Source organism: Nicotiana attenuata, unplaced genomic scaffold (genome assembly GCF_001879085.1).
Source record: "Nicotiana attenuata strain UT unplaced genomic scaffold, NIATTr2, whole genome shotgun sequence".
Taxonomy (NCBI): domain Eukaryota; kingdom Viridiplantae; phylum Streptophyta; class Magnoliopsida; order Solanales; family Solanaceae; genus Nicotiana; species Nicotiana attenuata.
The window spans coordinates 135,904-207,992 of NW_017670471.1; the positions used below are offsets into that span (position 1 = coordinate 135,904).

Consider the following 72,089-nt stretch of genomic DNA (forward strand, 5'->3'; position numbering starts at 1 on the left):
GGATTTAACTTTATTTTCTTAAATCATTAAAAGAGAATTGGCTTCTAATGGGATGAATGTTCCCCGTAAAATTCTTAATTTGCTGTTTGAGCATGTATTTCTATGTGTACCTGCGTCGCATGTATGGTACGCGAGCAGGGTGATTGTTTATTTAAATTTGACCGCGTCGTATGTATGATTCGCGAGCGGGGTAATAGATGCATCTATGGTTCGGGCCGCTCGACCCTCGGCTGTGCACATTTTACATTTATGTTGGATCGGGCCGTACGACCTCGGCATGAGTTGCATATGTTTGAATTGTTTGTCTTGAGATTTATTGATATTGCCATCTGCTCTCCCTGACTTGAGATAATTGTTAATTAATGGATTATGAATCCGGAGACTTTTTATAAAAAGGAACTCTTACTTGTTTAGCAATTCAATTGAATCTACTGTTGTCCTTAATAAATTCGTGAGTCATCGCTTTAATAATATTATTATTTGACCATTAGTAAGTGTCGAAGTTGCCATCTCGTCTCTACTTCTTCGAGATTAGACGAGATACTCATTGGGTAAATGTTTTTTTCGTACTCATACTACACTTCTGTGCATTTTTGTTACACAGGCACATGCATCTCTAGTGGCCTAGTGGACGTAGCAGCATGGTGGATACGGAGACTTAGGTGAGCTGCATTTCCCGAGATGACCCGCAGCCAGCAAGTCTCTCTCAGATTACTGTATTTATTTTCTGTCCAACATTGTATTCCGGATGGTTGTTACATAGTATTGCTTCTCAGAAATTGCTCATGCACTTGTGACACCGGGTTCTAGGATATCTATGGATTTATTCAGAAATTTTAAAAAAGTTGTTAACTCTTTCATTATTCATTCAGTGGATTTTACTATGTGTTGTTTAAACGTACAAAAAAAGGGATTTCGGAAATATTTAAAATGAGAACTTAGTTAAGTATTTGGGTTGGCTTGCCTGACAGCGGTGTCCGGCGCCATCACGACCCTTATTAGATTTTGGGTCGTGACAACAGATTAATAATATTTTTTTTAAAAAAACAACAACAAACCCAGTTTGATCCCAACAAGTGGGGTCTGGGGAGGGTGGTCTGTACGCAGACCTTACCCCTACCTAATGCAGGTCGAGAGGCTGTTTCCAATAGACCCTCGGCTCAGGAAGGGCAAGAAGAAGAAGAAAAGGAAAGCAAGGGAGGAAGAAAGATGGAAGATAAATGAAAAAAAAAAGATACAGGATAAGTGGTACCAAATATTAGCAATAGGGAATACAATACCTGAGGCGAACAAAACCACATAACATAATAAAAGTCTAAGAATATGAAGGGACATGCATACTACTAAGACTATCGGTGAACAACTATAAACTACCTACTAACCTTCTACCTTAATCCTTGACCTCCACGCTCTCCTATCAAGGGTCATGTCCTCAGTGAGCTGAAGCAGCGTCATGTCCTGCCTAATCACCTCTCCCCAATACTTCTTGGGCCTACCTCGACCTCTTCTCAAACTCTCAATGGCCAACCTCTCATACCTCCTAACTGGAGTATCAATGCTTCTTCTCTTAACATGGCCGAACCATCTCAGCCTCGACTCCCGCATCTTGTCCTCCACGGAGGCTACTCCCACTCTGTCCCGGATATCTTCATTCCTAATCCTATCTCTCCTGGTACACCCACACATCCATCTCAACATCCTCATCTCTGCTACTCTCATCTNATGAAAAAGAAGAATTAATGCATTCCTATGTCACTATACAATAATAATAATAATAATAATAATAATAATAATAAGAAGAAGAAGAAGAAGAAGACGTGAAAATGGTATTTGCAACATTCTTAATGTGACTATAAAATTAATATAATGAATAACTTATTGATTGAAAAGTTACAACTTTTTCGAATTTATCTATATAGAATGGGAGAAGCAAAAACACTACATTTAAGACAAGTGTCTTAACCACAAAAGTGAAGTGGCGTTGTTAAGACAATATAAACTACTTTTCTAACTAACTTTTTTTTGAATTTTAAATTTTGAATTAATTGGTTACACTACTTGAATTAATAAATAGAGATATCTTATAATTATCAGTAAAAAACGAAAATACTAAAAAAATATTCTACTCGTTCACATTGGAGTTTTAAAATAATTTTACAATAAAAAAAATAACAAAAAATAAAAAACTACCAATTCAAATTAATTGGAGAGTAATTTCTTCCTCATATAGTTGTAGTAGTGTGTGTGTGTGTGTGTGTGTATATATATATATATATATATATATATATATATATATATATATATATATATGTGTGTGTGTGTGTGTGTGTGTGTGTGTGTGTGTATAAGACTTATAAAAATAATTATAATTATTATGAGAAAAGTCGTACATATACACATAATTAACAACAACAACAACAACAACAAACCCAGTTTGGTCCCAACAAGTGGGGTCTGGGGAGGGTGGTCTATACGCAGACCTTACCCCTACCTAATGCAGGTAGAGAGACTGTTTCCAATAGACCCTCGGCTCAGGAAGGGCAAGAAGAAGAAGAAAAGGAAAGCAAGGGAGGAAGAAAGATGGAAAAAAAAGATACAGGATAAGTGGTACCAAATATTAGCAACAGGGAATACAATACCTGAGGCGAACAAAACCACATCACATAATAAAAGTCTAAGAATCTGAAGGGACATGCATACTACTAAGACTATCGGTGAGCAACTATAAACTACCTACTAACCTTCTACCTTAATCCTCGACCTCGACACTCTCCTATCAAGGGTCATGTCCTCAGTAAGCTGAAGCAGCGTCATGTCCTGCCTAATCACCTCTCCCCAATACTTCTTAGGCCTACCTCGACCTCTTCTCAAACTCTCAATGGCCAACCTCTCACACCTCCTAACTGGAGCATCAATGCTTCTTCTCTTAACATGGCCGAACCATCTCAGCCTCAACTCCCGCATTTTGTCCTCCACGGAGGCTACTCCCACTCTGTCCCGGATATCTTCATTTCTAATCCTATCTCTCCTGGTACACCCACACATCCATCTCAACATCCTCATCTCTGCTACTCTCATCTTCTGCACGTGGGAGTTCTTGACTGGCCAACACTCAGCCCCATACAGCATAGCCGGTCGAACCACCACTCTATAAAACTTACCCTTAAGTCTTAGCGGCACATTCCTATCACACAAAACACCGGAAGCGAGCCTCCACTTCATCCATCCCGCTCCAATGCGATGCGCGACATCTTCGTCAATCTCTCCGTTACCCTGGATAATAGACCCGAGGTACTTAAAACTCGCTCTCTTGGGGATAACATTAGCATCAAGCTTAACCTCTACGTCTGCATCATGGGTCCCGTCACTGAACTTGCACTCCAAGTATTCTGTCTTGGTTCTACTCAGTTTGAAACTTTAGACTCCAAGGTCTGTCTCCAAACCTCTAACCTCGCGTTAACTCCGCTACGCGTCTCGTCAATCAACACTATATCATCGGCAAACAACATGCACCAAGGCACCTCCCCTTGGATATGACGCGACAATACACATAATTAAGATTATAATAAACAATTAGTCATAAATGAAGAATACTAAAAAAAAATCAAATGATATCGTAAAAATATGTATACTAATTAAATTTCTCATGTAGGAAAATTTAGTAATAAATAGAACTCATAATTTCATAATGAAAAATATAAAATATAAAAATATAAAGAAACTATTAGGATATTATACATAAGATAATATATTATATATAAAACATATTTTATTAATTAGTAAAAATATTAGTACGAAGGTTTATCTCTTTATACTTTTGATGAATTCAAAATTATGATTTAGCAAAAAAAAATTACATTATTTAAATATACAGTAAAATAAAAATGAAAAAAATAATCAAATATTATAATAGAAAAGAATGTACGAAAGGAGGTGGATAAAGATAATTTTATAATAGTTTTATTTTGAATTAATTAATAATTTAAAATATATATATATATATATATATATATATATTATATATATAAAATATATATATATATATATATATATATATATATATATAACACTCAAAAAAATTATTGGTAAATTTAGACAATTGAAGAATTTTAAACAGTAAGTATAAAATAATATATTTCCAGAGTAAGAAAATATATACGTATGTTCTACTAGAAGAGAAGTACTATTTAAATATTAAGCCAATTGATAAATTAATAAAAAATCACATTAGTAAAATAGGAGAAGCAAAAATACTACATTAAGACAAGTGTCTTAACCACAAAAAGCCAAGTGGCATTGTTAAGACAAAATATACTACTTTTCTAACTAATTTTTTTTTAATTTTCAATTTTGAATTAATTGGTTACACTACTTGAATTAATAAATATAGATATCTTATAATTATCAATAAAAAACGAAAATACAAAAAAATATTCTACTCATTCAAATTGGAGAATAATTTCTTCCTAATATAGTTGTAGTGGTGTGTGCGTGTATACATATATATATGGGAGTAGTTATTATACTAAATTGGTTATGTATTAATAATTCATATGTCAATTTAACAATATTAAGTAATGGATAAATTGATATGTCAATTTAACTCTATATATATATATAAGACTTATAAAAATAATTATAATTATTATGAGAAAAGTCGTACATATACACATAACTAAAATCATAATAAACAATTAGTCATAAATGAAGAATACTAAAAAAAAATCAAATTATATCGTAAAAATAAATATACTAATTAAATTTCTCATGTCGGAAAATTTAGCTAATAAATAGAACTCATAATTTCATTATGAAAAATACAAAAATATAAAGAAACTATTAGGATATAATACATAAGATAATATATTATATATAAAAAACATTTTATTAATTAGTAAAAATATTAGTACGTTGGCTTATCTCTTTATATTTTTGATGAATTCAAAATTATAATTTAGTAAAAAAAAATTATATTATTTAAAGTTTCAGTAAAATATAAAATGAGAAAACTAATCAAATATTATAGTACAAAAAAAGAATGTATGAAAGGAGGTGGATACAGATAGTTTTATAACATCTATATTTTGAATTGATTAATAAATAAAATATAAATATATAACATTCAAGAAAATTATTGATATATTTAGACAATTGAGAATTTTAAACAGTATAACATAAGTATAAAAATATATATTTCCATAATAAGAAACTATATACGTATATTCTACTAGAAGAGAAGTAGTATTAAAATATTAAGCCAAATGATAAATTAATAAAAAATTACATTAGTAAATGTATAGTACTAAGTACTTGCTAATTCAATAAAGAATAAACAAGGAATAAACAATTTATTTGTTTACTATAATGCTTTGTATCCTTTGATTTTTTATAGATTTTATTATATTTATGTACATTATATTAAATAATAAAATAATAACTAATATTTATTAAAATAATATGATATATTAGAATCATAATTTTATAAGATTAATATTCTGTCAAATTATTCACGTATCGTGCGGGTTCTAACACTAGTGTGTTAAAAACTTGAAAAATCGAAGCAAGAACTAGAAGACTTGGAAAGGAGATTTACTGCAGTCCTTATGTCACCATTAAAAAATTATTAATTAAAAAGGCCAAATAATAAGCATAAGGAAATAGTAAGCTTTTAATTGACTTAAGAAATATCGAGAAATAAGTTAAAACATTAAGAACAAAGTTACCAACGGTTTAAAAAAAATTGAGCGCAACCAAATATCAAATTGGATCTTATATTTCTAATCTTCTTTTTCCCGTCAGAGATATAAATAACAAAACAATCAGCGACTTTAAGAAATTAAATTGCTTTCCTCTTCTTTTCTTTTTTTTCAAGTTAAATGAAATAAGTTTCCGAATTTCTATACAAATAGGAAACAATGAGGGGAAAAAAGAGAGAAAGAAACATGACTTGAAGTCAAAGTAACAAATTCTGTTTCCTACATTAATTAGGATTTAAGGCTTATATATATCTCCTATATAATAAACCCTTCGTCTTGTGATTTTCTATACTCTCCCTCCCTTCAATGGCTACAGAAATAGTACATAACAAGAAGCGACAAATTGATGAATCTGAGTCTGCAGATAATACAGAAATCCTTACTAAGAAGCAGCGACTCATGGAAAAGTCAGAACTTGACTTCATCCAATTCTTGCTTTGCCCTGAGGATTTGATGACAACATCCTTCGACATTACTACAGATGATCCTGTTCCCAACATCATTCCGATATTTAACTTTTGTTCCCAAGAAGAAAACAAAGACACGTCGTCCAACACTGGTGGAAGTACGAGGATGGTTGCTGGTTCGTTTTACATACCAAAGACTAACGAAGAAAAGCCACTAGGAGAAGACGCACACTTTATATGTGCAGAGGAGCAGACTATAGGCGTTGCTGATGGAGTTGGTGGTTGGGCTAAAAAGGGTATTGATTCAGGAAAGTACTCAAGGGAATTAATGGAAAACGCTGAATTATTCATTCAAAAACAGAAACAAGATGATAAAAGTAGTACGACTAATATTGATTTGATGAACGTACTTAATGAAGCTTTCTTGAATACAAAGGCTATGGGTTCTTCTACTGCTTGTATGTTGACGCTCGCTAATGACACTCTGCATGCTGTTAACGTGGGAGATAGCGGGTTCGTGGTGATCAGAGACGGGGTAATTGTGTACAAATCGGAAATTCAGCAGTCGAGGTTTAACTGTCCTTTTCAGTTGGGGAATAGCAAACATTCTAATGATCCAAGTGTTGCAGAGAAGATTAGTTTTCAGGTGAAAGCAGGAGATATAATAGTGATGGGAACAGATGGATTGTTCGATAATGTTCATGATTTTGAGTTAGAACTTGTTGTGAACAATGGAGTGGACTCGTGGGAATCGGATGCGCCTGATACATTGGCATGGAGGATAGCGCAATATGCACTGGAGAATTCTAAGAACACAGAGCTTTACACGCCTTATGTTAGGGAATGTTCCAAAGCTGGACTTGAGCACAGTGGTGGAAAGTATGATGATATTACAGTCATAGTAGCCCATATTTGGCCTTTCTAGTACTCTGCTTTATGATGTCTAATCTAACTTTTTTCTTTTCTTTTTTGGCGAAATTAGAGTTAACAATTCTTGGTAGTTGTGAAAATTGATTCGAGATACAAGCAAGAAACCTGTATGTAATTTGATTCTTTATATATGTTTTGTCCCCATATAATCATTGATTCACTGTAATATACGTTTCTTATGTCATATGGTGCAGTTTTTTGGCATAAACTAGGAGCTCTGAAAGTCACCAACATAAATTGCAGAAAGAAAAAAATTTGTATAACCAGTTGCTGAGTTTTCGAACTCTGACAAACCTAATCGAGTTTAAAAGGAGTTCTGGAATCATGCCAAGGCAAAATTATGCCAATATCAAGTTGGAATGTATTATTGTTTAATTGTGAAAACATAGAGAAGTTGTATTAGAGAGAACCTGGAATCAGATATGACTATCAGGATTCAGTCACTGTCCAATTTGTCTCAACTCTTATAAATTTTACCACTTTAAGTGGTGTCCAATTTGCCTCTGTTTTTATCAAAATTTTGACTCTTCACGCGCTACATATTAGTTACGGGGACAAGAGGGGTTGCTCCGATTGTCAGCACCCCCACCTACAATCTCAGCGCTGTGGGTTCGAGTCATCAAAGGAGCAATAGCTCCAACAAAGGGGAGAGGATTAATTAAAAAAAATATTAGCTATGGAATTTTCAACCATTAAAAAAATATGAATATAATAGCACCCAATTGTCTACATATTACATTAAGTCCCAGCGGAAAAGTGATATCACATCTTTACCATAACAAATATGGGGTTGACTTCATCAGTGCTTTTTTATCCCTTCAGTCTGCACTCAAGCAATACTAAACAGAAAGGCAGATGAATTCATTTTCTGCATATGCTTTTTAGGGCATGTAAACAGAAAGTTCATGCAAAAAGAGAGGAAAGTCTGTACTAAAGAAAATCAAAAGATCCCAGACAAAATTTAACATCGGGGAAAACACAATCTTATAACAGGTATCTAAGTTCCAAAAAATGCATATAGAGGCAGCAAGCTCAGCTGCATCTTAAGCACATATTTAAATACTCAATCTGTAGTCTTGGTCTTGTCATTTCAATAGATTGAATTCTTGACATCTTCCTCACATCTTTGTTTTACAAAAAAAACTAACATTCTTCAACAATTTAAAGTTAAAAAACAGTATGAAAAATAGCTTAAATAAACAGCAAGGAAAGCTCGAAATAACAGAGACGGAAAATTCAACTGCGAAAGTGTCCTAAATAAGCTGAGTTTCTTTCAGCCTTTCTGTCCGCCACCCAAGATATTGCAACACAAGCATCTTGACAGGTACCATCAGCAAATTCCAAGATAAAATGCCATCTGGAAAACAAAAGGTAATAATTGAAATCTTGCACGCATCAATTACCGATTTTCCAAGAATTAAAAAGGAACCAAGTAACACATCATCGAACGTTCTGAAAACTCAAAAGTACACAAGTGGCTATGAAGACAAGAAAATAACTATTGAGAAAGCAAGAGCAGATGGAGAAAACATATTCTGGAGCCTGTAAAATGTCATAGGAGCATCAAATGGTAGCAAGATATACCTTGGTTTACTAGCGCCGGTCAGTTTTCCCAGTTGATCGCTTTCCTGAGAAGAGATGTTTTGGTTTCAGAGTAGGAATAACTCTATCAGCCTCTCCCCGCCGAGCATCCTTGTTCCTCTTCTTAGAAGAACCCTTAGCCATCTTTACAGCCATCTTCTTCTGGGCTTTGTCCTTTAAGCCCTCCCCTGGAACAAATTCATCTGGAGGTCGTGACCTTGACCTTGACCTTGATCTTGCCGTAATGGAAAGTGACCTCAATCTTTGCTTCTTGTTGGGAGTAATCTCGTCGACATCCATTGCATCCTTACCAATGTCATCTCCACGTTCAACTGATCTCTCTCGCTTACGATCCCTTGATTTACTACGGGCTCAATTGATTGCTAGAGTTGGATCCAGCCCCAAAGCAGATACTGCCTTCCCATTCTTTTTGAAGTGAACTCCTTGTCTTTGTCAAACTTTCTTGGTACAGTGGGTCGGCTCTCTGCAGTGCTTTTCTTAATTCTATGCTGTTGAATGAGCAAACTCTTCTGTTTCCGGCTTTCAGCTAATGCTGCTTGTTCTTCAGGGGTCAGCTCAACGCCATCCATCTCAAAATCATCATCTCCTTCTTCATCCTGACGAAGACCTTCTTCTCTCTCCAATTCTTCAAGCCTTTGTAAGATATCAGGGTCAATAAAGTCATAGACATTGTGCCCATCTAAAATTTCTGGCATTACATCTTCCTTCCACTCTTCATTTGCTAATAGATAGTGCTTCCTCAAGCTGGCAGAGTAAACACCTGCACCTCCGTTCTCATTCTCCAGATCTCTCTCAAATTTCCTTTTCTGTTTCTCAGCATCTGCCTCAGCTTCCTTAGCTCTGGCTTCCAACACTGCCTGAGGTATGCATACTGGCCTCTCTTTCTGGTCACGTGGTTTTGGCATAGCAACATGGAAGCGGTTCAAGCAGTCATTCAACTTTTTCGACTTTATTTTCAATTCTACCCTTTGATTCAGTAACCTCTCACAAGCTGCATTCTTCACTGAAATCACGCCATCTTCCGTCAACTTGCTCGTAGTTAACAACACACCTGCTTCATCAGTTGCCTCGCCACCTTGACCCATCACTGTCTTCATGGCTTCATCTTTCATCTCTGCGACTAACTTCTTGTCTTCCTCAGAAATCCCTTCTAACGGCTGCAAGTCTGTTTTGTTGCACACGATCATCAAGGGTTTGTTCATAAAGAGTGATTTGATGCTGTGGAAAAGAGCAGCCTGCTGCTCAATGCTATAGCCACAAGACCCAGAAATATCAAGGAAAAACAACACAGCAGCCCTCAGATGTGCTAGAGCTGTAATACAGCACATCTCAATGATATTACGATCACACAGCAGCCCTCAGATGTGCTAGAGCTGTAATACTGCACATCTCAATGATATTACGATCCTCAAATGGCCTATCCAGAATACCAGAAGCGTCGATCACTTGATACCTCAGATATTTGTAGTCAATATGACCGACAAACAAGGACTTTGTAGTGAAAGCATAAGGCTGCACATCCACATCTGCTCTTGTAATTTTGTTGATGAATGAGCTCTTTCCAACATTTGGATACCCACAAATCAAGATTGTCCTAGTATTGGGATCAATTGAGGGAAGTCTTGCCATGTGCTGCCTAATCTGTTCTAAATAAGCTAAACTTGGGCAAATGCGCTTTATAACAGTGCACATGCGCCCAAGAGCAGCAACCTTCAGGGACTTGCAGCGATAGAGTGAGTCGCCATACTTCAGCAATTTCACATAATCTTTAGCAATTTTTGAAATCAAATTTCTAGCAGTATTAATTTGGCCAAGGGCTTGTAGTGATCTTTGTTGTAGAGTACATGAAGAAGGTCTCCATAGAAAGGATGGATATCGTCAAGCCTGGGGAACTCATCAATAATGGTGGAGAGTTTGTCATAGAAATTCTGCTGTGTATACTTAACTGTGCGCATGTAAAATTGACGTATACGAGAGATAGCATATCCTTTGTGGACAAACAGTAGGAGTTTGACGCTGTGTGCGAGACATAATGATATTGACAAAGTCCTTCCCATTGGGAACCACCGTAATCTTCTTAAAGTTGTACTGCACCATTTTTTATAATCTGGATAAAACGAAAAACAGCATCAGCAGATGCACACAAAAACCCCATCAACCAACTGATCTCTCTCAAACCAATCAATCAGCAATTCAAATAGCAAAAGTATCTTCCATTGAAAAGCTTATTAATTGGTCCTTCAAATCCTAAAGCTATGAAAATACACACAATTAAGGGAGAAAAATTCTATGGCCACAAGTTCAAATTTACCACTAGACTATTCCATTGGGGATTTTTCAGTCTATGCCTTTAATATGCTAGTATGTGATGCATTACAGATGAAAATAGAAACCTTTTACAGTATGTAGAGACTATCTTAAAATCCGCCCAGATAGACGCACCAGTCACCTCATCCGATTATAGATAAATTCATTGCAAATTACGATCATGTAACTATAGTTAGAGGTTCTTCATACATCGAATCAACCTAAAGAGGAAAAAGAAATCTTGAATACACAGGATATTAGCATTCAATCCATGACACTGAAATGAAACGTAACACTTCTCAAGTTCGAAGTTAGACGACTAAATAATTGAAATCCCCCAAATAAACATGTAAAAGCTGATCTGTTTCATACCCAATAACGAATCCACTGAAGCTTAACAAGGTTTTCCCATACGATAATTTTTGGAATTGGAAAAAGCAAATAAAATGAGATTTCAATCAAAAGGGAAAACAATATGCTACACAAGAATCAAAATTTAAATGTTTGAAGCATAAAGATTGCAACTTTTATTTTCACTTTCAGTTCCACAAAAATAAAGAGCAAATCAATCAACTCAAATTATATCTTAAGCACAAATTTCATCTAAATTCATGTACTGAAAACGAAAGTGACAAACCTACCCACTTACAGATACCCAAATAAACCACTCGCCGAAATTTTCAACAAAATTTCAGAATATGATTTTTTTTTCCAGAATATGAATATAACCAAGTATGAACTCAACTCTTAACCTAATTGAATAGATGAAACAGCACAATAATACAGATCAAATTTGAGATGCAGAGTGAAGAAATTACGAGACTAGAAGGCGGCGAAGAGGGACACTATGGAGGAAGAAGTCTGAATATCGCTGGCCTTTCAAGGGTTTTTGGTCTAAACCCTAGGCTTGGAAAGAGTTTACGTTGAGCCGCAGTGCTATATATATGGACTTGGACAAGATGCAAACTGTCGTCCCATTCTAAAACCAGATTGTGGCCCAACTCCTTCAAGTAGTGTATAATTTGACGGGAAACTACCAGTTATGTCCATTTATAAGTAGTTTATTACGAAAATTGGTCAATTTAATAAATATTACTAATACTAATCAAACATTATCAATATTAGCCAATTAGCTATTTGTAGCAAAAAAATGGTCAAATTTTTGCTTTCTTTGAGTAGGTGTTATTAGAATAGATTGGGTACATCTTAAGAAGTTTGAACCTCAATTTCGGGTGATTTGATGGAGTTTTGAGGTGGTTTGGATTGAAAATTCGAATTAGAAGATGAACATGAAAAAAAGCTCCTGTCACGAAATTTAAATTGTTAACCGGATCAGTTTTAGTTGAAAACTCCAGTTTTGAAAGAATAACTCCTTTCAAAGTGGTATGCTTTTCATGGTTTAGTTGCTAAGCAGGCCTGTCTAACTCATGAGAACCTAATGAAAAGAGGATTTCAACTGAGCTCCAGATGCTATCTGTGCTCTACAGATTCAGAAAGCAATAGCCATTTGTTTCTACTCTGTAGAGTTACTTCCCAGTTGTGGCAACTTTTTCTCAGCATGATTAGACTTAGGTGGAATATGCCAAAAACCACAACAGATTTACTGAGATGCTGGAATAATCAGGAGGGCAGTGTAAGGCAAAAAACCTGGTGGAATTTGATCCCAATGTGCATATGGTGGATAGTTTGGAAGGAAAGGAATGCCAGGTGTTTTGAAGACAGAAGCAGTCCTATTCAGAAGTTAAAGATGAACTGTATCTCGTTGTTTCATTTTTGGTGTAAAGAAAATTATGTGAACGATGAAGAATCGATTTTAGACATCATAGAGTCCTTGTAAGAAGAACAAGGATAGGTTTTTGCTTCTTTTGGAATCTGTAAATGGTTACCAGCACAACCTTTGTGCTGGGTTTCTTTTTTTATAATACATATCTGTTACCTTTGTCAAAAAAAAAAACATACAAGAGCTTTACACCTACTACCTGCATGCAGACAAATATAGTAAAAGAACTCCATCATGAGATAGCTCCTCGCAGATTGTCGACAAAACCTGCCAACAAATGGCAAAGTTAATTTAAGGGAGAATAGGTAAAGAGAATGCAATGACAAGGAAACTACAGATAATCCAGGAGCTTCCAAGGGAGGCCATCTTTATAGAAGACACTAAAAGGATATTCAATAACTTCCATCTAACGAAAATAATTTTAGTTGCAATAAAGCTCTGAGTGATATTAACAGAGCATATACTACCAGGAAAGTAAAGCTAATTTCCCAAAATAATAAGCAGTTACCTTTCCCATCTCACATTTGTGCCAAAACAAGTTTCAGGCTTTCACGTTACAACAACAACAACAACTATGTCTCGAGTTCAAGCTTTCACATCCACCAAGTTAATACACATTGTACTAATAAGATATTGAAAATGTAATAGATGATAAATTTTAGTTTCTATGAAGCTCAGTGAAGTCATAAGAGTATACTGATCAAAGGCAGATGAGAGGACGGAATCTACAATTTGCTTTTTCGACAAACATAAATGCTGAACAAATACTAGGAAAATGCAACTACTCACTGCTAAAAAATTTGTAATAGACGGGCGATATAGGATGGACTTGCGAGGGTTAGGAGGCAGAGTAGGATCAGATATATCTTGTGAATAATTAACACGACTGGGTCCGGGTGCCCCATTCTGGCCAATACCAGTTCCAGCCCCACTTGGAGGAATCCCACCCGTCTGATAAAATGACCCACTAGGTTCCCACTCCAGACATTGTAGCATTCAGAAAGTGTCAAGAGTCAGTTCTGAATATTTAACCTGATCACTGCATTGAGAGAGAAGACGAGCAAACATTAATACAGTTGATCAAGATGAAAATAGGATAATCAAGTTCATTAGTAAGCTGCACAATAAACCCAATCACTTCCAATTGGAATAGAAGGTAGGCATGCCGAGGGAAGAAAGACTCACCTCATTGGGATGGTAGCTGCACAGTAGTGTATCTCGTAATCTTAGCTTTCTCTTTGCTTCAACAACTTGTGGCAGGCAATCTGGATGAAGATCCAATACGACACTACATCTCAATGGCCTGGTATTCATAAAAAGCCGAGTCAGCTTTTAGAAACTTAACAATTTCCTGAACCACCAGCTTCCATTCTTTAAAATCAGTTTCCTGGAAATAAGACCATGTAAAGGTCATTCATCTTTATATAGACCATTTGTTGAATCCCTTCTTAGCCTATCACATCCTCAATGAGCAACAAACAAGTCAAGTGAGTGGAAGCAGGTCATACCATACAAAGGGCATTCATATTGTACAGCCAACCAAATGAAAATTCCATTAATCGATTGAACATTTGAGAAATCGCCAATTTCATGTTTGATGCAAAAGAATTCACTGAATGTGCTTCTACAAGTTGTTTGTTCATCAATATGTCCAAGAAATACATTATAAGCTAAAAGTTTGTGGTGATCAATCATCCAATCCCATAAAAGCAGCCACTTACTAAAGCAGGAAACAAATCCTAAATTTTAGACCCTGAACATGCCACATATTTTTGTTACTGGCACAAATAAGGAATAGAAAAAATGATTTCTATACATGTGTGAGCAGAGGTCTAAATTATAAAAGATAAAATATATATCTGACTCGACATACTACATATGGTGCCTTCTTCCAGTGCTGCTGGCGAATCAAAATATTACATATATTGGAAATATATGCATGTATTACAGGACAAGCATGTGGACATAAAATTTAAGAATTACGGTCACTGACCTGGAATGCCCTCTTGCATTCATCAAGTAACATCTTGAGCTGATTAACTAATTGATAAACCATGTCTCACCGATTCAAAACCAAACAAACTGTCATAAACCGAGCAAGAAATCGAAGTTGCTTGCTAGCAAAACTAACATCCTGAAACATTCCATCTTTAAAATACTCCCTATTCAACACTGCCTCATAAAAGATATAAGACTCAGACAAATAGTTGGCCTCGCTTGTCCTCATGTACTGTCCAGAATAAAGCTGGCCAATCTGAGATGCAATATCCCCAATCTCTTGAGACCAGCTTCCATAATTTTTTCTGCGAGCCTACATCGGCACAACATAGTGACATACAGATGGTACCTTCTAAAATGCAACTAGGAAACACAAAGAATTTTCAATTGGAAAAACCAACTACAATCCTGGTAATAAAATACTAAATAATTCTAATCTTTTTCCACATCGCAAAAGAAAAGAAAAAGTAAGATAAAAATGGACAGAAATAAGGAAAGACACACAAAGGACTTAATCTCAAACTTTAAAACATTACTTGCAATACATCAACAAGTCATAGCACCCAACGCCTAGTGGTCTATGAAGTGAGAGAAAAACCATGAGGTCTCACATTCAAATCCCGACAGCTCACGTTTGATTCCTATCTTCAGGAGCATGAAATCAAAGACCCTTGACACGTATTCTCCGCCGGAGTTCAGACCTCAACCTCTTGATCTGGAGATTTGACTTATTTTCCAAACTTTCTATATATTAAACTTAGAAAGAGCTTAGGACTTCTCTCTAAGTAAAGAAAGCCAAATCTGCCTAAGCCTTGGTGGCACAGTTACCCGATACTTGTGCTGGTGGGACGGCAATTATCTGCTACTTATGCTGATTGGAGGTAGCAGGTAGCACAACGTAATAGTTGCATGTGCGCAAGCTACCACCATCAACATATATATATTGGATTGTTTTACATTAAATTTTAACCTAAGATAGCTCGTTAGTTACCACTTTTACTGAATTATCAATTAATGTTTATCATGAAATTGACCACTAATTTACCCAATAAGGGACATGATTGTATAAATATCTTTCCATCGGTGCACACAACTTAAACTCGTCTATATTCACTATTACTGAAGTTTACACAAGTAATAGGAGCACCAAAAGCTAAATAAAAAAATCAGGCCTTAAGCTCAAGGAGCGGCATCTTAACCAAAAATACAGTGTTTTCCACATGAATGTAACAGAGTTGCAACGCAATTTGAGGAAGTAACTTCGAATATAACTCAGAGGAGTATCCTAACCAAAAATACAAAAAAATTTACATGAATGTAACAGAGTTGCAACGATATTTGAGGAAGTAACTTCGTATACAACTCAAAGAGGAGGAGAAAATATGAAGCAGCAAACGAGGTAAGTTAACCTGGACTGGAGAATCGTCGATAGAGCCAAAAAATGTACACACAAAAAAAAAGCTATATATGGAAGCCTGCCTGTTTGTTAGCATTAGCTAATAGTTCTACCAGAAATCACCACAAGAACATGAACCCTCCACAAAATGATGAAAGCGATTCCGATCCCTCACTATGATTTTACGTCCTGTGATTTTTGAAATAAGCTTGGTGACAGAATGACAATCTGGACAAACACGGAGATTCTTGACAATCTTGATTGTAGTTCCTGGCTGAGTACTGATTAGCCCATAAGCAATGGCTAGCCTTTCACTATGAACAGCAAGCGATTTCTGCTTCTCAACTTCCCCAAGATTATGCAAGACTACATCAGTCTGTGGCATGTAACCATGAGCCTCGAGCCACTTGTTCATCTCCTCCAGCATTCTGTAAATTTCTTTGCTTTTGTGATGCTTCATGTCACCGGCAAGGAACTCGTGCACTTTATTATTGACCTCAATGGAGCTACAACCAGGTTCCTTGTCTACCCCGCTACTCTTCATCAATGCCCTGACCTTTGCCACACCATCCCAATCACCAGCAGAAGCATATATATTGGATAGCAGAACATAAGTTCCTGAAGTAGCAAGATCCTGTTGCACCAGGAACTCCATAATTTTCTCTGCGAGCCTTATGTTCCCATGAATCCTACAAGCAGTCAGTAATGTTCCCCATAAAATAGGATCGGAATCAATCTTCATACTATTGACAAATTCATAAGCTTCTTCTAACTGTCCAGCTCGTCCAAGAAGATTCACCATGCAACCATAGTGCTCAATCTTTGGCTCAATTCGATACTTGTCCATTAAGTGAAAGTAATCCCATCCTTCAGCGACCAATCCAGCATTAGCGCAAGCACTTAAAATGCCAATAAATGTTATATCAGTAGGCTGGAGACCCAACTCACACATCTCATTGAATAGCTGCAAAGCTTCAAGGCTAAATCCGTGCATCGCATATCCTACAATCATTGAATTCCATGTTATGACATCCTTATCTTTCATCTGATCAAACACCATTCTTGCATCCTCTAAACTCCCGGACTTGCTATACATGTCAATCAAAGCAGTACCTACATGTTTATTTAATTGAATTCTGTTACTTTTCACATAAGCATGAATCCATCGACCTGATTCCAGCACTCCCATTTGCGCGCAAGCAGAAAGAGCCGCCACCACGGTTACTTCATTAGGTTTTACTTTTGACAGTAACATCTGCTTAAAAAGAACCAAAGCTTCATTAGGCCTACCATGTTGGCTATACCCATCAATCATGGCATTCCAACAAACAACATCCTTCTCCTCCATCCCATCAAACAACACTCTTGCCTCTTGCACATGCCCATTCTTTGCATATCCGGTAATCATTGTTGTCAAAGTCACCAAAGACCTTTCGGTCATTGTGTCAAAGAGTTTGCGAGCTGAAACAATGTCACTGCCTCTAGCATAGACATCCACAAGAGCAGTTCGAACATAAATGTCAGAATCACACCCAAGTTTTAGGGCCTGACAATGAAGGGCTTTTCCTGATTCATGTGGGGAAGCTTTTAGGATGGAAGAAAATGTAAATGCATTAGGCTCAATATTTTGAGTTAGCATTTGGATATAAAAGACAAAGGCTTGTTCACAGAGATCATTGATCACATGACTATGGATAATGGCACTATACGAGAACACAGTTGGACTTTGAGTGAGCTTAAAGACGGAAACAGAATGTTTGAGGTGTCCAAGAGAAGAGTATGATTTTTGGAGCTTAAAGTTCAAGACCGAGTCACTCTCCAGGCCGTAGCGAATAAGAAATGCATGAATCTGTAAAAGCTGTCTGATGCTTTTGGATTTGTCTATCAAAAGTTTAAGTTTATGAGGTGATGGCCTATGGATGTACTTTGAGGTAGTACTAGTAGTGTATAGTGGTGGGTTGGAGAAAAGGGAAGTTCCAGACATGATTTCAGCAATTACATCGTCAATGTTTTGGTTGGGAACTCTTTCAAGACTGTAATTTGTCCAAGACCCAGGGAGCACTTAATATGCAACTGAGAGGATGCAAAAGGCATTTGATCAAGCACCTGCCAGTCACAAATTATAAGAACATAATTATAAGGAAGATTCCAAACAGCTGCTAGAAAGTTGGAAACAATGATTAAAAAAGGGGATTATGTTGTCATACAGTACTCCAAACACAATCAGTCCCACTCTCATCCCCATAAAGTTAAAAAAGGAAAATCTACACTCGTCTCAGCAATAAACCAGCAAGAATGAAATACGGCCAGTAGTTCTTACCAGCAGTAGCGGAGTCACATGTATTGAAGGGCCGACACCTCTTTATTGGAAAATTATACTATCTAGCTAGGGGAAAAAAAGAATTTATGTATATATACTAGGCATTGACACTTGGCTTCTTCATATGGGTTTACTTCTTTATATTTTGACTCCCCAAAGTAAATATCCTGCCAGTGCTTACCAGTCCAATCCCACGAAAAAGTAGGAAAAAGGTATCCCAAACTAAGCAAACAAAAATGTGGCTATTGGAAAGGTTAGAGTGTACACGGACCTTATCCCTACCTTGCAAAGTCAAACACGTTATTTCTCATATGGCCTAAAGAGGAATATAAACACCTCAAATAATAAACAAAATATATATATATATATATATATATGAAGTTATCTAAAACAAAATAGTGTTATCCCCCATGAACTAAAGAGCAGGAAAATGTAGCTAAATGCATCTAACCTTTGTAGTTCAACTCTAAGGTCTCCAGAGTAGACCCATTTAGAAAGAATTTAATATGAGAATTCTTTCAGCAGTGTGGACTCTCTTTCGCTACTTGGAAGAGTAATTGCAGTTCCACTACACCCAAAGAAAGGGAGAGTGTCAAGTTTCAACTGCTAATCCTAACGATTAACAGGGAGAAGTGCTATTGTGAACGACGTCGTAGCAGCATTATTTTCGTTGGTGCTAATTTCCCCCTTCCATATCTAATTCACAATACTCCACTCCTCATATCCTTTAGGATTTTCAACTATTTTTGTTGAATTCTCCATTTTTCCTTCTAAATTTTGGAATATAGACGTGAATAGTGCTAATGTTTTGAAAGATTTATTACTTACTGCTCTAAAATATTTTTAGAAGTTAACCTCTACCTCTAGTCTGGAAACTAGGAGCAGGAGGGAAGGAAGAGAATATATGGCTTTTTAGCTTATAAGCACTTTTAGTTTGACCAAGGTTTTTACTAGTTTATCCTTAATATATTTTTTAATTCACAAAATATTTTTTCCAAAATAAATTTTTAGACTTTTTTTTCATTCCATATTCGTAAACTTTTTAATTTATAATCTTTTGTAAAGTTTTTAAGAATATTTTAGTCATTTTCATAAAAGAACAAATTATTCACACTTTTCTACCAAACACATCAACTGCTTATTATCAGTTTCAGCACGTCTATCCAAAATTCAAATACGTAAATACTTATTTAAAAGATCAGCTTCAGCACTTAAAAATAATTTTCAGCTATTTACAATCAGCTAATCCAAACGGGCTCTATAAGTCGAGGAATACAGAAGAAAAAGTGGGAGAACATCGTACTATTGTTAAATTACAGCACTTGGTTAAAAAACCCTTTTAGTCCTTATTTAACATACTAGTCTTTAGAAAAATTTTAAAAAGTTATAATGTGTTTGAGTTTATAAACTAAATATTTAAAAAAAATATAAATCTTTACAAAATAATGAATATAATTTTTACAAAATAATCTTATTTAGCTAGATCAACAATTTCTTTTTTAAAAAAATTGCAATTAAATAAGTATCTTTTTGATATCGTGACGAAGTCCTATCACCCTTGTGATGAACTCAATCGTTATAAAATTATGAGTTCAAAAATATATTTAAATTATATATCAAGTCTCAATTTATATTCAAGCATTTGTCGCCTATGACAACTTTTTTTTGTTACTTCCTTTTGAATTCTTGGAAGGAAATATAGAGAGGATATCTTACTTCAGCTCTACTCACTTATATGTCCATTAAAATGTAAAATCTCTTGAATCTAAGAGAATTATTAGACGATGTCATCCTAAAAGTATAAAACTATATTTCTTATCTTAATAATATAAGCTACTAAATACTGCAAAAGACCTTTTGTACAAACCCTATACAAGCATATATAACCAAATACAATAAATTTATATAAAATCAAATACAATAAAATCAAAATAAGACCAAATACCATAGTTTAAAATAAGTCAGTTAAGTCCACTCTTATTAAGAGTGGACAATAAAACTATTATCATAATTACTAACTTAGATTGATCCAATCAATTGTTCATCTAACTTATAACATGAAAAATTTGGAACAATAAACTGATATTTGACGTGTATATATAACAAAAAATATCTTTATAACCAAAACTCTCACAAATACAATTTAGAATGAAAAACACACACAGCACGGCTCATTTTGATTCAAAGTGCACTAGAAACAAATGAATAAACATACAAAGCAAGTTAAAGGAAAAATAGGAACTTGACTACTACTGTGTAGTTACCTTCAACTAAAAATTTTACAATACACAACAAAAATACAAACATTGCAATGTTGACATTGCATGATACAAAATGCAATGATCTAAAAACCTATGCAAAGTTTATAAATAAGTAATTTTAAATTGGTAATCGTACATGAAATGTTGTACTCAAAAATTAAAACTGACAAGCAGAAACAAATTTATCTTTCAAACATTGACAAAAAAAATGAAATGTTGGCTTCGTTTTATAAAAGTGTTCCTCCTTATTTTAAATGGTTTTGATTTTACAATTCTAGAAAATAAAATTGACTAAGTTTGGTAAAAGAATTTTAAACCTAAACTGACATTAATTACTTCACCAAAAATTGACTTTGTATCTTACGGCAAATATGGTAGAAGAATATTAGACCTAGTGACATTAATTGCTTCTCCTTATTGGATTCTGATTTGAAAATTTTGAAAAACCAAAAATTAGCTTTAAATTGTGTCCTACGGCAATTATAACCACACAAAAAAAAAAACTAAACATAAACTAACATTACTTGATGAGCAACTTTGGTAAAAGAATCATAAGCCTAAAATGACACTAATACTATGAAAAACCGACCTTTGATAAAATATAATAGCAAAACCTTATGTGATATTAATTGCTGAAATTTGGTTTTTCAAATTCTGTGTGTCTATAATTACAGTTTTATCCGACGCAAAATATACTTATGAAGGGTAAAAAAGGCGAACGACATTTCATTAAAGACCTTCGTACTTTTAATATAGTACTACTCTCTATGTACGTGCCTCGCACATAATGCTTTAGGACTAAAATAAAGATGAGAAATAAAAAAAGGTAGCGAAAGTATTAGATATTAAAAGTGTATAACAGTTGAAGCTCAAAATAATTAGAAATATTTAAAAACTTGTCATAATAATTGAAAAGGATTCACCTGCTTTACATTGATAAAATATGTTATTTCAGAATCTCTACAAAATAAAACAGATGATTTAGACACTTCTAATTTTAAAAATAGGAGTACAAGAATGTCTTAGGAAAATTTAAAAAATATTGACATACCTAAGATTTATAAAATAAAATAAAAAACCTTGAGACGATATTGCTATTTCGCTTATAGAATTGACATGGAAATCAATATTCTTTCTCTACATTTTGATTTTATTAATAAAAATGTCATGAAAACACATTGTTATAACCTTAGTATGAAAAAATGTAAAACTCTGATGAAATATTTTAATGAAGCAATAACACCTAACAATTAAGTATATCATGAAAAAGATCATATAATACTGAAATAATTATTAACTAATGGGGTTTGTCTAATAGTATAAGGGATCCTTTTGAAAATGCTTGAGATCCTTGTACGAATTCAATGCCTAAATAGAAAGCTCCAGTAGTCTATTGACCATCTATGTCAAATAAACTTAATTCTGGTAAAAATAATTTTTTTCACATTTTCTTTGTTCAAATTCTTCTGAAAAGCATCTCTGTGAGTAAAAAAAAAAAAACCTTCTTGCTGATCTTAAAAAGAGTTATAATGCGTAGGTCTCTTTAGTTTTTATCTTAAACCTTTAATTGAGCTTCAAATGGAATTCAATCAATATTATGCCGTGATACAACCACCGCAATACCAATTCAAATGGTGGAAACTCGTTTATTTAAAGTGATAATATAGTTTTTTGAAAAATAAATTGAAACTTTGTCAATATTTAGATTACAAAATAACTTTAGCTTTTCGTTCATGTTGAATTTTAGTATCTTAAAATTGATTAGTGGACGAAAAATTGCTTGAAGTTGTGCCTAAAGAATAAGTGTTTGAAGAACTTATTCCCCAAAATAATAATGTACTTAAATTTGTATAATAAGCAAGGACTCTTTGATCTGGAACCAAAATTCAGAAGCATTATTTGTTTAGAACTCTATGTCTGATCGTGCTATGTCTTTTTTATTTACTAAAATAACCAATAAATTAATAGTTGAATTAGATTAAAAGAGGGCATAAAGGTCGGTCAATATTTTAGGGATATTTTTGTCGTTCAACATTTAGCATCCAACGTTCGTGCTTTTATAATAATATAGATAGATAGATAATATAGATAGATAGATAGATTAATACTTTTAGATGAAGTGATTATTGGATGTATCTTTTGCTTTGGGCGTAATGGCTTCCTGGCCACTTAAACTTGTAGGGCTTTTGAAAGCCGATACACGAACTTTGGATTTTCCCATTTGAACACTCCAATTTGACAAAATGGGAAATAATAAACACATCCACCAGAGCGTGTATATCAATTACGCTGACATGACAACACATCATGCTAAGCTATTTATTACTTGCCATGTGTTATTTGTGGGTCCCATTTTTAAATACAAAATCAGAAAAAAAAAAAAAGTTACAAATACAAAAAGGAAAAAAAAAAAGAAAAAAACGCACTAGAGCTCTAGCTTCTCTCTAAGCGTAGGTTAGTCTAACGTACGCACTGGAGCTCCATGGGAAGGGGGCGAGGTCGGGGAAGGGGACGACCTAGAAAAGAGATACAAATAGCGTTTGGAAGTTCAGTGCATGTTCAATCCAAGGAGCAAGCATCAACATCAAAGCAGCCAGTGACAAAAATACCAATGGAACAGTACCCAGCTTCAGATTCGGCATCGAGCTCAGCTGTGAAAGCTTTAGATCCGTCATCGAGCTCAGCTGTCACAACTAAAACAACGGAGGATGTGGAGAAAACTCCTATGACTGGGAATTCTAAGGAAGAGGAAGGAAAACAGGGGAAACTAAGCACAGATCTAGTTCAAAAGGAGGTGGTTCTAGCACGAGAAACAGTTGATCCAACAGTAAAGAGTGATGAAAACCAAAAGGAAGCTAAGGAGATGATTAAGCCAGAGTGGAACTCCCTATTTGCAGGAAATCGAGTGGCAGAAAATGGAATGGCCCTAAGCTATTTTCCTCCCCAAATAGTTGATGGAGAGACGATAGTGCAACTGGAGAAAGAAGAAGTAGACAGGGAAGCAGAAAAATGGAAAAACTCACTTATTGTCTACGTTTTGGGAGAGACACCATGATATACTATCATGCACAGGTATATTTCTCAAATGTTGGAACTCTATTCCTATGCCAGACCTGTATTTGCATGAGGAGGGATATCTATAGCTCGATTCAATAGCAAAAATGATATGAATGAAGTACTCTTTGTTGGACCTTATACTATGAGGAATAGACCAATTATTCTGAAATTGTGGAACCCTGATTTTGACTTTAAGCAAGAGTTTATGATAGAGATTCTGCTATGGGTGAAATTTCCTAAACTTCCTATGAGTTGTTGGGGATGTGGATCACTAGGCAGGATTGCTAGTGCATTAGGCAAACCTCTATTTGCTGATGAATGTACAACTAAGCAAATGAAGATTTCATATGCTAGAATGTTGATTGAAGTTAATGTATCCAAGCCACTGCCGGATACAATAGTAGTAATGGATCCAGATGGAAAAAAGTTTCAACAAGAAGTGGAGTTTGAATGGAAGCCCCAATTCTGTCCAAAATGTCAAGTTATTGGACACAATTGTACTAAGAAACCTGAGCTGCAAGTGATGGATAGACAAGTACATAACAGAAGAGGAGGGGAACAAAAGAAGATAGTGCAGGAATGGAAGCCAAAAGAAACTATGCCCAAGCAGAATGATGAACAACAACAGGTGACTACAGAAGGTAATCTAAATGGAGTGGATGATAGAATGATTAAACTGCAGCAACAAGAAAGTGCAACACCAGATGAGAAGGATAGAAGTCTCAGTAAAGGAAAGGAGCAGATGCCTAATCCAGAATTGAACCTAACCAATTTTTCTGAATTGAGTGCAATGATGGTGTCCAAAGCTAGGATTGGAGCTACAGGGTTAAAACAGAGAGAGATGCAGAGAATAAGGCAAGCTAAACCTCCTGACCAAGGAGGACCTATCATAGCTCAATGACCTGTCTATTCTGGAACATTAGGGGGGGTGAATAAAGTGTACAAACAAAAAGAGTTAAAGAGTTATATAAAAGCAAAAAATATAAAAATGCTGGGACTGGTGGAAACAAGAGTTAAGGAACATAGATACAAGAAGATAGCTACAAAATAAATGCTAGTTGGGGTATTGTCCATAACTATTCAGCTGATGTCAATGGAAGAATCTGGTTGATGTGGGATCAAAACTCCTATAGTGTCAATGTACTAAGGGTGGAAGCTCAATTAATACATTGTGAAATCACTTCAAATGATTTCCAATGTGTGATGACTGTTGTTTATGGTTTCAATATTGTGGAGGAGAGGCACAGTTTGTGGAGTAGTCTGAAACAAATAGCACAGAACACTAACTGCCCATGGCTAGTATGTGGAGATTTCAATGCAATGCTAGTAACTGCTGATAGACAGAGTTCCCATCCTGTCATATTCAATGAAGTAAAGGATTTCTCTGAATGCATTCATACAACTCTATTAAATGAATTACAGTGGAAAGGTGACTATTATACATGGACAAACAAGCAAAAAGGAGGAGAAAAAGTCAATAGCAAGATTGATAGAGCTTTTGGAAATCATGACTGGATGATGAATTGGGGACATGTTGTACTTAAATATGATTTACCTAATATTTCAGACCATGCCCCTATGTTGTTAACCCTGCTTAAAGTGAACCAAAACATCATAGCACCTTTTAGATTCTTTAATATATGGTGTGAGCATGAACAGTTCCTGCAGCTGGTGGAGTCTCAGTCGAAGAAGCAATTGGATAAAGATCCCATGCAGAATATCTGGAAAAAAAATGAAGGCAATGAAACATGTATTCAGACAGCTAAACCAACAGGAATTCAGAGGGACAGTGGAGAAGATTGACAAAGCCAGAGAAGACCTTCAGAGAGTCCAAACAGCAATGAAAGTAAGCTATGATGACAGTTTGCTAAGTGAAGGGAGAGCTGCACTGATGAATCTGGAAAAATGGAGTCTGATAGAGGAGAGTATACTGAAGCAGAAATCTAGAGCTCAGTGGATTCAGCTTGGAGACTCAAATTCAAAATACTTTGCTGCTGTTATAAAAGATAGAACTCAAAGGAAACAAATCAAAGAGCTCAAAGCATTGAAAGATGGTAAGATGCTGACTAATCCTAAAGACATAAAACAGGAAATTGTTTCATTTTACAAAGGGTTAATGGGAAGTTCAAAGCAATCCTTAAGGGCAGTTAACAGGTTAGTAATGAGCAAGGGACCTAAACTCAATCATGATCAACAAATTTTCCTCTGCTCCTCAGTTACAGAACAGGAGATAATGGAAGGGTTAAGATCAATTGGGGATGATAAATCTCCAGGATTGGATGGATACAATGCTTATTTCTATAAGAGAGCATGGAGTGTAGTAGGTCCAGAAATCATAAAAGCAGTTAAAAGGTTCTTTGAGACTAACAAGATGAATAGAGCTATCAATTGTACATCTGTGACTCTAATCCCTAAGAATGAGCATCCTACAAATGTGAAGGAGTATAGACCCATTGCATGTTGTTCAGTGATGTATAAAGTCATTTTCAAAGTCCTAGCAGCAAGAATTCAGAAAGTAATTACAACAGTGATATGTGAAGCTCAAACTGGATTCATTCCTGGAAGAAAGATCTCAGACAATATCTTCTTGGCACAGGAATTGGTGAAGGCATACACAAGGAAGAATGTGTCCCCTAGATGCATGATTAAAATTGATCTCCAGAAGGCTTATGACTCTGTTGAATGGGTATACCTGAAGCAGATGTTAGAGGAGTTGGGATTTCCTAATCAGTTCATTTTATGGGGCTAGAATGTGTGACAACTGTGAATTATTCCATCTTGGTCAATGGTAAACCAACAGCTCCTTTCAATGCAGCTAAAGGACTTAGGCAAGGAGATCCAATTTCTCCTTTCCTATTTGCAATAGCCATGGAATATTTGAGTAGGATGCTTAATGAAATGAAAGGAAGTAAAGGTTTCAAATATCACCCTAAGTGTTCTAAGCTAGCAATAACTCACTTGTCATTTGCAGATGATCTGTTGCTGTTTTCAAGAGGGGATATGGAATCTGTGGACACTATTAGAAAATGCTTCAGGGAGTTCACTGAATCCTCAGGTCTTCAAGCCAACAAAGATAAGAGTTCCATTTATTTTAGAGGGGTTACTAAAGAGATACATAAGCAAATTCTGCAGATGCTAGGATTTACTAAAGGAGAACTACCATTCAGATATTTAGGGATACCTTTAGCTACAAAGAAAATATCCCTAATTCAGTGGCAACCTTTGATCAACAAGATGGTGTCTAGAATTACTGCTTGGATTGCCAGGAAACTATCATATGCAGGAAGGGCACAGCTAATCCAAACAGTTTTATTTGGTATTCAGGCCTATTGGTCACAAATATTTGCTATCCCCTCCAAGGTATTAAATGCAATTGAAGCTTACTGTCGAAGATATCTATGGTCTGGTACCAACACAATTACAAGGAAAGCTCTGATAGCATGGAAGAAAGTATGCACTCCAAAATCTATGAGTGGATTGGGATTGATAAATATGAGATTGTGGAATAAGGCAGCTATGATTAAAGCTAACTGGGACATTGAACATAAGGTGGATAGAATGTGGATCAGATGGATACACTGTTACTATGTTAAGAATCAACAGTTTGATCAAATGGTCATACCAATGCATGCAGGATGGATGGTGAGGAGAACTTTCGAAGCAGGAAGATCTATGACACTGGTGCAACACAACAACAACAACAAAAGCTTAATNGGACTCCACTTAAGCACCGGCCGCTCTGCGGATCCAAATTCCCCACCAGCGAAACCGTTCTTGCAGTCCACCCTTCCGCTTCTGCGGAAACTGCCTCAAGACCCAAAACCGCTTCTGCGGCTTCCTCCTGCGCTTCTGCGAAACCGCACCTGCGGTCCCATAACCGCAGGTGCGAAAATACCAGGTACCAGCAGAAGCCTGCAATTCACCAAGGCTCAAAACTCCCCGATAGCCATCCGAAACCATCCCGAGGCCCCCAGGACCTCAACCAAAAACACAAACATGATCCAAAACCTTATTCAAACTTGCTCGAATCATCAAAACACCACAAATAACACCTAAACCATCAAATTACATCAAATTCAAGCCTAAGTTCATCCAAATCTTCCGAAACTTGCATTCGATCAAAAACCCGACCAAAACACCTCCGAATCAACTGAAATTTTGCACACACATCCCAAATCACCTAAGAAGCTACTGCAACTCTCGAAATTCCATTCCGACCATCGGATCAAATTNGTTGACTTTTCCAAAACAAACCTTCCTTAAAGAGACTAAGTGTCTCATTTCTTTCTAGGACCAATCCAAATCAATTCATTCACACCAAACACTTATAATGAAGCATAAAGAAATAGAAATTGGGGAAAACGGGGCGGTAACACACGTGACGATGGGTTGGGTTGTCACAGTTTGGAAGGAAAGAGGGGGGGGTTATTAGAAAAAGGGGATAGTTAAGGTTACATTAAAAAAAACTAACATAAAAATAATAATAAAAAAAAAACAACACAAAACGCCCAGATGTGGGTGCGACTAGCGCGGTACGAGCGCGGCCGCGCTAGTAATTTTGATCCCACGCAGAATACTTGCCCATATGCGCGGCCTGTAGCGCGACCACTAGCGCGGGCGCGCTCCTGGGCACTCTTTTTTTCATATTTTTCACTCGTTCTTACCACTTTCGATGGCCTTATCACCCGCCCATTGTCACCTGCATTGGTTAGTACTTCCCAAAACTCACAATGAACAACTACTACTATCGTTGGGTTGCCTCCCAACCAGCGCCTTAGTTAAAGTCGTGGCACGATGATTACAACAATTCAATGGGTTTCCTCCCATGCAGCGCCTGATTTAACATCGCTGCATGACGTAGACAAGCGCATTTAAGGCTCGCTCGACCTCTGAGGTTCCGTCAGATGGATCTCGTACACTTCCTTTGGTTCATTCATGCCTATGTATAGCTTCAATCTCTGCCCATTGACTCTAAATATGTGAGAGACTTTCTCCGAGTCAATCTCCACAGCCCCTGAAGGGAATACTTCGACCACCCGAAATGGACCAGACCATCGTGACTTGAGCTTTCCCGGGAATAACCTTAATCTTGAGTTGTAGAGCAATACCTTGTCCCCGGGGTTGAAATGTCGCTCAACAATGTTCTGGTCATGCAACTTCTTCATTCTTTCCTTGTAGAACCTTGTGCTTTCAAAAGCCAGATATCTAAACTCGCCGAGCTCATGCAGTTCAGTGAATCTCGTTGTGCTCGCAGCCTCAATGTCTAGGTTCAGCTATTTCAGTGCCCACCAAGCTTTATGCTCAAGTTCCATTGGCAAGTGGCAGGCCTTCCCAAACACCAACTTATATCGTGACATACCAATTGGTGTTTTAAAAGCAGTTCTATAAGCCTAGAGTGCATCATCTAGCTTTTTCGCCCAATCAGTTCTTGTGGCGTTCACAGTCTTGGTCAATACAATCTTTATCTCTCTATTAGACACTTCCACCTGTCCACTGGTCTGCGGTTGATAAGGGGTAGCCACCTTGTGGCGTACATCATACTTTGCTAGCAACTTCTCGGAAGCTCGATTACAGAAGTGGGTGCCTCCGTCACTGATAATCGCTCTCGGGGTCCCAAAACGGGTGAATATGTTCTTCTTCAAAAGCCCCACGACTACTCTTGTATCATTAGTGGGAAATGCTGCAGCTTCTACCCATTTAGACACATAGTCTACAACAACAAGTATGTACTTATTGCCAAAGGAGCTGACGAAGGGACCCATGAAGTCAATTCCCCAAACATCAAACACTTCCACCTCTTGAATCGGGTTTATTGGCATCTCATGGCGCCGGGAAATGTTCCCGGTTCGCTGGCATTCATTGCAGCCCTTCACCCATTGGTGCGCATCTTTGAACACTGTTGGCCAAAAGAACCCGGCCTCTAGCACTTTCGCAGCTGTCCTAACTCCTACAAAATGCCCTCCATACGCTGATGCATGACATGCCTGCAAAACAGAAGATTGTTCTATCTCGGGGACACACCTCCGGATCATATTGTCAACACATATTTGAAAAGGGTAAGGTTCATCCCAATAATACATGCGGCGGTCACGATAAAACTTTTTCTTTTGTACCGAGGACAGATCATAAGGAACTATGCCACATGCCAGGTAGTTTGCAAAGTCTGCATACCATGGCACTTCCTCAAGATTGGCCGCGAGCAGTTGCTCGTCTGGAAAGGTTTCCAGAATGTCCTCAACCTCAGTTGAATTTTCAGCTCCCTCAAGTCATCATAGATGATCAGCGACTTGATTTTCTGTGCCCTTACAGTCACAAATTTCGAGGTCAAACTCTTACAGTAACAGCACCCAACGAATCAGGCGCGGTTTAGACTCCTTCTTCTCAATCAAGTACCTGAGAGCTGCATGATCAGTGTATACAATTACCTTAGAGCCGATCAGGTATGATATGAATTTATCGAAAGCAAAAACCACCGCCAACATCTCCTTCTCAATCACAGTATAGTTCAGCTGGGCTCCACTCAGCGTTCTACTAGCATAGTAGATTAGATACATTAGCTTGTCTTTCTGCTGTCCCAGCACTGCCCCCACTGCGTAGTCACTGGCATCACACATGAGTTCAAACGGCTGCTCCCAATCGGGAGCAACAATGATGGGTGCTGTGACCAGCCTCTTTTTCAGCTCCTCGAATGCTACCCTGCAATCATCAGAAAACAAGAAGGGGTGATCTTTTTCTAACAACTTACAGAGAGGGTTGGAAATTTTTGAAAAGTCTCTTATGAATCTCCGGTAAAAACCGGCATGCCCGAGGAAGCTCCTAATTGCTTTGACTGAAGTTGGAGGTGGCAGCTTTGCTATCACGTCGACTTTAGCGCGATCCACCTCAATTCCTTTACTTGACACCCGGTGCCCCAAGACTATGCCCTCTTGTACCATGAAATGGCACTTATCCCAATTAAGAACCAGGTTAGTCTCAATACACCGTTTAAGCACACGAGACAGATTTATAATGCACTCATCAAATGAGTTCCCCACCACTGAGAAATCATCCATGAATACCTCCATTATGTCCTCTACCATGTCAGTGAATATGGCCATCATGCACCTTTGGAATGTGGCGGGTGCATTGCATAGGCCAAAGGGCATCCTCCGAAACGCATAAATGCCATATGGGCAAGTGAAGGAGGTCTTCTCTCTGTCCTCACATGCAATAGATATTTGATTGTACCCTAAGTACCCATCCAGAAAACAGAAGTGAGACCTCCCTGCCAATCTGTCTAGCATCAGATCAATGAAGGGAAGTGGGAAGTGGTCTTTCCGGGTGGCCAGATTTAACTTTCTATAGTCCATGCAAATTCTCCAGCCCGTGACTGTTCGTGTTGAGATCAATTCATTTTAATCATTTTTGATCACCGTCATGCCACCCTTCTTAGGCACATATTGCACCGGGCTGACCCAGCTGCTGTCATAGATTGGGAAAATGATTCCCGCATCTAACCACTTTATCACTTCTTTCTTCACCACTTCCTTCATATTGGGGTTCAGCCTTCTTTGATGTTCCCTGGAAGGTTTGTGTCCCTCTTCCAGCAGAATTTTATGCATACAGTAGGCAGGGCTGATACCCTTAATGTCTGCCATGGTCCACCCAATGGCAGTCTTACACTCCTTGAGTACCTGCAAGAGTTGTTGTTCCTGCACATCTAACAAACTAGATGAGATAATAACAGGTAATGTGGAGTCAGGTCCAAGGAACTCATACCTGAGATGGGCGGGCAGTGGCTTCAATTCCAGCTTAGGTGGTTCTTCAATGGATGGCTTAGCTGGAGGAGTTTCTCTATTTTCTAAGTGTAAGGGCTCAAATTCAAGAGTTCTGTCCCAGAACCCTCTACCTTTTAACACCAACACCCATTCTGCCAGTTCTTCTCCATTCACCTCATCTAAATTCATCAGACATGCAGCAAGAGGCTCCTCAATAGTCAGCATCTCGTCATCAGTTTCTACAATTACATCCACGGCATCAATAAGAGAGCAATTGGCGAATTCACTTGGTCGCCTCATAGATTTTTGCACATTGAATGTTATTTCTTCATCGTTCAATCTCATCTTGAGCTCCCCAGTCTCACAATCAATGAGAGCTCTCCCAATGGCCAAGAACGGCCTTCCCAAAATTATGGGAATTTCTTCATCCACCTTGCAGTCTAAGATCACAAAATCTGCAGGGAACACAAATTTCCCTACCTGAATCTACACACCATCCAGGATACCAGAAGGTCTTTTTACGGTCCTGTCAGCCAGCTGTAACAACATAGAAGTGGGTCTAGCTCTTCCAATCCCCAGCCTCTTATAAATCGCCAGGGGCATAAGATTTATGCTGGTCCCTAGATCACAAAGTGCCTTGGCAAAAGCAAAATTACCAATGGTGCAGGGAATTGTAAAGCTCCCTGGGTCAGATAGCTTCTCAGTAATTGGTCTAGTCACCACTGCACTGCAGGTCTGAGTAAGAGTCACCGTGGCCAAGTCTTGGAAATTGAATTTTTGGGACATTAAGTCCTTCATTATTTTTGCATACCCAGGCATCTCTTTCAAAGCATCTATCAATGGAATATTTACCTGGATTTGTTTCATCATCTCCAAGAATTTCTTGTATTGCTCCTCTTTTTGGTACTTGTCAAGCCTCTGAAGGAATGGTGCGGGAGGTCTCTTCTTCCCAATGATTTGGGATTGCTCTTTATCAGCTGCCACCTCAACTACCTGTTCCTGGGCTGTCTCAGCTTCTTTATCAGCCTCAATCTGAATGTTCTGTTCTTCCTGGACGGGCTGGACTGTCACCTCTGTCAGTTTCGTTGACTCATCTAGCTCAATAGGCACTGTATAAGTGTCTCAGCCTGTCTGCTTTCTCGAGCCCTCTCTTGCTCCACGTCTAAGTCTCTGCCATTTTGTAGACTCACTGCCATCAGCTGCTTGGGGCCTTGATCTTTTGGATTTATTTGAGTGTCTGCAGGTAATGTCCCATGAGGACGATTATTCAAAGATATCGAAATCTGGCCCATCTGCACTTCAATATTTTTAATAGTTGAATCGTATACATCCACTCTTTCACTAATTTTTGCGTTTGACCCAATAACTTGCTGCATCATTGCTTCGAGTCTAGCAAACCCATCTTCCTGCCGTCCACCATGCTGCTGTTGAGGAGGATGATACCCCTACTGCTGATTCTGATTATTGTATCCCTGTGGCCTTTGGTAAGGTGCCATATTATTAGGAGGTCTCATACCTCCCATGTTTCCATTGTTGAACTGTGGCTGGACTGGCATGTATGGCTGCTGCTGCTGACCCCAATTTCGACCACCCTGTCTCTGGCCTCCATAATTAGACACATAATTCATGTCTTCAGGGTAGTGATGATGATCATGTTCCGCATTCCACTGGTTACCAATTGGCTGACTAATGCAAGATGTGCACAAGCCCCCATTGGTAGTATCTACAATGTGTACATGCTGCTTCTGACCTGATTCTTCCACCTTTTTGGCGAGTATACTCATCTGCGTCAATAAGGTGGCCATATTTTCAGCCATAGAGTTGGATGGATCTAAGGGCACAGAGTGAACCACTGGGGTGATAGGTGCATTCCTGGTTGTCCATCCAGAATAATGTGCCATCTTGTCAAGCAGACTCTGTCCTTCTCTCCATGTTTTGCTCAAAAATGCTCCACCAGCTGAAACATCAACTATGTTCTTCACGCTATCTAACAATCCCATGTAAAATCGCTGCCCCAACATCAGATCTGGAATACCATGGTGCGGACATATAACCAGCATCCCTTTGAAGCGTTCCCATGTTTCATGCAGTGTCTCCATTGCTCTCTGTTTAAAACTTAAAATTTCATCAATTTGTTGAGCAGTCTTGTTGGGTGGGTGGAACTTGTTATGGAATTGCTTGACTAACTCCTCCTAAGTTGTTATGGAATTTGCGGGGAGTGAGTTTAGCCAGGTCTGGGCAGCTCCTGTCACTGAGAATGGAAACAATAATAGCTTGATTGCTTCCGGAGTTACGTGAGGCTGCCTTTGGGTTTTGCAGATTGATAGGAAATTCTTCAAGTGTTGTTGAGGATCTTCGACTTGTGACCCCGAAAATAGTCCCTTGTTTTGCAACAAGTGCAACATGTTATTCGTGATTTGGAATGATTCAGCCTGTATCTGCGGGACTACAATCGTTGTTGCCAGATTTTCAGCTGTGGGTTGTGCCCAGTCATAGAGAGCAGCCTCTGGCACAAGAGGTGCCGGTGGGTTTTCTTAGTGATCTCCCATGTTCGGTTTGATTTGTTCAATTATTTGTTGTTGTTTGCTTTTTCGGGTTGGCCCGGTTCAAGGCCTTAAAAACTTTCTCGGGATCAGATAAAGCTTCGAATACTTCACTAGTTCTCGTTGAGTTTCTAGGCATGCACCTGTACAACCAAGTCAACAAACGTTAAAATTTCAATGTATAGATTGGGTATAGAGAATACTGACTATACTAAGAATTTCTGTATTTCTTTCAATTGTAATTGATAACACCGTTAATTCCCCGGCAACAGCGCCCAAATTGATCATGCCCAACTATGCCTTAATAAAAGGACACACGGACGTTGCAAATATAATCTGAGTATTTAGCCCAAAGTCGAACCCACAAGGAATTAACCTATCAATTACTCTTGTTGGAATTACTAAATTCTACGGAATCAACTTCCCAAACGTTTGAATAACAATTAAAGATGTTTCTACTAACTAAGAATGAATGTAAATAAGCAACTGAAAACTAACTATGATTAAGTTGTAAACAACTAAGAGAAGGTTCTAATGTTATGATTTCCCCTATTGATGGAATCCCTTCCGGTTATTTTTTCACATAGAATTGCCTAATCATCTCTACCAATCATGAGCACTCTTATTACCGTAAATCTCTACCGAGTAATCACGATAAGTTACTAGACGCACTCTCCCGAGATATGCTAGCTGGCTTTGTTTATTACAGCTCATTTTAGTTTGCACCCAAGGCTTCGTTATCCCTAATCCCGCCTTTAAACCCTCAGTTATTGATCCTTCATATACTTTGGGAGTGGTGTTGTTCAACAATTGACCTAAATATGCACTCTCCCCCGATTTATGCACACTAAATAGGCACAGCTAATTGAGGATCCATTCAATTAACTACAACAAGCACATAGTTGAACAAATAGAGATTAAACTGGGCAAACTATATTAAAATAACAAGAAGTTAATTCATCAATAGGTTCCATCAAAACCTTAGACTAAATATTTAGCTACTCATACTAGTGTTCATCAAAACAATATTCAAGGTCATCACAAATTGTAAAAATAAAAGGGAGAAAGGAAAAACTCGATGTTGAATTATCCTCATTTCCTCTTGCCTCTCCTTTTCTTGAACTCAATTATGAAAACCTTGATAATCCTCTCTTGGGCGAGCTAGACCTTCTATAGGTTAAGTGGATTTGCCCCCGAACTTCCAAATTTACCCCTAAAGTTTAATTTTCCGGAACTGGGCTAGCGCAGTCGCGCTAGTGGAGGCGCTAATGGCCGCGCTAGTCCAGGTCTCCATTTTAGCTTTTCTTTCTCTTGCTTCCCACGTACTCAACTCCTAGGGGCTTTTCTTGCTTCAATTTAGCTCCGATTACAATCTTACGTCCTCATTCATGTCAGTCACTCCTGCAACGTGTGAAATTCACAATTAGAGCTAATTTATCATCATTTAACTATATTATCACAGTGAAACATAATCAAGCTGGGGCATAAACAATTGCCGAATTACATAAATCTAGCCTATTATCACTCTCTCATTCAAAATTTTCAGCATGGCACTATGTATAACGAAAGAATCTTCAGTTGCTTAGTTTTCGATCCAACTACCCTACCTCAATAAATTCGTCTGACATTTTCAAGGATCTGATCTGACCGAAGATTTTAGTTTATCGTTTGATTGGGGTCGATTTGGGTTTCGGGCATGTCGGTGTCAATTCGAGGTTCCGGTTCGCAATTTTGGTGTTTCAATCCAAGGATTGTTGCCTTGTTTAGCCCGATTAATTTTCAATCTTCGGATTTATTCATCAATAAAAGGCCCATTTCTCAATTTTCATTCTCATTTCATTTTGTTATGATATCTTGGTGCGCGTGTTGGTCGATTTGTGATTCTCTGTTGTTTGAGTAGCATGTCTTAGTTTTCATTTAAATTGTTTTAATTAGTTTTTATTTCGATTGTGATGTGTGCAGTCTTGGTTATTGAATAAATGCTTTTAGTTGGGTAGATGGAAAAATAAGAGTTGTTTCTTTCATGGAAAGGAATAAGAATGGACCATAAGGTAGGTCTTGAACCATAAGGAATCTGGGCCAAGTAATAGATCATGTTAGCCAGCCTATTTGCTCCCTAATAATATCTTGTCCATAAATTTGGCATCACAACAATCTTAAAGATTAGGAAAATAATTCAAATGCACTAGTTGCTTTAGGCGCGATTAATAAAATTATCGTGATCACGGGTACGGTTCCCGTGGCGTGGTCATGATACGTAAATCCCAATTCGGTTGTGCATTTCATGTGACCCGACCACAACTTCCTCAAACATAATAAAATAAACATGTCGCATATTGCGGGTGTATATCATGTAGCGTGATTTGCGGTGTGTTCTAAAACGGCAAGTGTACGACAATCTTAACTTGTTCAAGAATTAATTCCATAAATCAAAAAAGCGGTTCAATAAATAAAAGCGGCTCTAAAGTTAAAAATGCACAATAGGTTTAAAACATGTAGTAAATCAGATAATTAGGCCAATTATTAATAGTTAAAGCGACCGTGCTAGAACCACGGAATCCGGGAATGCCTAACACCTTCTCCCGGGTTAACAGAATTCCTTACCTAGTTTTCTGGTTTCGCAGACTTTCAAATAAAGTCGATTTTTCTCGATTTGGGATATAAAATAAACCGGTGACTTGGGACACCATAATAAATTATCCCAAGTGGAGAGTCTAAATAAATAAAAATAATCCCACTTCGATTTATGTCACTTTAATTGAAAAAACTCCCTTATATCCCCCTAGGGTGTAAAAAGGAGGTGTGACAGCTCTGGAGACCCTGCTGGGGAAAAGAACCCAGAATCTCTGGTTCTGGGTTCAGAATTCGAGCTTAGAATAACTATTATACTTGGCTTCATTTATTATCTGATTTTTACATGTTTAAGCATAATATGCTAAATGCCGCTTTTTACCACTTTGATATTGTTTGGACTGTATATAAATTGTTACGAAACCCTCTTCTCTCTGAGTCTTCTAAATCATCTAGGAAGTGTGCACTTCGTGTGACTTCTTTTCTGTTAGAGTCATATCCTAATTTTAGAATGAGGTTCGGAAAAGTTGCAAAGCCGGTGAAGCTTCTGTATTCCCGGTACACTGCTCCCCTCGGCTCGAGCTGTCCGCTCGGGTAAGCCAGGTCTAGAACAATACACCCAGATTTTAAACCTAGAATAACATAGCCTCATGACGGATTCCTAGTAGGAACGCTTGTTTGCATCACGTGCATTTGACTTTGGGGACTCAACACAGGGGTTGGGTTCATCTAGGACAGGTGTACCCAAATTAAAAGACCATCCTGATGCATCTTAAGTGTTACTTGCATATCTTTCCGTTTCGGCTTGCATGTTGACTGGCTTCTAGAATAGGGAATGAAAATGAAAAAAAAGAGGAAAAAAAAAGGAAAAAAAAAACAGAGTGAGAGGTTGGTATTGGAAAAATTCGAAACCTTGCCAAAATTTTGAAAAAAAAAAGAGAAAGAAAATAAGCCAATGTTTTCAAAAAAGTCATGTTTCCTTTGTTCCGTCAAAACTGGCAGAACTACGCGGGTATGATTCTCACCGGATGTGAGATACGTAGGCAAACCTCATCGGTTCCGGCCCCCAATTTTCAAAAATCCAAAAAATATTTTCCTTTACTTTCTTCTTTAGAAAAGTCTTTATTTGAAACCCCAATTTTCAAAAATCCAAAAAAATATTTTCCTTTACTTTCTTCTTTAGAAAAGTCTTTCTTTGAAACTCCAATTTTCAAAAATTCAAAAATATTTTCTTTCATTTTAGAAGTCTTTCATTCGAAAAGAAAAATCAAATCAAAATCCAAACAAGAAATTTTTTTTCTATTTTTTTAGAAGTCTTTTTCCCAAAAATTCAAAAAAAAAACACAAAAAAAAATCAAAAATCCAAAAAATATTTTCATTCTTCTTTCGATAATTGAAAAGAAAAATTCAAGATTTAAAAATATTTTCTTTGTCTTTAGAAGTCTTTCTTTCATAAATTCAAAATAAATGTCCAAAAATCAAAAAATTATATCTTTTCTTCTTTAGAAGTTTTTCTTTCGAAATTCCAAAAAAAAAAAAAACAAATCAAAATCTTAAAATATTTTCTTTCTTCTTTATAAGCCTTTCTTTCAGAAAAAAATTCAAAGTCCAAAAAATGAGTTAGTGTATTTATTTTATTCCTAATCTTCCCGAACTACGCAAGATCTGACTCATGTTCCCACATGATACGTAGGCAACCCACATCAGGTTCGATCGAATGGTTTAAAAAAAAGGAAAAAGAAAAAGAGAAAAAAAAACAAAAAAAAGAGAAAAAGGAAAAAGAAAGAGAGTGTTTATTCTAACATTCTTGTTGTTTTGAAATAAAAGTTAGTCAAAGGTGGTCGGTTTGTTGGTTTGCAATGGCGAGTCACAAAAACAATCCAAGATCTCTCGGAAATAAAAGCATCTTCTCAACCAATGGAACAAGCACCATTGTTGTTGATCCAAGGTCACGAAAGGGCAAGTAGGTAAGTTGGCGGCGAAAAATTAAAAATGGAGGCAAATGTGGGGTTGACTTTATCAGATTTGAGCAATAAAACATGGGCTACTCGAGATGATTGTCAAAATTTGAGTGTTGAATCCAAAGCAACCAAAATGGTCAAATGACGTAGTAATGCTGATGCGCGAACGTGTGGCTAAGATGCCGCTTAGTAACTGGAAAGTCACTCCTCCTTCAGCCATGGTAGTTTATTTTTGTTGTCTTTTCTTCTTCTTTTGTGTTATCGGACCCTGCTATCCTTCATTTAATAAAGGCGTAATGGCTTCCTGGCCACTTAAACTTGTAGGTCTTTTGAAAGCCGATACACGAACTTTGGATTTTCCCATTTGAACACTCCAACTTGACAAAATGGGAAATAATAAATACATCCACCAGAGCGTGTATATCAATTGCACTAACATGTATAACACATCATGCTAAGCTATTTATTACTTGCCATGTGTTATTTGTGGGTCCCATTTTTAAATACAAAATCAGAAAAAAAAAGTTACAAATACAAAAAGGAAAAAAAAAGAAAAACGCCTGAAAATACTAGGTGTTCAACAATTCCACCGTGGGAATCGTCCCCTCCGACGAGCAGCAGAACTCCGGCGAGGCAAAAATGAACGCGCAAGGTGTTCCAGGTATCCAAATTGGAAAAGAAAGGTACCAAAATGTTCGCCTTGATGAGGAGAATGCTCCTACACTTCCAATTTCATATGGGTACCAACCAATTCCTCCAATTTTGCAATCCAAAAGCTTAGGCAGTCCGGTTGAGCAAGGTGTTCGACGAAATGCCCCTATCAATTATGGGCCAATTGGAGACCAATTTCCAATTGGAATCCCTTCTACTACACCCATGGATCCTCTATTCAAAGATTCAGCTCAATCCATTCTAGAAATCAACCATCACCACCAAGTTGAAAACTCAGAACTTCACCAGTTGGCTGGGCATGGTGCTCCAGGGATAATTGGATCCCAAAACCAATGCCAATCCATTTCTGCACCCCAGGTGAGTATTCCCAACCCATCACAACCAATTTTACATGGGTCAATCGCGTCGAATATTAAAAAAGGTCCTTCAGTCAGCCCAATTCAAAGGAATTTATTGATGGGAGACCCTTCCTTAGTACCTATGGAGATCACTTGCTCCGGCATTGTCTGGTGAAGTTCGTAGCATCACTTACTCATCTGATAGCATCACTTAAGCCATGGTGGACACCTGGGAAGATGAAAAAATTGGAAAAAGAAATTGAGGGAGACGGGGGGAGAGGGGGGGTTAAGAAAGAAGATAAGAAAGGGGGTTACGGGGAGGGATTTAGGTTTCAGGATTTTTTTGTTTTTTATTTGTTTGTCTTTTATTTACTTTTTTTTTATTCAGATTTAAAGGGAGTGACGCTCTTTTTCTGCGTGATTAACACGCACTTTGACCGCGTCAGCTGTGCTGCTGCCACATAAGCATAGTCAAAGGTCAAAGGTGTTCACTTATAAATAATCGATTGAGTTGAAGTGTTAAAATGGGAAAATCAAAGTTCATATATCGGCTTTAAATCCGGTGCAAGTTTAGGTGGCCAAGAAGCCATTTCGCCTTTGTTTTTAGAAAAACCTTGTTTTTTAATGTTTCGTACCGTAAGCTCATACAGTTTCTAATATTATTTTCAGACACTCCACTTAAATCAAGATCAAGATCAAACCAAAACGAGATGTTACAACTTTTTTGGTTGAAAGAGAAAATGGGAAAACAAAATCCACAGTAATTGCTTAGGAAAGAAAGATTATAGATGAAAGAAAGACACTCTCATCCTTTATCTTTTCCTGTTCACTTCTATATTTGGAAACTAAGGAATGGGAGAGAATAAATAGTACAATTTTCTCTTACTTTACATTCCGTTCTCTCCTTCACAAACAAAGCATATATCTGAAACCAAGCATGAAACTACTAAACAATTAACCAACACTCTCCCAGCTGGCTTCTAAAGCAAGTCCAAGAAGAGATAAATCGTTAACTACATGATTTTCTCATTAATAGATGAAACAGAGAGAGAAAAGCCATTAGTTTGATGTACAAAATAGAGTTTAACCAATACACAGTGTGGCGCAAATTGCTTGCACATAAAAACATTTGAGGAATGAATTGAACTGAAAATGTTGGAGGAGCACTGTTCAGATATCAGAAGCATCACATATGACTAACAGGACAAATATATCAACCTACAGAACCCAAAATCACATTAACAGCCAAACATGAAATAAAAAGAAAAGAGTACAAAATAAAGAAGCCGTCTCATATTCAAATCAAATTTACAGAGCTACCAGAACTGACAAAATCAGTAACCAACTTCAGTTCTCCTGGCTTCTGTTAATGGAAAGGACCGTCTCTTTTGAAAAACTGAACTTGCTAGTTGCACCAAAGATATCAGCAAGTTGCAACACAGTCCTTTGACAGGCAGCACTTGTTGGCAGGACAGCATCTGGAAGGCAAGGGATGCATTCAGGGAGAAATTCTATCTTGTTGAAGGTTGGAGCATAGAGTGCCAGTGCCGCCCGACAGAATATGAATCTGCATTATTCAGTGTTTTTTTCATTCAATGTTTTCGCTATGGACTCAAAGTTATGTTTCCGTAAGCAACAGAAAAGTATATAGGTATAGCTCCTTTGAGAGATATAAATTAGAACACTAGCCTGCCAAGTTTACTCAACCCCCATATGTACCTAGCAAGACCATGAATTATATGCAGGGAATATGACTGCCTCTGTATTTTGTATCTGCTATATGCTTTATACCTTTTTACTATCTACACACAAATGCCTATCTGCAAACAGTTTTTGTTTCCTTCCTCCTACTACAAACTTCAGCTTTCTATGCAACTAACCTTCCTGCCCACAAGAATATCTGGTGTTATTTCTGATGATAACACCTGATTTTTTTACATTCCCAAAAGGACACTTCAAGTGACCATGTCCTTGTCCACACTTCTGAGACACGAGTAAGCACTTAATCAAAATAAAAAAGGATTCACATCACACCCACCACCTATCCCCCCCAAAAAGCCGAAAGAAATACAAGTTCGGATCAGTGTAACTGATGTTCTGAACCAACAACATTTTGGAACAGAAAATTTGATGTATGAGTGACTCATCAGTTTCTCCAAGTGGACTATTAGATTTTTCCCTTGTACATGTTCCAATGTTAAATCAACTACTGCCAACACAGAAGCAGCCTATGAATACACACAGGGTACTTCAAAGGAGATTATCTTTAACCTACTGCTCTTACATTAAAATCAAGATTTGAAATTGATTTGGAACCTTTATTGGACTGTGATAGCCATCTATGGATTTCTAACCAGAAAACAGATTCAAGCTTGTTGAAGTGTGTGACCGTCTCATCAAAAAGCATAAGCTGTTAAAGAGAGCACACTTATATTAACTTAATTATGTCTTCAACAGAGCTCCCATATCCAAGCAGTCGAGGGTTACTTCAAACTTGATTAATAACATGAATACTGAAGAAAATGTTGGGGAAGAGTAGCAACAGACCTTAAAATGAGCCGACGTAAAAATGGATCTCCAAGAGTTTGAGACCAAACAGGATTAAGATTGTCTGATGCTGCCAGTAACAAACCCCACGCATTTAATGATGAAGAAAGAAGTTTCTCAGCCTTGCCATACATATCCTGAAAGCAAGAATCCATAGTTGAGCAAACCAAGCACGTATGAAAGAAAGATAAGATGAAGTTGAGGTTTAAGCTAACACACCATGTCAATGTCAGAAACTGCGAAACCAAGCATCAAAATGAAAGCTTGTAAAGGAACTGTAAGAAAACTGGTGAATGAGCTTCCACTTGGCTGACGAGAAGAATCCATAGCAGATATAGGCAGTGAAATTGTGGGAGAGAGTAGCATGGCAACTGGTTCTCCCTTCTCTGATCCACTTAAAGCCTGTTCACATTCATGCACAAATTGTGTTATTCATGCGATCTCATCAACAACAAAAAAAACTATTCATGCGACTGCAATAAATAAAAGCAAAAGTTTCATTCTCTAAATAATTTAACCAATGATCAACAATAAACTAAAAACCACTAGTATTAGACATTTACGTTAACTTCCCAGGATGTCTCACATATGTTTTCTGTCGCATCTTAGTAACTTCAAGCATACAAGGATATCAAGAAACAATGAGATAGGTCCCACAAAGAAAACAGCATGAGTTGATGAAGTATGTTTTGTAAAAGAAAGCAGGCTGAAAAAAGAGAAGTGCAACCTAAATATTATCCTAGCTTGAAATGACACTAGGAGAAACTCTAATATACCATCAGAGATCTAGACTGATACTATATAACATCATCAAAGTTTTTAGTCTGTCTAAATACAAGCTACAGCAGTTATTCCCGAGTAATGATTCCCTTGCAACCAAAGAAAGTTTTCAAAATCTTCTCTCATCAGTCTGCTTATGTCTGCCAAACCACTACCAATAATCCACCTAATACGTTCTTTTAGTGACTGAAATCCGCTGTTTAAACTTCGAAAGTAAGGGATAATGGACCCTTCCCTCTACCCTTCTCCACTTAAACAATCTTGTTGCAACAACCAGGTTTTGAAATCGTGAGTGCGCTGAACATACACCCTGCACTATACTACCTTTGCCATTGTACCAAATCCCTGGGAACCCTATGTAGCACATTTAACAATTGTCAATCATGTTTGTCACAAGCTCCGTGTTGGAAGTATGCACCCAAATGGAGCCCCTCCTCTATCGTATGCAGGGGAGCTGCATATCTGAAAACCAAACACCACCTAACTACCTCAAGGTACCTTAAGATTTGCTTCTTAAATCAACCCAAAATCATACATTAAGTTTTATTGTAACCCCAAACAAGCTAATGTGATGACATGCAAACTAGTTATTTTGTTAGCTGATGTTGGAAAATCTTTGAATTAGGTTAGAGAGTTTTGCCTCTCATAAATTCTCTTGCAACATGCACAAGACATCGGAAAAGAGGCCATTTCAGACCCTAAAACAGTTCATAAGCTTTAAATCATGAACTTAGATCTGACATTTCAGCAGTTTTATATGCCAAGTAAATTTAAGTCCAATCAAACCATTGTAGGTTATTTGTATTTTGTGATGTTTAAAAAATTTGCAACGCAAGTATCTTCCTGTGTCAGTCCCTATATTAACATGGGATCATCAGGATGCATACCGTGAATGCTTTACTGCCGTCACTGTCAATTACCAGAAAAAGCGGTCTTCTAGTGAATGGCAACAAGTCACATGGATAAATCCCATTCACACCTGGAAAGGAAAATAAAATTTCAGGATTAGTTTTGTACAGCCAAAAGACGACATATTAATTTCAATTCAGAAAAAGAAATGGTTAAAAATAATAGCTTCTTCTGTTATTCGCAGAAGAGATATTGATCGGCATGTGTAATGCTGAGGGTAAAAACAAAATACCAGCCAGGTGACAGAAATGGAGTGTAACAAATTTGCTTCAACTAGTTAGATGAGAAGAATTGATGCTTCCATCAACTTTTGAGTCCACATGTCGTGAAAAAATATCAATAAAGAACTCCAATTTTTTAATATGGTACCCTCGACCTCACAAACTCCCCTACTCGAGCCCACAAACTCCACTATCGCTTGATCGCTTAAAGAGAAGACGTGATGCAAAGTTGAATCCATTCGCTTTAGAGAAGTGTGAGCTTCATACTAGAACGCGAAATGGTCCCCAAGAGAAGTGGCTGGTTCTTTGGATCTCAAGTGTGAGGAATCGACTAATATCAACACTATTATGTATTGGATACTGAAACTACTTTTATACCATAACCAGATATTGCAATTATTATTGTTTTGATAATGTATATTAATTATTTTAATTGCAATTTGATATTTATAGAACTAAATTCGTTATGTATGGTGTCTTTTTTTAATTTAACATAAACAGAGCACGATGTAGCCTGCGTTTCACTACACACTTTTTGCTTCAAGCCCCAGTGACCTTGCCAATTTTTTGAACTTTCTCTTTTAAAGGTACGGCTACTAACATTGACTTCCATGAAATCAAGTTGAAATTTTACTTGCAATCCTTGTTGATGAAAAACCCTCTAGTTGAAGGTATATGTGAAGTCAATCCCCTAATGTTACAGCTCGTAGGGTTATCCCAGATCTTTGCATCACTTATTCTTGCCTCCAATTATCTTTATATGAAATCCTTATTTTTTTAGTCCTTAGTTTCTTTTTAATTGGTTTTTAGTCAAAATACCTTTATTCAATATCCCCAACAACATATAATACAGTCACTTTATTTGCTGATCCTCACAGAACAATACTCTACTCACTACTTTATAACTTGAAACGATTAGCTCTGTAGTGTTAGTCACATCACTTTCCTCTGAAAATATGAAAATGCTTTTAGAGTCACCTATACACAATATGACAAGACCTATATGCTATTCTACCAGCTGATACAGCAATGAATACAGAATTGTTTTGCGCCTCAAAGCTGTTTGTGTTTGGATAATTGGATTTACATAATGGAGAAAGTGTTTAATACCTCCAGTTCCACGAGAACCGATGTATATGCAACTACTCTGCTCACTTAAGCAATCCTCCCTGGTAGAAGTGGTATTTGCATTTTCAATATCAGAGTTCAGCGATGATGTAGAGGTGGCTTCTAAGTCAACAGCACGAGACATAAAGCTCCTTCCTGCACCATGGGATGGAGAAGAAAAAAAGTTCTGAGAGCTTCCTGTCACGAAATTTAAATTGTTAACAGGATCAGTTTAAGTAGAAAATTTCAGTTTTGAAAGAATAACTCAGTGAACATATAAGAGCTTTACACCTACTACCTGCAGCGGATAAATAGAGTAAAAGAACTCCATCATGAGATAGCTCCTCGCAGATTGTCGCCAAAACCTGCCAACAAATGGCAAAGTTAATTTAAGGGAGAATAGCTAAAGAGAATGCAATGACGAGGGAAATACAGATAATCCAGAAGCTAAAAATCTCCATATCCAAGGGAGGCCATCTTTATAGAAGACGCTAAAAGGATATTCAATAACTTCCATCTAACGCAAATAATTTAGTTGCAATAAAGCTCTGGGTGATATTAATAGAGCATATGCTACCAGGAAAGTAAAGCTAATTTCCTAAAAAATAAGCAGTTACCTTTCCCGTCTCACATTTGTGCCAAAACAAGTTTCAGGCTTTCTCATTACAACAACAATAACTATGTCTCAAGTTCAAGCTTTCACATCCACCAAGTTAATTCAGATTGTACTGATAAGATATTGAAAATAGACAATAAAATTTTAGTTTCAATGAAGCTCAGTGAAGTCATAGGAGTACATTGATCAATGTCAGGTGAGAGACAGAATCTACAATTTGCTTTTTCAACAAACATAAATGCTGAACAAATACTAGGTAAAAGCAACTACTCACTGCTAAAAAATTTGTAACAGACGGGCGATATAGGATGGTCTTGCGAGGGTTAGGAGGCAGAGTAGGATCAGATATATCTTGTGAATAATTAACTCGACTGGGTCCGGCTGCCCCATTCTGGCCAATACCAGTTCCAGCCCCACTTGGAGGAATCCCACCCGTCTGATAAAATGACCCACTAGGTTCCCACTCCAGACATTGTAGCATTCGGAAAGTGTCAAGAGTCAGTTCTGAATATTTAACCTGATCACCGCATTAAAGAGAAGATGAGCAAATATTAATACAGTTGATCAAGATGACAATAGGATAATCAAGTTCATTAGTAAGCTGCATAATAAACCGAGTCACTTCCAATTGGAATAGAAGGTAGACATGCCGAGGGAAGAAAGACTCGCCTCATTGGGATGGTAGCTGCACAGTAGCGTATCTCGTAATCTTAGCCTTCTCTTTGCTTCAACAACCTGTGGTAGGCAATCTGGATGAAGATCCAATACGACACTATATCTCAATGGCCTGGTATTCATAAAAGCTGAGTCAGCTTTTAGAAACTTAACTATTTCCTGAACCACCAGCTTCCATTCTTTAAAATCCGTTTCCTGGAAATAAGACCATGTAAAGGTCATTCATCTTTGTATAGACCACTTGTTGAATTTTTTCTTAGCCCATAACAACATCCACAAGCAACGACCAAGTCAAGTGAGTGGAAGCAGGTCATAACATACAAAGGGCGTTCATATTGTTCAGCCAACCAAATGAAAATTCAATTAATTGATTGAATATTTTGAGAAATTGCCGACTTCATGTTTGATACCAAAATTTCCACTGAATGTGCATTCTACAAGTTGTTTGTTCATCAATTTAATGGTGCATAGAGTATGTCCAAGAAATACATCACAAGCTAAAAGTTTTTGGTGATCAATCATCCAATCCCATAAAAGCAGCCACTTCCTAAAGCAGGAAACAAATCCTAAATTTTAGACCCTCAACACGCCACATATTCTTGTTAATGGCACAAATTAAGGAATAGAAAAAATATTTCTATACATGTGTGAGCAGAGGTCTAAATTATAAAGATAAAATGTGTATCTGACTCTGACATACTACATATGGTGCCTTCTTCCAGCGCTGCTGGCGAATCAAAATATTACATATATTGGAACACTACGTATGTATCTACAGGACAAGCATGTGGACATAAAAATTTAAGAATTAGGGTCACTGACCTGGAATGCCCTCTTGCATTCATCAAGCAACATCTTGAGCTGATTAACCAATTGATAAACCATATCTCGCCGATTCAAAACCAAACAAACTGTCATAAACCGAGCAAGAAACCGAAGTTGCTTGCTAGCAAGACTAACATCCTGAAACATTCCATCTTTAAAATACTCTCTAGACAACACTGCCTCATAAAAGATATAAGACTCAGACAAATAGTTGGCCTCGCTTGTCCTCATGTACTGTCCAAAATAAAGCTGGCCAATCCGAGATGCAATGTCCCCAATCTCCCATCTCTTAAGACCAGCTTCCACCAACTTCTGCCGATTCTCTTGTTGAAACTTCCACAACTGTGTGTATACCTTGAAAACCTTGTAGAAGTATGTATCATATCTAATATTACAGGACCACCCAAATTAAAGACTGTCAAAAGCCAAAACACTCTTTAAATGAATCAAAGTAAAAACACTAAAACTGCACAGCATAGAAAAGGAAAAATCATCTACACTAGACCTTGTTGCTATAACATAAAATGTTTTCCATGATGAAATTATTCTTTGGTTCTTGGTTGTGAAAAACAGTTGAACATTTTTTTGTTCAAACAAGTCATAGAACTATTAAAAAATCTTTCCTTATAAACAATATTTTTTTGCTTATGACGGCGGTGTCCAGGCCAGCTTGCACTGGGTACCTGTTACCTCCCACCATCACATGTACGAGGTAACTCTGCCTACCAGTTCCTTAAGAACAATATTGTACGTCAAAAAGTGGAAAACAACTTAAATTCTACGATTTTCCACTGCAGGTATGCTCCATAAATTTTCTCCTATCAACATGTAACCATTATTTTCCTCATTGCTACTTATAATTATCACTAAACACCGCAGCATTATATTCCACAAGCCTTATGTCCTTTTTTTTTTTTGCCAAAATCATTCCATTGAATTATCATCAGAAATATATCAAATAACAACATTTTCCCCAACAATGAACAAGAAAGCACATATGGGTTCTTCAAGATCATTTAAATTATGGGAACTATTGAGAGAAATTGAAAAATAAAAATAGACCTGTTGCGTTGGTAGTAAGGCAAATCTCGAATTTTGGAGAACTTCTTATCGGCTTTAGCAACGAGAGTCCAATAAACTTCGCTCACTGGTATGTTATTGTTATTGCTACTGTTGCTGTTTTGCTGATGCTGAGACATTCTTCCAATTTTCAAATTACTTCCCCTTTAGATGATAGTCAATTGAATTAATGAGGAAAACGTAAGGGATCGAATATTTGTTTTCTTGCTTCCTTATTTCTTTTTACTTTCCCTTTTGGGATCGAATGCTGTGTGTATTTTTTTATTTCTTTTTTACTTCTTACTGTAGCACTTGGGGACTGGGATATTCTTTGGGAAGATGGTTTAGATTTACCGGGTTGGGCCGCTGATGACAAGGCCGGGGTGAAACTCAAAAGTAGCCAGATTTATAAGGGGGAAGTGCACGGTTGGCCACTAATAACACATGTATTTACTTTTAAGCCATCGTTTAAAATGTTTTTAGTCTTTAGCCATTGTTTTAATAAATTTTAATTGCCCGGACGAAAATACCCTTCTGCTCATGTCCTTAACTTTTGTACTTAACTTCAAGACTTCAGGACTACATGTCCTTAACTTTTGAACTTGGAACTCTAAGTTCAGGACTTCAGGACTACATGTCCTTAACTTTTGAACTTGTAACTCTAAGTTCAGGACTTCAAGACTACATTTCCTTAACTTTTGAACTTGGAACTCTAAGTTCAGGACTTCAAGGCTACATGTCCTTAACTTTTGAACTTGGAACTCAAACTTCAAGACCAAGCGTCCTTAACTTTTGAACTTGTAAGTCAAAGTTAAGGAACTATTGTCCTTAACTTTTGAACTTGTAATTGTAAGTTAAGGACTGCTTGTCCTTAACTTTTGAACGTGTAACTGTTAGTTAAGGATTACATGGCCTTAACTTTTGAACTTGGAAATCAAAGTTAAGGACCTATTGTCCTTAACTTTTGAACTTGTAATTGTAAGTTAAGGACTGTCTGTCCTTAACTTTTGAACTTGTAATTGTAAGTTAAGGACTGTCTGTCCTTAACTTTTGAACTTGTAACTGTAAGTTAAGGACTGCATGTCCTTAACTTTTGAACTTGTGTCCTTAACTATTGAACTTAACTTTAGGACTTCAAGACTACATTTCCTTAACTTTTGAACTTGAAACTCTAAGTTCAGGACTATGTCCTTAACTTTTGAATTTACACACTATATTATATATTATGTATATAGCCTTTTGTTCAACACTAAAGACTAACTTATCTGTGTGCAAATTAATTAACACAGGCCTAAAGCGTTATGGTAAGAGTTGCCGGTTAAGATGGTTGAATTACTTGAGACCAGATATTAAACTTGAAAATTTTACACAAGAGGAAGACAACATTATCTGCTCTCTCTACACTCAACTTGGAAGCAGGCTAATTCTTGCTCTTTTAAAACCTGATTTTTTTCTTTAACTTTCCCATTTTAATAACATTTTTAGTATTTAAGAGTGACCCCAAGTATTTTTATTTTTATTTTTTGAATTTGCAGATGGTCTGTTATAGCATCTAAGCTACCAGGAAGAGCAGACAATGATGTGAAAAATCACTGAAATACTAAATTGAAGAAGAAGATACTAGCAACTAGTGCAAACCCTACAAACAACTTTGATAACAAACAAGTTTTCCATTCCTCATCAATGGTACCAAAAGAGGAAGAACAACAAGCAGTCTATCCTCCAATATTTGTATACGTAGGATCAGAGAGAAAAGAGATAGAAGAAAGGGTAACACAATCTTTTCATATTAATTTTAATAGACTAGTGGCTACTATTGCTAAGCATTAAAAATGCTGGATAAAAAGTAAATACCAGCTTAAACAGTGGCTACCCCACGCCATTTCTACGATTTATAACTGGTCGTTCAAAAATAGCCCAGTTTTAAAAGTAATCGAAATTTAGCCTCTTTTCATGTAAAGAAAAATCTGAGCGAAAACACTGTTCAAAACCCGAAAAATACGCCAGTATATTATGCTGGAGTTCCAGCATAAGTATACTTGAACTCCAGCATATTATACTGGAGTTCCAAGATAAGTATGCTGGAACTCCAGCATAATATGATGGAGTTCCAGCATAAGTACACTAGAACTCCAGCATAATATACTGGAGTTCTAGCAAGTATACCGGTCCAACATAATATACTGGAGTTTGGAGCACCGGTGCTCCAGTCTCCAGTATATTATACTGGACCCAGCAAAGTATACCGGTCCTGCATAATATGCTGGAGTTCATACACAGGTGCACCGAACTCCAGTATATTATGCTGGACCGATCTCTGCTGCAGCAAAATAGTGACTATTTTTCATTGACTTAGTAAACGCTGGCTATTTTTGAATGACCAGTTTGAAAACTGGCTATACCGTGCTATTTTAACACAAGGCCGATACTTAGGGGCTGAAGTGCTCAAATAGCCACTTCTAACGCCACTCTTTAAACTTTAGTCAATATTTGATAACAATTTAGAATACAGACACTTTTTATAGGTAAGTAATGTTTGTAGAAAATATCCCTCCACACGCCAACACTGATTCTTCTTAATTTTCCTCGACAATATACAAGAACATCGCAGAGGTGATTTAGAAAGTTGACCCCAATTTTATTTTTAATTTTTTGTCCCTCTTTTAAATTTTCATCTATAATAATGATAACATCTAACACAATAACAGTCTAACCCCATACTGATATTCTTTGTCTTGCCTCTATCCCCACAAGGCTTATATGTGTTATTAGGGATTTTAAAATTTGCTTGTTTATATGCTCAATATATTTTTCCTGTTTTGTCAACTTTTGAGTTTGCGTATGATGTTACATACACTTTTACTTAATTACGGACTCAACATTCTTATTGAGATTTGTATCATATCATCTCAACGATACGACATACGTGAAAACTTAATTGAGATTTTCCTTCCACCCATCACAATGATGGGAGATTTGCCTAAATTCAACTAAACACAAAGGTTAGCTCACCTTGCCCAAGCTTGCACATAGAGTGAACACCATATGTAACAACTCAATCTGCTCGTAAATTGTTCACTTTAGGTCTAGTGCCACACAATTTTAAAACCGTCACTAAGAGTCTAAAGCTTGCGTATTTGTATACCTACATCATACAAGTATTATTATTATTATGAAACAAAAATGTTCATTAGGCAAATTAGTAAGATGATTGAGAAATATAATCATTACATTATGTAAGTGTGCTTGAAAAGTGCCTCCTCACATTATAACCAATGTTGAGGAGGGCACATATCATTCTTCAGAAGGTAACACTTATAAATAGTTTTCAAACTACATATATCGGTGTTGAGTCTAACATAAAAGGAGAATGTGAATCTTGTTATACAATTTTCTTATGTACTTTTCTATCTTCCTATGCATTTTTACACTTAATAATATTATGGCTTGAGATTGAAAAAAAAGATATTTCACTCTAATAATCTCTTTTACTATTTCATAGCAACGAAGGGGATCCAGATTTATTGGGATTCCAAGCAACTCATCAAACCATTATCCTCCTTAGTCCTTACTAAGTTTTTTCTGTTTGTCAATTATTGTCGTTGTTATGTTATTCTGTTAAATATTTTTTTTTCCGATTCATATGCTGCTTTAATACTGATCAGCAATATTAGCGCTTATTATGAGGACGTTATTTTTTTTTTTTTTTGTAACATAGCTTAAGTTTAAAATATTTTAAACAGAGAAATTTTGAGGTGCGAAAATAAGTCCAGGTTTCTAGTAAATGGCTTATGGAAAGGAGGGTGGATTCATTTATCTTGACGAAAGACTTTTTCTTTTTGAAAAAAATTAAAAAGTGTTATAAATAGAATTTTATTTATGGTGAATGTCTATAGTTAGAGAGATTCTAGGGTTTATTACTTGGTGGCTAAGTCATCCTCTCCCTATAAATAGAGGGTTGGTTCTATTCCATTGTAAATCATCCCAAATCAATAAGAATTCTCTCTCTCTACTTTTCTCTACAATACTATTCTTCTTCTTTTATTGTTTCATAACACGTTATCAGCACGAGACTCTAACCAGTTGAGTAGAAGCTTTGGGATTGAGCATAATGATTGTCAATTGTTCCATGAACTTCCTTCATGATTAAATTCTGGATTTAAGGTAAGTATCTTACTTTATTTTTCTCTTTTAGATTCTTGAATACAAGCAAAGACAATAAATCTTGATTTTAACTCTAATGGAGTTTGAAAGAAATCATAACCACCCAAAGTGGTAAAATTTCTATATCTTGCCATGATCAAATTCATGTATGATTATGAGCACAAGAATTGAAAACCCGTCCCATTGAATTTGCTCCATTCTCATTCGCTTAAGAGAATGTGATAGCAACATGTGATAAGTCTGAAAGAAGACACAAATTATTACCATGAAGGTATCAATAGATGTGGACGTGGCAATAAACGAAATTATCTCATTGTGATAATGAGAATAATAAGGATTCTCAAAATAATCCTTCACTCTGTGGAAGTAATATTTGTCATCAATTTGACATGAGATTATATAAAGTACATATAGATGATTATGGTCAATTCATGATGTGAATGTGACAACATCTGATTTATGAATACATATTCATTCTTGGAAGAATATGAACGTGCTAGTCGTAATGAATATACCACGCTCACCTCTAGAAGGAGGTTTGAGATGATATAAGAAAAAAAAATGTCATTATTATGACATGAATGGTCATTGGTCACGTACTTATTGAACGCCAAAATATTTTGGTAATGTGACTATTAAAGAATAACATTAATGCAAGAAACATATCTTGCATATAATTTGACCATAACCATAATGGTATAACTTTCTCTTTAAAAGAGATATTCACCATATGGATGTTGATGAATATGTGGTAGTACAAAATTAATTGAGAGCTCTGAAAGAGCCAATTATTACTATTTTGGAGGAACAAAATTGAGTATCAATAAGGCATTATGTTGTAGTAAGTCTAAAAGAAACTTAATTGAATTTCTAAAGTATTCGCGAAAGCGGTTGGTCATACTGAGACTATAAATAAAGGAAAGATTTAATATCTTCTATTACTGCAACTTGTAGCGGGGTAATATGTATGTGAAAAGCTATCCGCTTTATTCTCCAGTTTATACTACACAAACAAAAGAATGCCACAATAAAGAGAAGTTTATTGATATAAAAACACATATCATAATAAACTTGGAGTTTATTGATAATTGCACACGTCATGGTCTAAATCTGAAGTTTATCAATATTGATAATTTATTCAGTTGGCATAATTGGTTTACCCATATCAATTTAAGTATGATGTGCAAAAATAAAAGAGAATTCACATGGGTAAATATTAAAGAACTAGAAAGTTCTTTACGAATTCTCTTATGGTGCATATTCTCATTAATTAATATACCAACTAAAATTGGGATTGAATCCCGTGAATGCTGGAAATATCAAAGGTGAATATGAGCTCATTCACCTACCATGTATACCACATAAGATGCATCTATGAGATGGTTACGTGTGCGATTATTAATAACCCGCAACATGGTGTTTGCGAGGTAACTTGCTCAATAATTTGATTTAGAGCATAATTTCCAGATTTTCTATTCAAGAAGTTCATGTTGATAAGTTGGTTTACATCACAACTGGTTTAGCAAAATGATTTATTGAGTGCCTCCACTTAATAGCTAAACAATTGCTTATGAGAACAAAGTTATCTATATCAGTTTGATATACGTTATATACGAAAGTATATTATTTTCTTCCCTCACAAGTGGTTCAGGGTCAGGAACCAAATAATTCCATCTAATTATTATTGATGTGCGGTGTATATTTTGATTAACACCATAACGCACGAAGGTGGATTCTCAAAGTTGAGGTAACAAGTTAGTTTTTCTAACATGAGGGGGAGACATGATAAACAGTTGAGAAAAAGTTACATGGAATGAATTATTATTTCATACATCTCGATCCTCGAATAAGATAATATGAACTTGAAGTTCATAAAAGATAATTCATCTGCAATATATTGCAATGCATGCCAGACGCATTTGCTGACCCAAAGAAAGTAACTATATTCTCATTGCAAATGCTCTTATTAAATCCTAGAAGGACAAAGTCTATGGTACGTTTAAAGCGTATAGACAATTGGTTTCAAATAAACTTCTTGTTAAAGAAGATGAGCAAATGATCAAAATGATCATAATAAAGGAGGCAAGTGATCTAGAAGATCACATGACATAATACTTCATAAAATCTCATGAGAGATTCAAGTACCTGAATATATGAATGAAGAGATCTCTATGTTATGTCTTTATGAAAAAAAAAAGAGGTTGGAACCGATATAAAATATTCGTCGACGACATCTATGAAAGCGCTAAGTATAGATGAGAATTTTAAGTCTGTCGAATACAGACACAAAAATATTGGCCAAATGAAAGAGACACAATTCAAATAGAATTGGTTTCATATGAAAGACATGTAGTTTTGAACATGTAGTTCAAACACTTGAAAGTATAAAGTCAATGGTATGTGCAATCAGTTTTCAATATCTTATATGTCTAGCATGACATGAAAACTTGATATGCATCTAAAGTCTATTATATGGCTTATATGACTTAACTTATTCGACAATCCATGAAGGATTTAAGTTGCTTGAAGCATATACAATTCTTGATCTTGAAGTACCACATCCTCAGTGCAATTTGTGCATATATGTATCTTGCTAATACATAAATAGCCCCTTCAAGTTGTCCACAACGGTCAGTTGAACACCTCAACTGAGCCATGTTTCACTTAAACATATCACGTGTTTAAAAACTGAACTCTATAAACACCCGACCTCACCAGCCCCCGTCGCGTGTATTGCACCTCCTGAATCGCAAGTGTGTAAGTATTTACAAACGGTAATATAACAGTTTTTTTGTGAAATTCCTAAAAAACCCTTAATGAACTCCCTAATTTAAATACCCAAACCCAACCCTAAATATTTAGTCTACCCAGCCGCGTATCTTCTTCCTCTTTAGCAAAGCAGCAAATTTTTTTTCCTTCTCTCTCTCTACCTCTTCTATTTCAATGGAACCTGTTGTTAATTGCAACTGTGGCCAAATTGCTCCTTTAAAACTTTCGTGGTCACCATTTAATCCGGATAGAAGATTCTATTGCTGTAGATTTGGGAAAGCTGGCGATGGTGGATGCAATTTTTTTCGTTGGTATGATGTTGAATTGTCCGAACACTATACCAAAGTCATGTATGGATTATTAAAGAGGGTAAAAAATCATGAAGAAAAAAAGTTGAAATTGATGAAGAAACAGAGGATTTTGGTTTGGCTGCTTGTTATTGTAGTTGTGACTTGATTTTTGAGAGAATCTTCTATTATTTAGGTGTATGGTATATGTATATGGGAATGTATTTCGCCTTTATTTTACTGTAGTGTTGTTTATGATTTATGGCCAATGTTGCCTATTCAATGTAGTTGAAATTTTCAATGTGTATGAAGAACTTTTCAATGATCAAATGTGTTTTAGTTTCTGCAAAAAAATTAGACAGCAAGGTTCATATATTGAAATGTACTAAACTAACAAAAGCATGTTCAATAATTTGAAATGTACTAAACTAACAAAAGGAGGTTCATATACATCCCATAATAATGGTTCAAAATACTTCACAAAACAAGGTTCATACATACGACCAAATGACCAACATTAGTAGGTTCAAAATACTTCACAAAATATGGTTCATACATATGACCAAATGACCAACATTAGTAGGTTCAAAATACTTCACAAAATATGGTTCATACACATGACCAACAAAATACAAGAAAATTCTTCCTAAATTTGACTTTGACAAGAGTCAACTGGTGTAGATGAAATAGAGATCCCAACTTTCATTTTTTTGTTAGAAACGGCAGCATCCCTTTGTTTTTGAAGTTGATTCCCTGTCACAGCTCTTTACCCTTTCCACTTGAGACCATTTGGTCTAAATCCAAGATCTACATTAGTTTGTGCAGCATTCATCAAATTTGCACCAGTTGAAATAACTCTTTCACTTGGCCTACCAGGCTAGAAAATACTTATAGTCAGTAATGAATCATCCAGAAGCATAAAGATAGAAATTACATTTAACTAATATTGACTTCTCACACTTACATTAAGGATACTAGTTCCAGTTTGTGTGTCTGTGTACAAACCAAAACCAGAATTTCTGGTTCTTTTCTTTCCAACAGAAGCAGCAAGTGATCTGGCAGTAGCAGAAATAGCTGCACCAGATGTAACAGAACCAGTTGTACCAGCAACTGAACTTCTTCCTCTTCCCCTACCTGCTCCTCCACCTCTTCCCCTACCAGCTCCACCACCTCTTCCCCTACCTCTTACTGATGTTGTGTTCCTTCTTATCTTTGATGTTTCAGCACACAAGGAAGATGAGGCCCTTGGAGTTTGGGTTGTGGTAGTTGATGTACCTGCAGCTTGGGTTGTATTACTTTGACTACCAACTGGTGTGCTTGATTGTGTGCTTGTTTGTCCCTAGTATATGATTGCTAAGTCATTAATCAATACAATGAAAATAATGACAACATTAGAAACAAATTGAATTGAAAGTCATCAAACTTACCCTTAAACTGCATACTGACTTGTTGTGACCAACCTGATGGCAAATTGAACAGGACATCTTAGCACCCTTCTTTGAAAGTTTTCCCCACTTCTTTGGTTCATCCTTGTCCTTTCTTCTGCATTTTTTTGGCCTACCAGGCATTGGTTTAACTTCAGGAGGCTCAATTGGTGGATTGGTAGACTCAGCCCACATTTGTATGCTTGGAATTGGCTGAATATAGTATTGGTAAGCAGCCAGGAAAGTATCTTTCCTATACCAGTGTTCAACATAGTCTTCTGCTTCCTTCCCAATCTTATAAAAGGCACATATTGCATGTTGACATGGTATACCTCTTAACTGCCATAACCTGCAGCTGCATTCTCTTTTTTGTATATCAACAGTGTGCCTATACATGCCTTCATTCACTTCAAATCCAGTGTCAGCATTCCACTGTACTTTTAACTTCCTTCCTATTTCCTTGTTCTCCTCTAAAACTAGTCTTGCCATAGGTGATATATCAGAAGCCCATGTTTCAACAAACTTGATCATATCAACTTGCCTACTCATCATTTTGTGCCTAATTTCTTCAAGCACAGTGATGACAGATTTATGCCTAGGACTTAATATCCAAGAATTAAATGTTTCACACATGTTATTTTCTACAATATCACATCTAACATTCTCATTGAAATAAGCCCTACACCAGTATTCTTTATCATAGGACAGTAAACTTTCACAAATACCATTACCTAATTCATCCAATTTCTTCATTTCTTCTCTTAATTTTACCTGAAATGGAGCCTTAGCACATCTCGAAAACTGCTTCCTTCTTTCCTCTCCCCTCCAAATTTTCTGCCAGTTTGCCCAAATGTGTCTTGCACACATTCTTCTTTCAGCAAGGGGTAGCAAATTAGCAACAGCAGATGACAGTCCCTAAGCAATACAACAGCAGCATAGAATGTTAGTGAGATGACAATCCAGAAGTAAGAATAATAATGGTAAGAAACAAACAACATAATAAATGGATTACAGTACCTTTTGCATGTCAGACATTACTGTTAAATCTTCACCATTCCTCAACTCTAAATCAGTTTTGAGATAGTTGATGAACCAACTCCATGAATGTGTAGTCTCTTGATCTACCAAAGCCCAAGCAATGAGATACATCTGATTGTTTCCATTTTTTCCAACAGCCACTAACAATTCACCTTTGCAGGCTCCCTTTAGGAAACAACCATCAAAACCTATTATTCTTCTACAACCTGCCATCCATCCCTTCTTCGTTGCCTCAAAGCATACATAAAAGTATTTAAATAGATGTTTCCCAGGAACTGTTTCTGTATCAGTTCTCACCCAACATGAACTTCCAGGATTGGTGGACTTAATCATGTCAGCATAGTCCAGCAACCTAGAAAATTCAAGGTTCCAGTCACCCATAAACTGGCTAATTACCTTCATCTTGGCTCTATATACAAGTGATCTTCCTACATACAAACCCCATTTAACCCTTATAACCTCTTGCAACTCATGAACTGTGATGTTTGGACTTGAGATGATTCTATCTTGGAGCTTTCTTGCAATGTACTTGGTTGTGCAAAGTTTGTTCTTGTTCTTTGTTGGGCATTTATGGACAGGTATATAGGTCTTCACAGTAAAGTTCCCTGATCCCTGTCCTTACTAGCATATATTTGCCACTTACACTTTTCATGTCTACACTTAGCTCTTACTCTATCTTTCTCATTAGGTCTAAGCTTTATAAACACTTTATATTGAATAGCATAATCAGCAATAGCTTTCCTAAATTCTGTTGCATTATCAAAGATCATGCCCAACTCAAACAGAGGAATTTTAGCATCAAAGTCATACCTGATCTTTTGACTTCTTCTTCTAGGAGGAATATCAACACCATGTTCAGCAAGTGGGTCTAACTCTTCATCACTGTCTACACTCCCAACATCTGAGCTGTCCACATACTCTTCATCCCCACCTAGCTTTCCAACATATTTATCCTTCTTATTTATCCCTATATCTTCAAACCCCTTATCAATTCCAGCCTCACCAAGTATTACCTCTTCTGTAAAAACAGGTTTTTTCCTCTGTTTCCTATTACTTTGTGATCCAGCATCATTCACCTTGCTCTTCAACTTGTTTCTCTTTACTTCCCTAGCAGCATCCCTCACAGATCTTAACTCATCATCTATCTCACTGTCATCTTCTTCTGGAATGTCTTCAAGGTCATCTTCACCAAAATCTGCATCTTCATCTTCAAGATTTGTCTCCTTAAACTGGTTGTCATGCTCTGCAGCTGCACTCTCTTCAACATTTATATCCTCTTCTAAAATTGTAGACCTAGGTTGTTCTGCATTTACATCACTGCCCTCAGCAGTATTTACTTCAATATCCTCATCAGCATTTACTCCAATACCCTCCTCACAATTTACTCCAATGCCCTCATCAGTATTTACTCCATTGCCCTCATCAGCTGTTACTCCAATACCCTCATTACAATTTACACCAATACCCTCATCAACATTTACACCAGCCCCCTCACCAACATCTACACTAACCCCTGGACCACCCCTAATTTCTGTAGCCTGGTCACTATCACCAACTTGTGAGGAAGGTAAATATCCCACAACTACATCCTCCTCCACAACCTCTAAATTATCTATTGCATGACTCACATAGACATCAAAGCGATCCCCATCCTTCGGGTCTTTAATCAAATTTAGTAGTTGGTAGTCATTTTCAATTGGAAAGAACTTCTGAGTTTTAGGACATAGGACAAATAACCCACCAACAGAGTTGTAGCGCATTTCAGGGGTCTCTTTTATGTAGAACACAAGCTCGGGCAAAGAGAAATAGCCCTATTACTTGTCCACCATATGCCCTCTACTTCACCCTCTCCCACATACTTTTCATCAATAAAGTATCCCCCATGATGAAAAACAACACCAATATATTCGTCCATGTGACTTTATACTGAAAATGACAAAACACAACCAGTCAATATTCCCCGACATTTTCTGATTTTCAAAACAAAAAAAACCCTAATCTAATAGCACCATAACAGAACCAGTTGTGATAAAATAGAAAAAAGCAATAATAAAATATAAATATACCTTTATGCAATAATCGAAGCCTTTACAGCTGACTCTCCTTTTCACAAAAGATCCACTGCCAAAACCCTAAAATGGCCTTCCTTCAGGTGATAAATCTTGAACCAACTTAAAATTCGAACAAAGAACAACTAATCATACTTAGTAAGTGAAAGAAATCTTTAATTTTGCAACAAAAATGCCGATTGAACCAAGCTTAATCGAAGAGATGAAGGGTTAGTCGGTGAGAGAGAGAGAGGGGGACTAGACGGAAGAAACGATGAAGATTTAACGTTATGTTTATGTTTTATGTTTCTAATTCTTTATTTCTTATTGTTTTTCCACATGTCAGCTTCTAATTCGTTCTTATAAAAGACACCGGTAAGTGTAATACACGCGACGGGGGCTGGTGAGGTCGGGTGTTTATAGAGTTCAGTTTTTAAACACGTGATATGTTTAAGTGAAACATGGCTCAGTTGAGGTGTTCAACTGACCGTTGTGGACAACTTGAAGGGGCTATTTATGTATTTCGCCTAATTATAAGCATGATAATACGATTGCGAGAATCTCTATGGAGATATTGAAGAGCCATTCCACGACATTATATGAAGACATTATATATCTATCAAGAATGATGATTTCAAGGTGCAATATATCCATTCAAGTTAATATGGCTGATTTGTTCATCAAATCTCTACCAAAGATCTTTTGAAGATGGTGCACAAGATTGGAATGCAAATGCTCAAGGATGTGAATTGATGCTCTCATCAGGGGGAGTTAATACGCGTTGTACTCTTTTTTCCTTACAAGGTTTTGTCCCACTGGGTTTTCCTTGCGAGGTTTTTAACGAGGCAACCGAAAGGCGTATCATTAGATATGTGTACTCTTTTTCCTTTTCTAGATTTTTTTCCCATTGGGTTTTATTTTAGTTAAGGTTTTAACGAGGCACATTATGTGTTGAATAGACATTCAAGGGGGAGTGTTATAAATATAATTTTATTTATGGTGAATGTCTATATTTAGAGAGATTTTAGGGTTTATTACTTGGTGGCTAAGTCACCCTCTCCCTATAAATAGAGGGTTCTATTCCATTGTAAATCATCCCAAATCAATAAGAATTCTCTCTCTCTACTTTTCTCTACAATACTATTCTTCTTCTTTTATTGTTTCATAACAAAAAGGAAGTAAATGAAGTAGTATTTTAGATTTATGCCTCAATAATGTGTCTCACACGTTGCTGCTCCCTGGTCCATCAATAATGAAGTTTTAAAGTTAATATTTGATCTTATACCAATCATATTATACTTATTGGTGGTATTTGGTAAAAGCAATTAAAAAGACTTAATCACAAACTACATATAAAAAAGAAGCAATTTAAATATTATGATGTCATTTCTTTGGCTTAATGATGCACGAAACGTGCAAAAATGATCTATAGGACTATTGTCTAATTAACAAATATGCTTAAAACTTTCTAGATGGAGAGGATTAGGTATACCAGCAAATCGTTTTCCAAAAATATTTACGTCTATACTAATTGCATGACTGTCATGTCTTGAACCTAAACTAGAAAACAATTATTAGATTTATAATTATTGCACAGTGGCAGACCCAAGATTTTATACAAGTGAGTTCAATTAAAAAGCATAGTATAGTCACTTGTATAAGCGGCACCGGTAAATAGAATTTGCTAACTTCTCAATTTTGTTCATCATTTGACCTCAAAATAAAGTTATTTTGCTTCTTTTTAATCAAAGTTGGGAATTTTTCTCTAAAAAAAAAACTAATTAATTTTAGTTTTAGAATTTTATCTATATATTAACAAATTTTACTTCAACAAATTTATTAATTTTAACAAAAAAATATTTAACCAACTTAAAAATCTTATAACCATAAAAAATTTAACAAAATAAGAATTCACAAACAAAAAAAAAAAAGTAAGAAAACGAGTTCTCGCTCCCCCAGAGATCTGAACTTGTGATGTCCAGCCCCACTTTGAACCCTCTTTGCCGCTGCTCTGAAGTTTCCATTTGTGTCAAGTTGGTTCATGTTTTGTAATATTTGCTACGTACCTTCATGATTTTCTGAAGAAATTAATAGGTGAAAATAATAAATTTTTTGGACGAATAAGAATAAGAAGAACCAAGGCGAAGTGCTATTTTTGCAATTAATTAATTCCGAAATAGGATATATAGCTAGAAAACACCAAGGTTTCTCAAGTCATACCATTTTTACTTGGGACAAGATGCGTTTGTGTTAGAACACAAACTCTCTATATATGTAAACCTACACCTGAGAAACAATATATACTAGTAATGCATGATTATATGCACTAAAATGTGACTTGTAAGTATTTTTGCTATAATGATGATCTTATGAATAACTTGTGATCATCTCGACTATTATAATGGGTACCAATTATCTGCATCTATACAGGTATCGGTAGGGGCGGAGCTAGAGTGCTGAAAGCGGGTTAGGTCGAACCCATTAGTTTTAATTCCAACCCTGTATTTGTTTTAAAAAATACATTGGATATGTATAAATTATTAATTTAGAACCCAGCAACTTAAGATGATTAAAATTCTGAACCCATAAATTTGAAATCCTAGCTCCGCCTCTAGGTATCGGGCCTACTAAAGCTTATGTAGATCACAAGAATCATTTAACATCTTATATTATAAACCTTGATCTTTCATAATTTTCATCCCACTTTGTTGCACAGTAATGCATGTAAATATTTCCTTTTTAATAATTTTAAAAAACAATGGAGGCCGAAACAGCGGAAATAAAAAAGAAAAAAAAAAAGAAAAAAAGATGGACCTGGAAGAAATAAACCGTACATCTCACTACAGTGCAAACTATTCCCGTTGATATTCTCAATGTCTAAGTGTCTTTATTTCCATCATTATATTCGTCGATTACTATATTGGAATATTTTCTTATTTTTTTGTGGTTAGTTTTTCTTGTCGTTCTTTATTTGATGGCCACCACCACTTTATAAGAAGATCACAATTTGCCAAGCCAGCAAACTAAAGTAAGCAATTATTCTTGACACTCCATGTTTGCATTGGCCTATAGATACATAACACTGTATGTGTTTTCAATATTTATGGAGTAATTATTATTATTATTATTATGACTAAATCATAATTTAAATCACATTCTTATTTTAATTAAAATTTAATATAAATATTAAGAGCGAGTACATTTTTATCCTCTAAGGTTAAAACTTGCATTTTCGTTTTATGGACTTCAATTTGCTTTTCATTTTCCAGTCCATATATGCTACCTTGTTGCCAAGAAAAAACAACTACTCCCTCCGTTCACTTTTACTTGTCTAATATTCTAAAAATAGATTTTCACTTTTACTTGTCACTTTTTAGCATATCAAGAGAAGACAATTTTTTTCTCCTGTTGTACCCACAGTATTAATTATTCATTTCAAATTATTTTCTCAAATCCATTAAAAATATGCATTAATTAATATGGGTATCATGATAAATAATACACTTCATTTATTATTTTTTAAGGGTATGTAAAATTCATAGTGGATAAGTAAAAGTGAATGGATGGAGCATATATTATTAAAAAAAATATTATTATTAATATCTCAAAAAGAATGGGTATTCTAATATTTTTATTATCTCAATGTTTATTAACTTTGAATGAGTATTGAAATCAGTTATAATTTTTGTAATCTTAAAATTGACCAAAGGTCTTGTCCGTTTGGAACATTAATTGTGATAGTAATATCCTTTTAAAGGCAATGATTATAACAGTTTCTTTTTGTAATTGAATTCTTGGTTCTTGATGATCCGTTTTGGTTTCAAATGCCGTTTTGGCATTGAATTTTTGGAATTAAATTTATAACGTTTCTTTCATGGAAGATGTATCTTCTTTGGTATATATCAAGCTATCTATTTGTGTTCACGGGTGTAGTGTGAAAAAATAGTAAAAACTTTTCTTCTTCTTTCTTTTGTGCTGGGTTTTCTTCTTATAAATCTTTGTTGTTTCTGCTCCTAGTTATACTAGAAGAGTTTGTTGAATCCTGGGGGATACGCCTAATATTATTTATCACGGTGTGGGCGAAATATCCTTAAAGACAGTGTCCTTGACACGCCTCAAGCTAAACCTTTTATTCTCCATAATCTTCCAATTTTTCCAACATATATAGAGTCTCTAAGTGGGGCTAAATTGACAAGTAGTCTAGCGCCATCTGTATTTTATATGGATATTTTGTAAGCAACAAGTAAGGCTTCTTTTAATATATATATTCATTGGTCAACTAAAACTCTTGGAAGGTGTAACAAACTTAGATTTAGAAATGAAAACCAATATTTAATTAATTCCTTTCCCTATGCAGGTTCTGTTCAGTTGATTTCCCCTAAACTGCCCTAGATCAAAGTATAACATATACGTAATTTTTAGAGCATTTTGTATGTTTTGTAATTCTTATGTCACTTTTTCTTTTTGTGTGGGATAAAGCAAATGGTGGATTCCTTTTCTTGATTTGGAGGTGTAATGCCCTCCACAAATCTAAGTTGAGACACCATTTGACCATTACCAAAAAAATATGAATAAATTTTCTATCTAAATAGAACCCCAAATAATTTGTACTCCCTCCGTGTCATATTAATAGTCATGGTTACTATAAATAGTTGTCTCAAATTATTTGTCATTTTAGAAGTTTAAGACAAAATTGATTGTTTGTTTCCTTTTTTACCCTTAGTAATAATTGTTCTTAAAGATAAAGATAACACATAAATAGAATAAATATTCAATGAAGAGAGATTATATCTTAAGACATAAATAAGGATAGAATAGTCTAATCCCTTTCCTAATTAATAGTATTTCTTAAGGGGCGTGTAAAAGAGAAACATGACACATAATATGAGACGGAGGGAGTATCTCATTGTTCAACAAACCATCATCTCTTATTCAAATAAAGGCATAATAAAAGTAAAAGCCAATAAAAATCAAAGAAACAAGATAAGCTAGCAACCTAAATGAATTCCAAAAGTTGAAGAATCTGAATTGACACCTCAACTTCCTATCCCTTTAGTTCCTCTACTTTGCTTACCTTTCCATCTAAGCCCCCTTAGCTTATACTCCTCCCCCCCTACCTTGTTTCCACCAACAAAAAGAGCAAAAGAAGGCAAAAACACTTAATGGGGTTCTTTCTTTTCTCTCTTAGTTTGAGAAAAATGGAAGCTTTCTTGATTATGAATACTAGTTAGTTGTTAGGCTATAGTGCAGAGGTTTTAGTGAACATGGGATCTATTGGAAATACAAATCCATGGGCACCTTTTGATAGTTATAAGGATTGTTCACAAGGAATTTGTAGTGTCTATTGTCCACAATGGTGTTACTTCATTCTTCCTCCTCCACCTCCTGATGATGAATCAGATGATTCTACCACAGCTTTTTCCCCTCTCATCATAGCAATCATCGGTATCTTGGCGAGTGCATTCCTTCTTGTTAGCTACTATACCATCATCACTAAGTATTGTAAGAGGAGGAGGAGCAGAAATGCAGCCACAGAACTAGAAGCCAATCGAAACGAGACGCCTCAAGATCAATGGCAAGTTGCTACTGCTGGATTGGATGAGTCAACTATTAAGGCTATTACAGTATGCAAGTTCAAGAAAGGTGAAGGATTGGTTGAAGATACTGAATGTGCTGTTTGTTTGAGTGAGTTTCAAGAAGATGAGAACCTTAGGCTTTTGCCTAAATGCAGCCATGCTTTTCATTTACCTTGTATTGATACTTGGTTGAAATCTCATTCTAATTGCCCTCTTTGTAGGGCTAATGTAGTATCATCTCCTAGTCCATCATTACCTCCTCCTATTCCTTCATCAGTAGCTCCTCCTCATTCTTTAAACATAAATGCTCTTCAATTTCAAAGACAAAATGACTTGATCTTAGTGGTGGATGATCATGAACGAGTTCGTCGCGAAGAGGTTGTTGTTAGCCTTGTTTGTGATGTTTCAACAAAGAACAGCTCAGGGGAAAATTCTGAATTCAGAAGATCAATGTCTTTAGGTGAATTTTCAAGGCAACATTTTCTAGTAGCTGATATGCTGAGAATAACTGAAGATGACGCGGAAGAATCAGTCTGCAATCATGTTTCTATGAAGAGATCTGTCTCCACAGGAAGATGCACATTCTCAGGACATAAATAAAGGCGAGGACTTTGTTGTTCTTTGTTGAAACATAATTTTAAGTCTTGGTTGAAACTCTGTACATTCTTGAAATATAACAACACACATGAAATTTAATGAATTCTGATCTTTCTTCAATTCCGATATACTAATGATCTAATAAAAGTTTAACTTATGAGTAGCAAATTGTTATAGTACTATTTTTCCATATAGAGTTTGGTCTCAATCCTTAATCAGAAGGAATTGCAAGTCTCTGATCTGAATACTACTAGTAAGTAGTATTTGATCCCTTTATTTTTACAGGGTATTTTTTAGGACTTATTGATGAAAATATGTATCAAATTAGTTAACTGTCAATGTGCTATCGTATTAAAATTTTGCCCCTACAATAAGTTGTTACTTTGTAAGATTCAAGAAACGTCAAAGTTGCACACTTGATAAAAAGTCATTAAAACAGATAGAAGAAGCAAAACTGCATGTCCATAATTTCTTCAGAGTCTTCATCATCAGCTCTACAAAAACTATAAAACAATGCAAATGAGTATATACTGACACTACTGACTCTTTTTTGCCGCTAACACTTTGTTTCAGATATATTTTATATTTTGGTTCAGATTGTACTAATGTAAACCATCTCAATCTGAGTGGTAGGACCTCTAGTACCTCATTGAATGTAAAGTTCAAGATTTTTCTTTTAGTAACTTGTAAGACACATTAGTCACACCACAAAAGGAGGTGGTGCAGTGGATGAAACTGTTCTTCCCTTAACCAGAGATCTCGGGTTCGAGCTCCGGGTATGGACAAATCTTTGGTAGGAAACGCTTTCCCCCGAATGGCCTATGCGGCACGAATTTGGATATAATCGAGCTCCAATGCGTATAGCAGACAATGGATGGGAAAAAAAAAAAAATTAGGCACAGCAGACATAAAAAAACACTGCCCCACTTTAAGAATACAAAATATGTTCTTATAGAGGCGTTAGAAACACTGGTTTTGAACATGTCAAAAAGGAAATCCGTGGAATTGAGGGGTCAGAAACAGAATTTCATGTAAGTACAAGTGTCTGATTTGCCTATTTAGCTAAGAATACTCATCTATGACTAGCTATGAAAGGAAATCCTCTTGACCAAACACATGTTTTTCACATTGCTTTGTGAATTTACCTTTTTACTGGTAGAGGGCCTATTATCTAGGCAGATTGCATGATCTGAAAATTTAGGGGTCGTTTGTTGCCCGACTAAATTATCTCAGATGGGTAATATCAGGGTAAATTTTAAAAATAGCCAGATTTACAACTGCTCATTCAAAAATAGCCCAATTTCAAAAGTAATCGAAATTTAGCCACTTTTTATATAAAGATAAATCTGAGCGAAAACACTGTTCAAAACCCGAAAAATACTCCAATATATTATGCTGGAGTTCCAGCATAAGTATACTTGAACTCCAGCATATTATACTGGAGTTCCAGCAAGTATATTGGTCCAGTATAATATACTGGAGTTTGGAGCACCGGTGCTCCAGTCTCCAGTATATTATACTGGAGCCAGCAAAGTATACCGGTCTAGCATAATATGTTGGAGTTCGTACACAAGTGCACCGAACTCCAGTATATTATGCTGGACCGGTCTCTATTGCAGCAAAATAGTGGCTATTTTTCATTGACTTGGTAAACGCCGGCTATTTTTGATTGACCAGTCCGAAAACTGGCTATACCGTGCTATTTTTACGTAATATCAATTAGTACACTCATACTAGTCAGGACACTTAATTAGTGCACAAGGTAAGTCCATTTATTTTATAGTCTTAGATTATTTTAGTACCTCTGTGAGATTCTTAAGATTTAAATTGGATAATTAACAAACCTCATATTGTGACTTGGAATTTGATTGGAACTTAGGAGTTGGAAAGGGGGATCCGCCCCGAAAACAAAGTTAATAGCCATAATTAAAAAAATGGTACTTGGTGTTGGACTATTTTAAAGTAGTGATTTAGGGTGCTTAAGAAATAGTATATACAATTCCTCAAAATTCATAACATGCAATCATCATTACCAATGTTTGCTATCGAAACCGGCCAACACCGACAACTCCTTTTTCTTTTTTACGTATTGTATTAGTAGCTAGCTAAGTGTACCTTTTTCTTTATAGATATCACCATTAAGGTTAAGATTACTTAATCAACATTCCTTAACAAGTTAGAGGATTAAGTGCAGTTGGTAAGCTAATTTACTTAAACCCCACCTCCCTTTTCCGAGTTCCATAAAAGCTTAATAGCTTAATTCTTGCTATGAAAAGTGATGCGTTCCAACTTAAGAATTGTTATTACACTGTATTTGTAAAATAAATTCTGGAAATATAAATGAATATAAACAGTAATGAATATAAACAGAAATGACATAAACCAATTCGAGCCCACTGAATTCACAGTGTTTCCTTAAGGAATTTAATCCCCTCCTAGTACCCAAGGTTATGGATTATTTCCTCCCAGGATAGAACGAATTACACACTGGTGTAGTGGTACTTCAAACCCCAGTGTTTCAGCGAACACAAAGTTCGGTAGCAAATCACACTTACTTTTTGCTTTGTTTTGATGCTAAAAGTATGCAGAAGAAGGAGAGGAAACTCAGAAAATTGTAGTTCAAATTCTGAGCAGAATAGTGTTGTATTTATAGCCAAAGTTGGGTCTCTTCAGAATGGTTGTTTATGCAAAACGCCCACAACATAAATGCCATTACATAAATGGCCATTTACTCAATAATAAAGAGGGAAAATAAAGTGGGAAAATTGAAGAGGGTAGTTACTTTTCTGTTACCAAAACAGAAAAACGGATTGGATTTAATATTAATATTTAATATGAATATTTTGTTATTAAAACAAATATTTAATAACATTTCTGTTAATATTTTACTATTAACAAATAAATTTGGTCCAAAAAGTTAATCAATCAATCGATCATTTGACCAAATCCAAATCCAAATCCGAATCCGAATCCGAATCCGAATCCGAATCCGAAGCCGAAGCCGAAGCCGAAGCCGAAGCCGTAGCCGTAGCCGAAGCCGAAGCCGAGCCGAGCGAGCGACGACGACGACGGCGCGAGGCTTGCCTTCTTCTCAACTCTTTAAGAGCTAGAAGAAGAGCAATTGCTTATATACCCATAAAAAACCTCTTCCTCTTCCAATATGGGACAATGCCCATTTGCCAAGGAGGGGAACTTAAAATTTCACTCAAAAATTTCATTTCCCTCCATTTCCCTTTCACCCTCTTTTAAGTATTTAATATATTAATTAAATACCTTAAAAACCCAACAATCCCCCACATGAATGGGGAATGGCTATATCACGGAAGTATGCATGAAAAACTGTGTGATTCACAAGTAAGGATTAATTGCATCTGGATAAGTAGGTTTCCCTTTGAACTTTCCGTAGTGAACTTATGTCGGATATACTCGATCAATCGGTAGATTTGATATCTTTGAACCGTCGAACTTTAGTGTATACCTAGACAGCCACAAGTCACACAACCAACCCTTAACCGTCTTTGGTTCTCATTGTTGTGTTCGTTTCAGCCATGAACACCGCCTGGTTTCATAAGTGCGTAGAGAACTGGCCTTGCTGTGTTCTCCTTGAAGCGGCTAACAATTCACACTTACATAGGTGATTTCTAAACGTGTCATCCCGTAGATACACTATTTGATATACCCTGTATCAAATTTAGAAATCATTAAAAAGCCTTAATGCTTTATCCTTGGTACTGAACATTGTCTCATCACGAGAATGGACCAAAAGTTTAGTTGACAATGTTGAACCGTCATAAATGACTTTGTTTGATCTCCTTGAACCTAGATCTTGGGATCTCCAGTCTTCTAGGTAGAGTTACCGCCACTATGACTTGTTCTCGGCCACAGTCCCNAATAACAGACTTGCTATCTACCATTTTGTAGTCCAAAAACTTTGCAGCAACAAACTTTTTCAACCCGGCATCTTCGGTTTTGTATTTCTTTTCAAGCGCAGTCCACAGTTCCTTTGACGTTTCCACGCCACTGTAGACGTTATACAAACCATCCTCCAGCCCGCTTAGAATATAATTCTTGCACAAAAAATCTGAATGCTTCCATGCCTCAATTACGAGAAAACGTTCAGTTTCTGGAGTTTCATCGGACAGCACAGGAACATCTTCCTTGATGAACTTCTGGAGACTTAGAGTAGTCAGATAGAAGAACATCTTTTGCTGCCAGCGCTTGAAATCAATCCCGAAAAATTTTCCGGGTTTCTCCGCCGGTGCCAATGCTGCCGGTGTCGTTCGGCTTGTTGAGTCACCATTGGAACCGCTTGGTTCTCATTCTCATTAGTCATTTCTGTAAAAGAATGACACAAACGTTAAAATCACGTAGATTTTAATAGAGTACAAAACCACAAAGGTTTTACTCTTCCAGAAACAGTAAGTACAAATACAAAAAATAAATTATTAAATTCCTTAAGCTTGTTATTACACTGTATTTGTAAAATAAATTATGGAAATATAAATGAATATAAACAGTAATGAATATAAACAGAAATGACATAAACAAATTCGAGCCCACTGAATTCACAGTGTTTCCTTAAGGAATTTAATCCCCTCCTAGTACCCAAGGTTATGGATTATTTCCTCCCAGGATAGAACGAATTACACACTGGTGTAGTGGTACTTCAAACCCTAGTGTTTCAGCGAACACAAAGTTCGGTAGCAAATCACACTTACTTTTTGCTTTGTTTTGATGCTAAAAGTATGCAGAAGAAGGAGAGGAAACTCAGAAAATTGTCGTTAAAATTCTGAGCAGAATAGTGTTGTATTTATAGCCAAAGTTGGGTCTCTTCAGAATGGCTGTTTATGCAAAACGCCCACAACATAAATGCCATTACATAAATGGCCATTTACTCAATAATAAAGAGGGAAAATAAAGAGGGAAAATTGAAGAGGGTAGTTACTTTTCTGTTACCAAAACAGAAAAACGGATTGGATTTAATATTAATATTTAATATTAATATTTTGTTATTAAAACAAATATTTAATAACATTTCTGTTAATATTTTACTATTAACAAATAAATTTGGTCCAAAAAGTTAATCAATCGATCGATTAATCCGTATGACGACGACGGCGCGAGGCTTGCCTTCTTCTCAACTCTTTAAGAGCTAGAAGAAGAGCAATTGCTTATATACCCATAAAAAACCTCTTCCTCTTCCAATATGGGACAATGCCCATTTGCCAAGGGAGGGGGAACTTAAAATTTCACTCAAAAATTTCATTTCCCTCCATTTCCCATTCACCCTCTTTTAAGTATTTAATATATTAATTAAATACCTTAAAAACCCAACAAGAATTTGGTCGAATTAGATCATAGTGGTGAAGTTGGAATATTACCGATTTGACGGCATTAGTCAAGTGATGGTAATTATACTGAATCAGTCGAGAAGGGTATACTATTATAAGTTATAACAATACCATGGTAAAAAAATTATCGGCATCGGGTGTTCACACCAAACCAATAGAAACATAAAAGAGATCTATGCATTTACTTCTATCACTTAATCATGATTAATTAATGTATATTTTTACTTCAGTAAATCACTTAGCCATAATAAGTTGAATTGATTTGATATAAACACCCGATGCGAATAAATCTTTTTTTTAACTTAAAATAGTTCAAAAAGTAAAAGTAGTAACTTCTAACTCCCGTTAGTTTTATTTGCGATTAGATCAAAGCCGCAAACTTGATTAATTATTGAAGGTCAACGTGTTTTATCAAATAATTTGAGGACCAAAATCGATAT

General features: G+C 36.3%; 6 protein-coding genes and 1 pseudogene across 9 annotated transcripts; 4 read left to right on the forward strand and 3 right to left on the reverse strand.

Annotated features, from left to right (window-relative positions):
* The first annotated feature begins 6,062 nt into the window (after positions 1-6,062).
* Positions 6,063-7,182, forward strand: LOC109239886 (probable protein phosphatase 2C 55). The gene has a single exon (XM_019406478.1). It carries the CDS (start codon positions 6,063-6,065, stop codon positions 7,086-7,088), a length of 1,026 nt encoding a protein of 341 aa, XP_019262023.1. The 3' UTR covers positions 7,089-7,182.
* Positions 7,183-8,158: 976 nt separating this feature from the next.
* LOC109239895 lies at positions 8,159-15,219 on the reverse strand (annotated as a pseudogene). The gene is made up of 7 exons (XR_002069979.1): positions 14,776-15,219; positions 13,968-14,169; positions 13,572-13,814; positions 12,982-13,049; positions 10,060-10,802; positions 8,678-9,998; positions 8,159-8,450 (listed from the first exon to the last, which is right to left on the reverse strand). The product of XR_002069979.1 is annotated as a nucleolar GTP-binding protein 1-like (transcript).
* A 715-nt stretch (positions 15,220-15,934) lies between these two features.
* LOC109239894 (pentatricopeptide repeat-containing protein ELI1, chloroplastic-like) lies at positions 15,935-19,360 on the reverse strand. 2 transcript variants are annotated; one of them, XM_019406484.1, is made up of 2 exons: positions 18,948-19,360; positions 15,935-18,282 (listed from the first exon to the last, which is right to left on the reverse strand). In XM_019406484.1, the coding sequence occupies exon 2, from the start codon at positions 18,158-18,160 to the stop codon at positions 16,286-16,288; it is 1,875 nt and encodes a 624-aa protein (XP_019262029.1). In that variant the 5' UTR covers positions 18,161-18,282; positions 18,948-19,360; the 3' UTR covers positions 15,935-16,285. The 2 variants fall into 2 exon arrangements, with proteins under 2 accessions (XP_019262029.1, XP_019262030.1); XM_019406485.1 differs by lacking the exon at positions 18,948-19,360 and adding an exon at positions 18,497-18,786.
* A 4,596-nt stretch (positions 19,361-23,956) lies between these two features.
* LOC109239887 lies at positions 23,957-24,715 on the forward strand. The gene has a single exon (XM_019406480.1). The coding sequence runs from the start codon at positions 23,957-23,959 to the stop codon at positions 24,713-24,715; it is 759 nt and encodes a 252-aa protein (XP_019262025.1).
* A 1,967-nt stretch (positions 24,716-26,682) lies between these two features.
* On the forward strand, positions 26,683-29,081 carry LOC109239888. Its single transcript, XM_019406481.1, has 2 exons — positions 26,683-27,712; positions 28,993-29,081. The coding sequence occupies exons 1-2, from the start codon at positions 26,683-26,685 to the stop codon at positions 29,079-29,081; spliced, it is 1,119 nt and encodes a 372-aa protein (XP_019262026.1).
* An 11,579-nt stretch (positions 29,082-40,660) lies between these two features.
* On the reverse strand, positions 40,661-48,704 carry LOC109239896 (protein SCAI). 2 transcript variants are annotated; one of them, XM_019406488.1, is made up of 10 exons: positions 48,399-48,704; positions 47,334-47,721; positions 46,506-46,706; positions 46,111-46,353; positions 45,519-45,585; positions 45,224-45,376; positions 43,871-43,962; positions 42,423-42,605; positions 42,204-42,340; positions 40,661-41,223 (listed from the first exon to the last, which is right to left on the reverse strand). In XM_019406488.1, exons 1-10 carry the CDS (start codon positions 48,533-48,535, stop codon positions 41,004-41,006), a joined length of 1,821 nt encoding a protein of 606 aa, XP_019262033.1. In that variant the 5' UTR covers positions 48,536-48,704; the 3' UTR covers positions 40,661-41,003. The 2 variants fall into 2 exon arrangements, with proteins under 2 accessions (XP_019262033.1, XP_019262032.1); XM_019406487.1 differs by having other exon boundaries at positions 45,224-45,418.
* A 16,417-nt stretch (positions 48,705-65,121) lies between these two features.
* Positions 65,122-66,461, forward strand: LOC109239897 (RING-H2 finger protein ATL51). Its single transcript, XM_019406489.1, has one exon. It carries the CDS (start codon positions 65,390-65,392, stop codon positions 66,299-66,301), a length of 912 nt encoding a protein of 303 aa, XP_019262034.1. The 5' UTR covers positions 65,122-65,389; the 3' UTR covers positions 66,302-66,461.
* The last annotated feature ends 5,628 nt before the right edge of the window (positions 66,462-72,089 follow it).

Excerpts from the sequence above, each read along its gene's own strand:
- LOC109239894 (XM_019406484.1), bottom strand. The coding sequence starts at position 18,160 with ATGTCTGGAACTTCCCTTTTCTCCAACCCACCACTATACACTACTAGT.
- LOC109239896 (XM_019406487.1), bottom strand. The coding sequence starts at position 48,535 with ATGTCTCAGCATCAGCAAAACAGCAACAGTAGCAATAACAATAACATA. Across the intron at positions 46,354-46,505 it reads GCAGCTACCATCCCAATGAG|GTTAAATATTCAGAACTGAC; the intron begins GCGAGTCTTTCT and ends TGCGGTGATCAG. Across the intron at positions 45,586-46,110 it reads CTGTTACAAATTTTTTAGCA|GTTTTGGCGACAATCTGCGA; the intron begins GTGAGTAGTTGC and ends ATTTGTTGGCAG.
- LOC109239887 (XM_019406480.1), top strand. The coding sequence starts at position 23,957 with ATGAGGAATAGACCAATTATTCTGAAATTGTGGAACCCTGATTTTGAC.
- LOC109239886 (XM_019406478.1), top strand. The coding sequence starts at position 6,063 with ATGGCTACAGAAATAGTACATAACAAGAAGCGACAAATTGATGAATCT.
- LOC109239897 (XM_019406489.1), top strand. The coding sequence starts at position 65,390 with ATGGGATCTATTGGAAATACAAATCCATGGGCACCTTTTGATAGTTAT.